The 72,089-nt window shown below is 37.6% G+C and overlaps 2 protein-coding genes across 2 annotated transcripts; one reads left to right on the top strand and one right to left on the bottom strand.

The window, feature by feature from the left end:
* Positions 1 to 7,726: 7,726 nt before the first annotated feature.
* Positions 7,727 to 12,075, bottom strand: LOC101839127 (FACT complex subunit SPT16-like). The gene has a single exon (XM_040747084.1). It carries the CDS (start codon positions 12,055 to 12,057, stop codon positions 8,929 to 8,931), a length of 3,129 nt encoding a protein of 1,042 aa, XP_040603018.1. The 5' UTR covers positions 12,058 to 12,075; the 3' UTR covers positions 7,727 to 8,928.
* Positions 12,076 to 38,903: 26,828 nt separating this feature from the next.
* LOC101839387 (PDZ domain-containing protein 11-like) lies at positions 38,904 to 39,266 on the top strand. Its single transcript, XM_040746639.1, has one exon. It carries the CDS (start codon positions 38,904 to 38,906, stop codon positions 39,264 to 39,266), a length of 363 nt encoding a protein of 120 aa, XP_040602573.1.
* The last annotated feature ends 32,823 nt before the right edge of the window (positions 39,267 to 72,089 follow it).

Here is a 72,089-nt window from a genome sequence, read left to right as displayed (position 1 = left end):
CATGTTCCCATTGTTAGGAGTCCCACAGGTAACCAAGGTATACAACTGTCATGTAAATGTAGAGGGCCTAGGTCAGTCCCATACCTGCTCCCTGGTTCTTGGCTCAGATTCTTTAAGTTCCTATGAGCCAAGTTAGTTGTTTCTGTGGGTTTTCTTGTGATGTCCTTGACCCCTCTGGCTCCTATAATCCTCCCCTCTTTTCAGAATTATTCCTTGAGCTTAGTTTAATGTTTGGTTGTGCGTATACATATCTGTTTCAGTTATTGGATGAAGGATCTCTGATGACAATTGGGGTAGTCACCAGTCTGATCTCAGGACATGGCCATTTCAGCATACTCTCCACTATTGCTAGAAGTCTTAGCTGGGGTCATCCTTGTAGATTCCTGGGTGTTTCCCTTGCATTAGGCTCCTATCTGAGGCCAAAATGCACCCCTGCTTCCAGTCAGTACTCTTTCCCTCCCCCAAACCCTGCTGGATCCCTCAAGTTCCCATCGTCACCTGCTTCAGTTCGCCCAATCTTCTATTTCCTTTTCCTAGGGAGATCCATGTGTCCCTGCTTGGGGCTGTGGATTGTAGCATCTTTATCCTTCACTTTACAGCTAGTATTCACTAATGAGTGAGTACATACAGTATTTGTCTTTCTGCGTCTGGGTTACCTCACTCAGGTGATTTTTTTTCTAGTTCCATCCATTTGCCTTAAAATTTCCTGATGTCATTTTTTTTGCAGCTGAGTATAAATGCGACACATTTTCTTTATCCATATAAAGGGCCACTTCATTAGCACATCAGAAGATGGATCTGCTCACCTATTGCATCCTCACCAACAAACTGATAGTGTTAACAGATGGGGCTTTGGGGAGGTTACTAGAAAATGGGGTTGGAGTCCATGATTGTGACAAATGACCTGAAAGAGACACTCATTTGTTTCCTAGTGTCAGAAAACTGCTACAAAGACAACTCTATCAACCATAGACCAAATCTGATAGTGACTTGAAGCTGGATATCTCAGCTCCCAGAACTGTGAGAAACACATTCAGTTGCTTAAATGCTACCTAGTCAATGGAGTTTTGTTCTAGTAGAGGGAATGAAGTATGATAAGGACTCTTGTTTGCACTGGGAAAAGTGAATTCATAGCCAGCTGAGACTCTTTTAGGCTTTATTCACCTTGACCATGAACATGACCCACCCACCCCCACACGTACGTGTCTTATTACACATACACACATACACACATATACATACCACACGACACACATAGGCACCAGGGAATGAGGGATAGAGAACTTTGTCCTTAGAGAAAAGTACTTAAATTAGGTTTTTTACGGTTTTGTAACTACACAGATTATTTTTCAAATAATTACTGGATTGAAAAACAACAGCTAGGGCAAATGTATAGAACATCTGGAACACAGCAGGATATAAATACTCAGGCATTTAATGATGAAGAACTTGCTTTTGGTGAAAATCCTGGACAATTTAAAGGACTGGGAAATAGATCCTAGAACATCAAACAGTTAATTTTGTGTATACTGACTTTGAAGGAGTCTAATTGAGCTTTCTCTTTACCCTTTAGTTATTGAGGGGATTTTAAGCCAGAGTAAAGAGAATTGCCAAGAGTAATGGAATGACTTATAGATAATTGTAAGAAAATTGGGTAAGTGAAATGATATAAACACAGAAGATTTCCAAAGAAAAACGCAAACTGGGAATCTAAGCTCCATGGGGTTATAGAATGGCCAGCCTGTTACATTTCTGCAAGATAAACTCATCTGTTTACTAAAGGGGAAGGGAGGTCAAAGCTAACTTCTGCTAAACTGTCTAACTTTAATTGTTTTTTTTTGATAAATGATGATACCCCTAGTTTGAGTGCTTTGAATATATTTGAATAGGAATCAAGTAGTCATTAAATACCAAAAAATACCATGAATATTTTATCTATGTCTTTCAGAAATCAGATACAGAAATAAAAACCATATATATTTTAAAATAATTATTGAAAACAAATCAAAATGATGTGTGCTGTAAATGGCATGCATTATTTATAGAATCGATTACAATCAGAAGTATTACATATGCACATATATCAATTATGCTAAACAGAATTCAGATATTTAATGACTAGCTTCTATAGCAGGCTCAGAACTAATTATGAAATGAGTAAACTCTTATTCATTTTTTGAGATGTTTTTGAAATATCCTTGAGTATTTAGCATTGTTTTGAGAAAGATATGGTAATTTAGTTTGTACATTTGACGGCGAATTAATTTTATTAATCAAATAGATTTGCATTGATATCTTCACTAACACAAAAATATAATGAAAAGCTGTTAAAAGACTTTTCTGAGGATTACTGAACATTCTGAGTCTCTAGTTCTGTTAAAATATTAATTTCCTGATTATGTTCATGCTTTCCATCTACATCAATTCTTTGTCTTTATTTCAGATGAGATAAGCCTGAATTGTAAATAGTTATTAAAATCAAACAAAAGATTTTCAAATATCAGAAAAGTATTATTTTAAATACAAAATTGCTTTAAAAATAATTAGTAAATTGTTATTTTCCTCAAACAACATTATTGTGAAATTGGTGTTTCTATGCCCCTATTCTTTTGAGTCCTGTTTTGGGAACTATAGGAGCAATTCATGCTGTTTGTTACTTAAACATCAAGTATCCTTAATGCTGTCTGACGTATTTCTGGCTCTCAAGAAAATGCATTGAATTCATGGATTCTAACACTTTTCTTACCTCTTATCACCTGCTGATAAATGAAAGTAATAATTGCTATGATCAAGTGATGCCTCGTATCTGGGAAATATTAGACTTCAGTCACGTTCCTCTTCATTTCTTGTGGTGCTGGGTTCTGTTCTTACTACCTGTTCTGTATGTAGGGTTGGGGGCAGGCCTGGGACTTTCTCTGGAGAGAAGGAAGTTTGACTCAATTGTCTGTTTCCATGACAGAGGCTGGTTCTAATAGGGTATATGACTCTTCTGAATGCTTACTCCTCTCAGATGCTGAGACCCTGAAGTTGCTGTGTAGAATAGTAGAAGATCTAACTAGCTGACCTATTTGAAGATAATTAAATTCATGTCAACAATCTAGCAATCATCTGGAAAGATTTTAAAATCCCATGCTGGGTAGGCTGACTAATATATGCAATGACAAGTCATGTTTCATTGTTTTCTCCGAGGCATTTTCCTCTTATTGTTGAGGATCAGCTATTTTCCCTTGTGGGTTGCCATGGCAACAGTAGAGTAGGTTCAGCTTCAGGAAGTTTTGGTAGTTTTTCTTTCTTTTTTTCTTAACTTTCTTTTTATTTATTCTTTGTGTCTTTCACATCATGTCTCCTGATCCCACTCATCTCCCCCCCCCCCCCGCCCAATGAAACAAAATAAAATTTAAGAGGAAAAAAAACCCAGGAAAAGTGGGTGGGAATCTCACCATGGAAGCTGCAGTGAGACACAGTGAGTCATGCAACAAACTCTTTATCCACACATCTTTGCATGCAAACTTTCATCTCAAAGAGTTACTGGTCTGGTTCAAATCCCTGGTCTCTTCTACACCATCAACTCTTCGTCCTCACTGTTACTTTTCCAGGGCGTCTTGGTGCTGTCCTCTGTTTTGGAGATCATGCAGCTCTGTGTCCATTAGATCGACCGCTCCCCGCCCCTGCCTCCTACCCAGCCCCGGGCACTGCTCCAGAAGATCACAGATGGGATGGATGTTCTGCTGCACCAACACATTACCCTGGTTCTGGACCTGGGTAGTTGCAGTGTTGGTCAGCCTGCCAGCTCTCCCTTGTCTTCATTAACAGGCTGAGTTCTCCCAGGCTAGTTCACCCCTTGAAGTGATGAGCAAGGAGCAGGGCTGGTTCTCTTGCTTTCACATTCTCAGAGTCCATTCTCCCACACCTATGGTCAGGGACAGCTTTGCTATGTTGCCCAGAGAGGTGTAGTGGCCAGTCACCCAAGTGCTGCAGCTGACAAGGGGCAGGAACAGCCCTCCCACTCTTATGACCTCAGGGCCAGTTTGGGTAGTTTTCTTTCTCCCAATATCATCATTACTCATTTATTTCATGTAACCAATGAGTCAATTATTATGGTAATTAAAACATTTCCTCACACAGTAGATAAATCTGGAAACAATGATAAACTGCTTTGCTAATTTTTTTCTGGACAATGCCAACATTTAAGTTTTAATATGCTTGATCCTTATAAATTGCCTCTGAATGAAACTGCTTCATTTTAGTTACTATGCCTTATTGACCTGTTCTAGTAACAAATGCATTTTTCCAGCATTATCCAACTGCCATGCTTTTCCAATAGATTTACTATTAATTGACTTTCTGTACACTTGAAGCATATTTCTAGTCACACAATAAATGCTCAAGAAGTGATGATTCAGTTATTATGTATTATTGAGTAGGCTAATGGGCAGGTTTGAGTATAGTTGGATCATGTGAACAGAACTAAGGGTTAGACAATTAGTTGACTAGTTAACTAGTTAATATAGAGATAGATACTGAAATATGCCAATGAAAAGAACTCATTTGATTCTCTGGGCATTGCATGGATTCTGTGTGGTTTGGGAGGACACTCCAAATTTCCTAATGTAGTATTATCTTTTCAAATAATGGAAAAACATTCTGGAATTAATGTGTGTCTCAGAAAATAAGGTTTTCTTTTAAGTAAGTGAGGGTTCTTCTTTCTTTTAACGGGCTCAGTAGATGCAGAATATAAAAAAGAAACAAACCACCTCTGCTTCTGACAAGTATCTTAGGGCCTTGATTTTAACTTGTTTGTTCTGAAATTCATATCTACATTTATTGTGATGATCACAAATATACTTCATGTCACACAGCTAATCAGAGGTTGTATAGTGTTTATGCTGCCAAAGGTCATTTCCACCTCACAGTGCTATCTGTCTCAATCTTGCTGACTAATTGTAGACTTCTTTCATAAAGGCACTTTCCACAGAGCTCTACTGAGTAATTTCTTTCAGTGCCAAGTAATCTTTATGTATTAAGTATTTTGCCCACCCCATTGTTTAAATAGTACAACCAAAGACATAATTACATGCCTTAGATCTAAGCATCTACTTAAAAAATAATTTATATTAAAAATCTCATTTATTTTGCATCCTGATCACAGTTTCCCCTCCCTCCTCTCCTCCTTTCCTCCCTCCTGCCCCTACTTCCTCTCTAAATCCCCATCTCCTCATCTTCAGTTTCCTTTCAGAGAGGATAATTCCTCCCACAGGCATCAACAAAGCATGGCAAGTCAAGTTGATGCAGGACCAAACATTTCCCACTACATCAAGACTGGACAAGGCCTCCCAGCACGGGGAATAGGTTCCCAAAAGCCAGTTTAAGTTGCCAGGGATAGGTCCTGCTGTCACTTCTAGGCTCCCCACAAACAGAACAAGCTACATAAACACATTTTTTTAACATAAACACATTTTTAAATGAACTATCACTAATAGCTGTGTGTAGTGGCATCTTGCTTTGCCAGTGAACTAAAATTGGAATGACACAGAGAAGATTAGCATGGCCACCACTGCAAGTTCACTGGCAAAACCAGGTGCATTTAAGGTAGTTAATAATCTCAGTATAGCAGAGGGGCATTTAAGGTAGCATATCCACTGCTGCTTAGAGTCTTAGTTGGGGTCATCCTTGTAGATTCCTGAGAATTTCCCTAGTGCCAGGTTTCTCCTTAACCCTGTAATGGCTCCCTCTAACAAGTTATCTCTTTCCTTCCTCTCCTTCTCTGTCCTTCCCTGACCTCGACCTTCCTGATCCCTCATGTAAGCTGGGTTTCAGTTTCATGAATAGCATCTGGTAAATAGGAAGACAGAGCTGTAGTGGCATCTTGCTTTGCCAGTGGTCTTGTGGTAATGGCCACATCCTACGGGCATGGTTTTAGGTGTGCAGATATGACCCCTTATAAGCAGCAGTTATTTACTAGTATTTGTGTAAGTACTTCCCTAATAAATACCCATTTATCATTTATCTTGGGCCTTGGGGATTCATTTAGACCCTGACTTCAATTGCTATTCACATGGGTTGATTCCTAGTATCAGCCATTGTGACTGGCCATGGCATCCATGACCCAGAGAAACTACTCCTCTTCCTTATGAGTCACATATCATGCCTAAAGACACGCCCATGGGATGTGGTCACCAGAGCAAGTTCACTGGCAAATCAAGATGGCACCATAGAACCTTCATCCATTAGCTCTGCATCTGGAAGCAGAAGCAGAGACCACAGCTAAACACTGTTCAGAACTCCTGGAACCCAGTTGTACAGAGGGAGGAGTGATGAACAAAGAGGTCTCAAAACCAGGCTGGGGAAACCCACAGAAATAGATGACCTGAACAAGGGGGAGCTCATGAACCCTAGACTGACAGCTCAGAAATCAGCATAGCACAGAACCAGGCCCCCTGAATGTGGTGTCAGTTAGGAGACCTGGGCAATGTATGGGGCCTATGGTAGTGTACATTGGGAAACCCATTCCCCATAGAGGAACTCTCTCTCAGCCTAGACACACAATGGAGGGCCTAGGCCCTGCCCCAAATAATGTGACAGACTTTGATGATCCTGCATGAAAGGCCTTACTCTTTCTATAGAGCAGAAGAGGGATTGAATGGGGATCAGTGGGGGCATGGGTAGATGGGAGGGAGAGGGAACTGGGTTTGATATGTAAAATAAGATTGTTTCTAATTTAAATAAAAAACCAAAAATGCTCTTAAATAGTCCATGGAAACAAGAGAGAACAAAAGAATGCCAATCAAGGATCAACAACTGTTTTGATATGTCTATATTCCTAATGGAAATACTTGGAGTAAAATATTAAACATTTACAAGATGCAGTTTAGTTCCCAGCCTCACTAACTCTTGTTTCCCTGCCACTTAGGTCACTTGATTCCCATGAGTATGACTTTCTTACACTGTTGCATTTCTTGGAGAAAACTTCATCTAAGTAAGAAAATCGCTCAACCATTGCCGCACTCACAACTCTGTGGCTCAGCCTCAGGACATCTCTAGTGTGTTCTGAGATACTGCAATCCCTCTTCTGTCCCTGCAGCTTCAGAGAAATAACACAATGTTTCTTTTGCAGGACTGGCATTTCCTTCTCCATTTTCTGTCATCCTGGGAACTGGTACCTATGTTAATACATGGAGCTGCACCCAGTCTTCTGGGTTTCTTGTTGTTATCCTATAGTTGGACTAAAAAGCTTGGTCCTGCTTATGTAGTCTGGTACTTGAATTTGATATCCAATTCTGAATGTATAATGTCTGATTGTTTTGGTAAATTATGGAATTAATTTAGCTTTATTTTGCCTCAGTCAACACTTCCTTTTCTAAGACCTAAAAAGGAGGAGGTGTGATCTGAAATTGCATTTCTATGGATATCATGTTTCATTGTTAGTCACCTACTCCTGAACTCAAGGAAGTAACAATTATAGATTAATTTGTAATAAGCTAGTTATTATGAATATCATTAAAATGTGCACATTTACTACAAATCAGGAAACTTACGTGGTGTTTAACATTCTTATAATTTTTACTGTCATCTTTTGATGGAGAACTTTCATTTTTCTTTTTTCAAAAAAGAAATCCCAGTTTATTTATCTTTTAGCTCTTCCAAAATTCAAAATATCAAGTCCTATTGCCTCCTACTGCTAAGGAAAGATAACAAACAAACAAACAAACAAAATCTGAGAGGCCCCTTCTCTTTATTTCAAAATTATTTTGGAAACAGTCTAATTTACATATTCATTCCCCCATTTTCTCACCCTCCCATCCTTGCATGCTTCCCAACTTACAACCCAGGGATAGTGAGGCCCTCCACAGGGATCATCAAAGTCCATCATATCATTTGAAGTCCCTTCTCTTAAAGTCACAGCAGAGAAGGCAAAGTGGGACAGGTGGATGAAGAAACCTGCAGGGAGGACAGCAAGATAAAGTCCTTCAGCATTTCAAAGCTGATCTTCAGAAGTGACAAATTCAGGATGCTAGAGAGAAAGTAAAGGTAGGAGAAACAGAGTCCAGCCTTGTGGGTGTGGCCTCCTTCCTGCTTCTCTTCTTGTCAAGACATGACTTACTCTTTCTGATGTGTGTTGATTCCCTTGACCCTCCCTCTAGATTTCTTCCTTAGATGTATCCGAAGAGACAGTGGTAATTTGGCCTTCTAGCATTGTACCACATATAAACTTGAAAGGAGAAGAAGCCCAGCCATGGAGTGCCAGAGCATATGTCTTCCAAGGCAGCAGAAATGCCTCAAAATGTGCATGAGGCAAGAAACCAGGAAAAATTAAAACCAGCCATCAGTTCACCCTGCCTTTAGCTCAGCTGTGTATATCACAATCATTAGCAGAGACCAGGAACCTTTCTTGAGAACTTCAGATCTGTAACTTAAACGGATAGAAGGAGGGCTGAACCTGTGGGGCCAGAACCATGCTCCAGCTAAGTATGGTGGCTCAGGTCTGTAATCCCAGCACTTGGGAGGCAGGGCAAGAGGATTACAAGTTTGAAGCCAGCCTGGTTTATAGAGACTGTCTCAAAAGGCCATAAAAAATAAAAATGCAAAGAAAAAAATCATAGTAGAAAGTGTTGATGGTCAGCTTTTTCCACTGTCTTGGTAATTCAGCTTTGAAATACCAAAGACAGATTGTCAGAAGAAAACAGACGGTATAAAGAGTGGGAGGGGCCTCGTGCCCTTCAACATCATCTCTCTTGCCAGGCATCTGAACGGAGCCACTGGCACATGTCCTGGTGGGCCTGGGATTCCCGGAGTAGCTTGGTTCCCACAAATGGCCCCTAAACCCATAAACACAAACTTCAACGAAACCAAAAGAAAAAACAGTTGCTATGTCGTGTCAGATTTTTCGGAGTTCTCTGCAGACATTAGAACAGAGGACCATTGTTCATATTAGTTTTTCATTTTCTTGAGGGGTGCAGAGCTGTGTCCATGGTTTGAGCCACGGCCTGAACTATGTACAGATGCTTTCCTCTTCCGGCTCATACTTCGACTCTGTTCTTCTTCGTAACGGCTTTCACGGTCTGCTTTTCGAGCTTCTTCTTCTAGCTCATCCCAGTCCTTCCCTCTTTCTTCTTCACTGCCCACAGACTTGGAATAGTCTGAATCTTCTGCTTCTGATGAGTAATCTTCATCACTGTCCTCTTCTTCTTCCTCATAGTCATCATCAGAAGGATTAAAGGTCTCATCTTCAATCTCAGACTCAGAGTCTCCATCCTCAGCATCACTTCCCTCACCCTCAGGTTCCAGGAAAGACCAGCCACCTTGTTCAAAGAAGCCCTTGGGGTCATCAACAATGGTCTTCATAATTTTAGTCCAGTTGAGGGACTGTACTCCTTCTGTGTATTTTAGGTCACAAGAATTCAACCACTCCTTGATGGGGTCTAGAGAGGCAACAGGAATGGCACTGATCATTGTGACTTTCTTGCTGTAATCCTTGTAGACAATCACCATATCAAAGTTCTTCAGGTGAAACTGAACCCTCTCAAAATGGATCAGCTCCACTTCATCCAGCATCACCACAAAAGGTGGCCATTCTGTAGCATTCACTAGTGCACTGCTAGTAGGCTGAAGGAGACAGGTACTCCTATACGGAGCCCCATTAAACCCTAGGTCCCTAAATGGTACTTCAAACTCCAGCTCCTCCTTTGTTAGAGCCTCTGCTCTTTCAATGAAATTTTTAAAGGCCGTTTTCAGTTTGTGTCTCATTTCTCTCTCCATCTGCTCAGCATAGAGGTCATCTTGGTCTTGCATGTGTTGATGCTTCCCCAAATCCGTAGTGATCTCTCCAACTTCCGTGTAGAATTGTACATCTGTGTGTCGTTTCTTCCCAAACATGATAGCATTCTTGAGATGAAAGTGCAAAATAATAATCATCTCCCCATCACAGGGCTGGAACAAAGCATGCTTAATATTATTGTACAGAATATCTACCTTGTCTCCTCGAACAGATGTGAAGCGGAAACCATTGACATGGGCCTCCAGTGAGCCTTGCATTCTCTTCTGAGCAATGTTTGGACGAATGTATAGGTCTTTCAGTTTTGGATTACTCCGGTTTAGATTGATCACCAGTGAATCTTGTTTCACAATGCCCTCCTTTTCTTTCTCCTCAGCTTCTCGGGTCTTGTAACGTTTTTGTACTTCTTTTATAATTCGGAAAGCATTCTGAAGATTTAAGGCTGGTACGGTCTGTTCTCCAGGCGCTTTCATATTTGAAGCTCGGTATGTAATTTCCTTGACAAAAGTGGCTTCTGGGTTAGGAAAGACATTGCCCTCGTTCCTGCCCAGAGCATTGCCTGGACAATAGAAGTTGATACGCAAGTAAGTGTAATGTCCTTCCACAGACGTACTTATGTTCTTGATGGTAGCAATGTGGAAGGGCGTGGCAATGCCAAAGAAAGGCATTATCACAGTCTCATACTTCTTATCGATATAGATCTTCATTTCCCGAATATGTGGTTCCTTAGGCATCAGAGATGGGTTTTTGTAGGATACATTAGATTTGCGAGCTTTCTGAATCTGCTGTTCCCCTTTCTGCTCTGTCATCCTCCTCTTGGCTTCCTCATTGAGCTGAGCTGCCAGTTCCTTTTGATGGGCCCTTCGCTTCTCTTCTGCAGTCATTTCATTCCGTGTTCTTTCTGGCAGTAACGCTGCCTTAGAGCCTCTTTCCAAAAGGTCCTCTGCCTCATCTTTCTCTTCCTCCTCCTCTTCCTCATCCTCATCCTTTAGGAAAATCCCCACATTCTTTACTTTCTTTTTCACAGAAGTAAGTACAGTGGCTGGGCCATCCTCATGTACAAGCACCGTGTCACCAATGAACAGGGCATATGTTTTCTCCTCTGGTTTTTTCCCTTCTTTGTTGGTCAAGTCTGAAAAGCCAAGGTTGATGCTGAAAACCATTCCTTTCTTTAACTTGTTCTGATTTTTACTATTGATTACTAGAGAGCCTTCACGGAACTCAATTCCCATCCCAAATCCTAGGTTTTTTGTAATTTTGTTCAGCAGCTCTGGCTTTTGCTTCTTAACTACATCTATGACAGAGTTATACACATCGCATATCTTCACACCATGTCTTAATGCCTTTAGCAACTCCTCTTGAAGCTGGAGTAAAAAGTTGTAATTTTCTTGAACTTCCTGGGTAGGATCGACCATCAAGGTGCGAACAAGGTTGGAGCAGTAAGATTTGAAGCGAATGCCCATGGCACAAGTAATGGCCCCAAAATGCATATGACTTTTATCACTCACCACACTGAATTTGAGGTTATAGTTGCCACCACTCTGAATGATAGGAGGGTAACACATTTCCACAGTAGAAGGTTCTGCTCCTGCTAGGTACCTTTTCTCTTGGACGACCTTTTCCACAGACTCAGCCAATTTGCTATGCCGAACTTTCTCATCTGCATCCACTATTTCCATTACTCTTTCCTTGAAGAATTTGTTGAAGACCTCAGAGGTGATGCTGGCTGCTTTCTTCACCAGGTTGAGCTCACCATCCTCCTTTACAGCAATGGTGTATGCCACCACAGCGCTGATATCTACTTTGTCAAAGCCCTCCTTGTTGAGACAGTCACTCCAGCTTTTCATGAACTCTCCAGGGAACTTGTCTTTGGTGAACACTCCAATTTTCTTGCCATTCTTGCTTTCTTTAATGGCTTCAATCATTTTGTCAAAGCTACTCTTATTACTTTCATTCTTCTCTCTGATGAGCAGTGTTATGGCAGGGGCTCCGTTAGCATTCTCACAGCCTTTGGTATTGGCAATCTGTTTAAAAAACTCCACCTTTTTTTTGCTGGCCATGAAGATGATTTTGTCATCACAGAAGACCATGATTGTATCAGTTAGTTCATAACCGAAGAGCCATGTCTGTAAGGCAGTTGACTTGGAATACACAATTTCTTCATCAACACCCACTGATACAACAATGGCATCAATACTGCCATATTCGTCTTCTCCTCTCCGCCAGTTATTGTACAGTCTCTTAACTCGCCGGTAATACGCGTCTTTGTCCAGAATCACAGCCATAGCCCAGGATGCCGCTTCCGGTTGGGCTCCGAGGATCGCGCGAGGATCACGCGAGGATCACGCGAGGATCACGCTAGGTCCTAGTTCTGCCTCCCGCAATCGGCACGAAATGCTGCACTCTCTAAAGTTTGATTTTTCAAAGTGCCTGAAATTAGAAAAACGTCATAAATATGAGTATTTTGACAGTGTATTCAAAATCCACAAAGAGCTTATTATTATAACATGATTTTAAAAGAAGTTCTGGCATAAAGAAAATGTGTAAAACTTTAGAAAACCAATGGTGAATTTAAAATGTATTACCCTTACAAGTAAAAGTTGGGCATGAGAATTGTTGCTTGACTATATCTAAAAATAAAACCAACTTTAAATGTGTGTTGCATGGTCCTTCTTCCTGCCCTGGATTATTACTCTTCCCGGGAGATCTTTTTTTGATGTATTGTTTCTATCCCAACCTATTTCTGCTTTGGACTCTCCTTTTTACTCTGTGCTTTTAGCACCAGGCTGCCCGAGGTCTAACATGCTGGAACAAAGTTCTCTCATTTCTTCCTGTCATGTTATATTCAATCATTTTTATTGCGGTATTGCCTCCCAGACTTTAGAAAAACTTCTCGTTCTCCACCAAAAGTAGTCCCATCTTTATTTTGGTTCGCACAAAACTATTTTGTTGTAATTCCCTTCTCTTTGGTTTTCAAGTATCTACTTTTCTTTTTCTATGTAATTCTGTTTAAGAGTTTGAGACCATTGGAATACCTTTCCTCCCATTAGGAGACTTTCTTTTACAAATGTATCCGATTTACTTTCAATTCCCTTTCCTTCCTCCTCCTCCTCTCCCTCCTGTGTTTCTTTCCAACACCAATACACATGCACACAGTAAGTAGGGTAAACACTTTTCTACCTTATCACTTTAAAATAAATTTTGAGAATGAATATTTTCTGTCTCATTTCATGACACAGTCTTTGTAATCATGATCTCAAGCAGTTACAGCTGCTTGCACAGGGCTGGCCCTGTTATCAGCAAGCATGCGTCAGGAAGGCACTCACAGGACTATGACCCTCCTTGCTGATGTACTGGCTGCTTATAGATGGATTTTGGAAGAGAGATAGTCACTGTCAGCCCTACCCATGGGTGAGTTCATAAGACTCCAGGGCATAGTGCAGAACTCATGGACAAATTGACAGTGGTAACACAATAAATATAAGACCCAGAGACTGACATTGGGATTCCATCTTCAAGCTGATTATCAGAAAAGCAAAGCATCCAGCCACTAGCTCTTACCTCTAGCTCATGCTGAAAGGGCTGATCTACGCAAAGCTCTTCACCAAGTATCAAACTGGTACCTCTCTTCAGTGTGGCTAGAGAACCAATGGCCTCTCTGAGACCTTGCTTCTGTCTTATATACGTTCCCAGTGTTGGGATTAAAGGTATAATTCTCTTTTAGACTGATTCAGTATTGTGTAGATCTGGGTGGCCTTGAACTCACAGACATCCATTTGTCTCTTAATCCTGAATCCTAGGATTAAAGGTGTGTACCACCATCTCTCAGCTTCTGGCTGCTGGGATTAAAGGTGTGTGCCACCACTGCCTGATCTCTATAGCTGGAGACTAAGTTTACTTTTCTGAATCCTGAGTCAAGCTTTAATAAACCATAAATAATGTATCACTATATACAGTCTTGATTAAATTTTAGTGGTTCATAAGATGAAATATAAAGATGTGAATGTAGAAAAGGACTTATAAGGAAGAGGGTTCTAATATATCAAAGAGAAGGCATCAGATAGTACCTCTAAGTGAGATGGGGAAACGAGGTAAGTTGTGGGAGGAAAAAGATTACTTTGGCATAATTTTTCAATAGTGCACTTTAGTTATGATTCTATGAATGTTTGTTATTAATCTCTTACTGTTCTTAACAGGAAAGTTAAATTGTATCATATTCACATAGGAATAAAATCACAAATATACTATTTTGGATTATTCATGGTTTTACTTAGGATATCAGAGCATAGCTCTTGTAAAAAGAACAGATTGCTTTATACATTTGTGTTCATCTTTATTTGTTTGCATTTATGTAGGATTCATATACATATATAGATATTTTACCTATATACACGAAAGTATATAAACTAATTAACATTGTGCAACCATGTTCCAGAATAAAGAGATATCTTCCACTATCCCATACCTTCAAACCAAGTTTTATTGAAGCTTCATCCAGAGTTTGCTTTTAAAATTCTAAAATATTTCTGTGGGTGCTATATATGTGTATATGCGTTCATGAGTTTGGGTATGTCTTCATAGAGGTACTTTTCCAGTACCTTGCTCTATCGTTCTCCAAAGTTTGTTTTGAGACAGAGTCTCTCATTGGCCCTGGAGACGATCCATTCATCATGACTAGCTCAATAGAATGTTCCCGATATCTTCCTTTCTCTATTGCTCTAGGGTTAGGATTACAAGCCTATACCATGATGTTATACTCTTTTACATGGGTGGTAGGGGTTAGACCTCAGATCTTCCTGTTAGTGCACCATGCACATTTAATAACTGAGCTATCTCTCTAGTTCCAGCATTTTGTTATACCTTATTCTTTCTGGTCACCAATTAGATGAACTAAGTCACAATGCAATAATAAGCAAGGCCAACTCACTACAGTGAAAATTAAAGACTTTTTAATTTTATTGTTAAATACTGTTGCAGTTATGTTATATATGGAAATCATTAATTCATATATTGTCTTTGTTGATCATAAAAATTATAATTGAAAATAATATGCAAATACTTGAAGGCCTTTGAACAATGAATATGCTCTAACTATCTTCCTTTCTATGTTGTACCACCGATATATTTACCCAAGGAGTTGCCTAATTTTATAATTTACGGTTATAGCTATCATCATCAGCATTTCCATAAAACTGCTTATAACAATCCTTGTATAAATTAAGAGCTATGTTTAAAACATTGTAAGTTAAACAGTCTAAATAAGAAATGCAAATTTTGTTCAAATGGTCTTAAATATCACTGGAGGATGTTTTAAGATTTTTGTTTAAGGGAATAAAATTTTCTTTATGTATCTAAAGTTCTCACAAAATGCAGAACCAACTCTTGTTGTGAGATTTTTGGTACTTGACCCATTACCTTGAAACATCTCTTTTTTTCTTAATAAGAATTCAGGGTAATTGGAACATATTTTCCTTATGCCTTCACCTATCTCCCTCTCTCTCTGTCTCTCAACTTTTCTTCCTTTCTTTCTTTCTTTCTTTCTTTCTTTCTTTCTTTCTTTCTTTCTTTCTTTCTTTCTTTCTCTTGTTTGTATCATGTCTGCAGTTTCCCCTCTCTCTTCTCCTCCATAGCACCCAGCCCCTTCAATACACTCCTCCTCTGTTTCTGTTCAGAAACATGTAGTTCTCCCCAAGCAAAAACTTGTATATCAAGTTGTCCTATGACTGAGCATCTCCCCTTGTATTTAGGTTGGGCAATGCTTACATTTTATAAAATTAATTAATTTTTGTGCATGTAATTAAGACACTTTGCAAAACACTGGGTTCATAAATGCATTTTTCTGTGCCCTTTAAATGTTATGTAGTTTTAGACACTTGTGTTTATGTCTGTAAGTTATGTTTTATTTATGTTTTAACATGTGATTCAGAGTTCTTTAATTTCTTTTCTGTTTGACATATAATTATGCTATTATTTCAATATAGTTTTTAGAGAACATTAGTTTTCATACTGAGTTGTTGTATTAGTCACTTTTCTGTTGCTGTGATAAAACAATGTGTCCACAATATTTTATCGACAACAGAGTTTCTTTTTGTCTTTGCTTTCAGTAGTTTAGCGTCTATAATAGTGAATACTATATGACATGAAGAGGAAAACACAGCACTTGGAGCAGGATGCTGAGAGCTCATATCTCATCCCTGAGTAGAACCAGGCCTTAATCTCTCAAAGCTCTCCCCCAATGACATACTTTCTACAGCAAGGCTCCATCATCCTAAGCCTCCCAAAACAGTTCCAACAACTTTTGACAAAGTGGTCAAATACATGAACTCATGGGGGACATTCACACTCAAACCCCTATATTCCACATCCGGGCCCTCATAGAATCATGGGAATATCATAATGTAAAATGCATTTAATCCACATTCAAAAGTTCTCTCAGTCTTAAAACTATTTAAGGATCCAAAGTCTGTTCTGAGACTCTAGGCAGTGTCTTAATTGTAACCCATTGGAAAGCCAGAAGCAAATTACATATACAATGTGTAATGACACAGAATACACATTACCATCCCAAAAGGTGGGGTAGGACATAAATACTGGCTCAAAACTAGGCTAAAACCTAGCAATCTCCAAATCTTGTAGCTCCATGCCCAGTGCCAAATGGCCTAGATGGCTCTGCCTCCTCATGTTTATTGTCTACAATACAACTATTTTCCTTGGGTTGGTCCTTCTCCCTGCATGTACATCTCCTTGGAAGATATACAAAAAATTTGCCATCTCAACCTAAGGATTCTCCTTTGGAACCAAAGCTTCACTTCCATTGCTACACAAGATGGCTTCTCAGAGCCTCTTGGTGTCTTAGGGAATGCAGAGCCTACTCTTGCCTGGCTTTAGCAGATCTCGTGTATCCTTCATGACTCTAAAATCAGCACCTCCCTGCAAGCTTGGGAGTGACTACTAGTCCCGAGAATGCTATATCAGCTTTTCCCTTCGCTTTCTTTGCAGATCATGGCCACAGGATCTCTGTCACAGGTGGGAAGCCTAGCTTGTTGGGTATTCTCTTTTAGCACAAACTTTGACTGCAATCTTAAGTTTTCTCGTGTTCTTTTTCTCTTTAAAGTGCACATTTTGCATTCTCTCTGTCACACTTGCTCTATTTCATTGCACACCTGTGTAACAATCATTAAGAATAACCATGCTACAGATTGAATATTATGTTGCCTTGTAATTCCTCTGTCAAATAATTTGAGCTCAGCACTGGCTTTTGTGAGCACAGGCTCTTTAGTTTTTATTACAAAGTTCCAAAATTTCTCATGTTTATTAAAAAAAAGCCACCATTGTCAGGTCTGTTAGAGCACCCTCCTCTTCTAGAACCAACTACTCTTCTAGTTAGCTTTCTGTTGCTGTGATAAAGTTCATAGCCAAAGGCAACTTGGAGAGGAAAGGGTTTATTTGGCTTATTCTTCCACATCACAGTTAGTTATTAATGGAAATGAAGGTGTGAAGTCAAGCAGGAAACTGGAGGCAGGAAGTACATCAGAGACCATGGAAGAATCCTGCTTGCCAACTATCTCTCCCTGATTTGCAAAGTTTTCTCTTTTGCACAAGCCAGTACCACTTGTCCAAAGATGGTGTCTCTCACAGTGGAATGGGTCCTGTACATCAACTATTATTCACAAAATTGGCCTCACTGACTTGCCAAAGTCCAATCCTGGTGCCCTCAACTTGAGGCTAAAATTTCCACATAAATCTAACAAAAAATAAAAAGGGATTTTAGAAACAAATGAACAAAGACAAGCATGGCTTCTTGGTAGCAGCATTTTCTCAGGTGGGCTTTGTTTGGCTAGAGACAAGCAGAGATATGCTTCACCAGTGTTGGCGGTAAACTTATGCCCTCCATGTTGGAAATCCAGTGGTTAAAACAGACAGCACTTTAATTTTAGCAATGTTATTTAGCAGATAAAAGACACATGGCAGAAAAACATAAAGATTCAGATGAATTAAAACCTCTAAAAAGGTTTATAGTGTGTGTAAAATACATGTAGGCAAAAAGTCAATAAAATAAAGGCAAATCAAATCCAAGAATACATTAAAACAATCATCCACCATGATCAAGTAGGTTTCATGCCAGGGATGCAAAGCGGCAGGATACAAGATCAACTCAAGAAAATCAGTAGCTCTACAATATACAGATGATAAAAGGGCCGAGAAAGAAATCAGAAACACCACCATTTGCAATTGTCACAAACAACATAAAATACTTTTGGGTAACACTAATCAACAAGTGAAAGACCTGTATCACAAGAACTTTGAGTCTTTAAAGGAAGAAATTAAAGAAGACACCAGAAAATGGAAAGATCTTCCATGCTCTTTGATAGGTAGGATCAACATAATAAAAATGATAGTCTTGCCAAAAGCAATCTACAGATTCAATTCAATCCGCATCAAAATTCTTCCCAGACCTTGAAAGAATAATAATCAACTGTTTTTGGAAAAACAAAAGACCCAGGATACCCCAAACAACCCTGTTGAACAAAACAATGTCTGAGTGTATCACCATCCCTTACTTCAAGCTCTATTATAGAGCTGTAGTCCTGAAAACAGCTTGCTATTGGCACAAAAATAGACAAGTAGACCAATGGAAGAGAATTGAACACCCTGAGATCAATCCACAAACTTATGAATACCTGATTTTCGACAAAGAAACTAAAATTATACAATTGAAAAATGAAAGCATCTTCAACAAATGGTGCTGACTTAATTGGATGATAACATGAAGAAGACTGCAGATAGATCCATTTCTATCACCATGCACAAAACTTAAGTCCCAATGAATCAAAGACATCAACATAAATCCAGCCACACTGAACCTGTTAGAAGAGAAAGTGGGTGGTACCCTTGAATGAACTGGTACAGGAGAAAGCTTCTTCAAAATAGCACCAGTAGCACAGATACTGAGATAGACAATTAATAAATAGGACCTCCTAAAACTGAGAAGCTTCTCTAAGGAGAAGGACACAGTCAAGAAGACAAAAAGGCAGTCCACCAAATGGGAAAAGATATTCACTAACCCCACATCTGACAGAAGGCTGATCTCCAAAATTTACAAAGAACTCAAGAAGCAAGTCTCCAAAACATCAAAGGATGCAGTTAAAAAGCGTGGTACATAACTAAATAGAAAACTCTCAATAGAGGAGTCTACAATGCCTGAGAGACACTTAAGAAATTGCTCAATATCCCTAGCCACCAGGGAAACGCAAAACAAAACAACTATGAGATACCATCTTACTCCTGTTAGATACCCCTCAATTAAAGTGTGGATAGAGAAAATGTGGTACCTTTACACAATGGAATACTATTCACTGGAAAAAAACAATGGAATCTTGAAATTTGCAGGCAAATGGACAGCACTAGAGGAAACCATCCTGAGTGAGGTAACCCAGACACAAAAAGACAAACATGGTATATACTCATTCATATATGGATTTTAGACATGGATCAGGGAAGTGCCAGCCTACAATCCCACTGCCAGAAAGTCTGAGAAACAGGTAGGATCCTAAGAGAGATATACGTGGTACCTCAGAGAAGGCGAACAAGGTAAGATCTCCTGAGCAGATTGTGAGCATGGGAGGAGGGGAGTCGGATCTGGGAAAAAGCTCTTGGGCCCAGGTTGATGGCTGGGAGGCCAGGATGGGACTGATCCAGACCCCCTGAATGTGGCCTAGGCAATCTATGGGGCCTTGGGTAGTACCAGTATTTATGCCTGTCATACAAATTGACTTTGGGTGCCAATCCAACAATGAGAGATGCTCTCTCAGCCTGGACTCTTGGGGGAGGGCCTAAGCCCTGCCCTGGATGAAATGACAGACTCTGGATATCCCCCATGGAGGGCCTTACTGTCTCTGGGGAACAGAGTGGGAATTGGGTGGGGGATTGTGGAGGTTTGTGAGGGGGGGTCATTGGAGGAGGGAAGGGAGAAGGAGTGGGACTGATATGTGAGGCAACCTTGTTTCTAATTTAAATAAAATATAAAAAAAAGACCCAACTGCAAGCACAGTTAAAAGGCATGTAGTGCCACACGCCTTTAATCCCAGCACTCGGGAGGCAGAGGCAAACAGGTGTCTGTGAATTCAAGGCCATCCTGGTGTACAGAGGGAGTTCAAGGGCTGCCAAAGCACACAGGGGAACCTTGTCTCAAAAAGAAAAAGTAAGAGTAAAAGAAGTAGAGTAATAATAATAAATAGATAAATAAAAAAGCCACACAAAAATGGAAAATGCACAGAGCCTGGATACTGTATTCTATTGTGTTGTCTTTGAATTGTTTAATTGTTGGGGAAGGTGCAACAAATGCTAATAAAAGGCATTGATTATCAATGCTGCTAAATTAATCCAACTTATACATTTTAAAAATGCTTTGACTTCTAAATATATATATGAGGAGAGGTTACTTGGGCAAAGGATTTTTTCTTGTGTTTCCACAGAAAATGAAAAGCTGTGGATTCCTTCTAGATATATATGGTTTGATGAAGCAGGACACCCTGAAGCTATGGCCCAGGTGATCCAACATCCCAAAACAGCTGAGATTTTGCAGTTATTCACCACTATAGCCAGGATTTCTGGGTCTTCTTAGGAGCCCCAAGACAATGCTCCCTAACAGCAGAAAGTAGTTTGGAGAGAATGACCCCACATTCCCAAATACTGTTTATAAATATTTGTTTTCATTTATAAAGAGTTGTTTTTAAATGGAAATTATCACAGTCAATCTCTTTCTAAAGGGAAAAAAGAAATATGATATAGAAATGAATACTTTGTACTGATACAAATTTAAGGTCAATTTTGTGATATGTATATTTCTCCTCTTGTTTAAGTATTGTGTTTATACTGATCTCTTAAAATTTCATGCATAGTAAATACAGATTGTATAGTTAGGTTAGTTATATAGAGAGATGTATTTGAGATGGATAGATATTCTTCAAACTTTTCAAAGACTTACAGAATATACCATCTAAGTGGTTTAGGGTTTTTATGATAGCGAGATACAACTACTCCTGGTACACCAATTCCATCTGAGAGGAAGATGGGCATCAAAGAAATTACTTATGGAGTTTGCTTTCAATATGGTGAGATTAGTCATTTGGGCAAGAAACTGCTCTTGCCTGGACTTTGTGATAAACTGGACATGCAGGACCCACAGGAAAGTGACTACTGAACTTGCAAAACAAGATGGACAGTGCTGAAGTGTTCGTACTTCATGGAAGAGTCTGCCAGACATTCTACAGGACACAAAAAATGACTGACAAACTGCCAGTACAGGCAAAAAGTTTAAAATTTCCTGCTTTGCTGAGAAGTCTGTCAGACACACTGTGGCCTATGGACTGAAGATGGATGCCTCAACGTTACAGAGGAACTTTGGGTGGCTGTCCAGGTAGTGCGATGTCTCTGTCAATTCTAGTGTTTCTATATTATCCTTTGATGGATTTGAAGACACATAGTTATAATTATCATTTTCCTTAGTTATGACAAAAGATAAGCTACCTATAAGACTTTAGACTCACACAGATAGGATAGATGATAAAATACTTTAAATCTTACTAAACTTGATAACTGTTCTGTTATGTAGTATGACTATGTTAAAGTTAAAACCTTTCTTTTTATTTAGACAAAAAAGAGGAGATGATGGAGGAAGTCCTTCAGTGTATATGTTTGTCTTATTGGTTGGCCAATAGGGAAGCAAGATAGTTGAGACTAGGACAGGTAGACAATTCTGGAAAAAGGAGACACAGTCAGTCACCATGTAGGATGGGAGAGGAGTAAGACGTCCAGACCCTTTCTCTGGTAATAGAAGACCATGTGGAAATACTCAGATTAGCAGTTATGGATTAATAATTAAGTCAGAGATGGCCAATAAGAAACCATAGCAAACGGTCAACAGCTTCATAATTAATATAGCCTCCTGTGTGTTCATTTGGGACTGAAGCATCTCTGGGACCAGAGTGATAGGAAGAATGCTCATTACAAAGTCCAATTCTCTCAACTGAAGTTTAGGATTCCCACAGGATACTCTTTGTTTCTGTAAAGTTAACATAAAAAAAAACAAAATAAAACAAAGTATCAAACAAAAACAACAACTTGCACACCTTTATACTCTAGGGTCAATTACTAAATTCTTTTCATTTTCTTAAAAAATTAATGTTAGATCTAAATTATGACTTTTTAATTACTGCAGGTTTGTCACAGTTGATATCAGGTGTGTTAGTCCTCCAAAATTTTCTTCTTTGTCAATTATATAGGCTGCTTTATATAGGTTGGATGTGTTTCTGTGTAAATACTGGATTTAACTTGTAAGTTTCCACAAAAATATCTAGAGACTTTTGTCTGGGATTACTTAGGGAAACTGGTATTACACACAAACACACACACACATACACACACACTGTCTTTGTTACATCTTTGTTTTCTTTATCTGCACTATTTTCTATTTTATTTAGTGAGTTTGCACATCTTTTGCATGCTTATATTCTACATAAAGTTTATGCCTATGTCAAGTTTATTGATTTTGTTATAATATAAATTGAATATCAAGAAAATTAAACATAATTAAGGTGTGTCTTTCAATTCCTCACACAGATGGTTTGCTTCTTACAGTGTGAAGTATTATTGTGAAATACACAAATGGTGAAAAATTTATAGCCTTAGTTTTACTTTTATTCCTTTCTACCACTTGCCTCCTCTGTAAAGAAGCAAAGAAATAAATTTTGGCTTTGTTTTCATCACTTGATAATTGGAGTCAGGTATGTTAGCCCCTTGAAGCTCGTCTTAGAGTGATGACCTCTTGAAATACAGAGAATAAGTGAGTGTTATGAGTCACTGAGCTTGTAACATCTTATTAATGCAGAAGCTCATGTTTCAGGGATGACTGCTCTTGTACTAGCTGAAGTCTAATGACTTAAAAGCTAGCATTTTCATTCTGTTAGTCACTCAAAACTGGAGGGTAAACCTGATCCTTCGTATTTCTTTTGTGTGGAAGGTACCACAACAAATTAATTTTATTATTACAATTAATCATAATATTAATAAGTAATGATTTCTCAATTTATTGATATCCATTAGTGGAGTAACTTGTTTGGGGGGACAAAAGCAACTAATATGGTTTATAAATTTCAAAACTGGTGATTTGGTGCCAGGGAAAGTGAGGGAGCATAAAGGATGGTGTATATAATAACAGAAAGAAGGGTCAATCATAGAAACAGCATAATCTGATGCAAAGGAGGCACTTTGGAGTAATCTCATAATTAATTTTCTTACTCTATTTCCTTCTACTTTGTAATTGAGACAGACATTAACTTCCCTTAGACTTGGTTTGTATTTATAAAGATAGTGTTATTGTAATTGTGGTATTCAAATGGAAGCTTCAAAATAATAAGGTCTTCTATGAAAATGGAACTTTAGACAACAGAGGAATTCTGGTAAAGCTCTCATTTCCACTTAGAAAGCATTATTTGAGACTGACTATTTAGATACCATGGTTAGTAGCTATGGCTCTTGGGTAAAATCTGCCATGTTAAGGAAGTAATTGCACATTTCTCAGTGGCACATACGTTAAACCTCGACTTAAACTCTCCACAAGAGGTTTTCATTTTGGAAATAATTTCACAGTGAAGAATGAACAGGAATTGAACCCCAATGACAGCAAAACATTGTTCAAAAGAAAACACCTTTGAGCAACATTTATTTTTCTTATTATTTTACTTCCTCCTAGTGACAGTCTACTTTTACTGGCCGTGACAGTCATAAACTCCCAAGTTCATGTGTTTCCCCCTCCTCAGATTATAAAGCTGCTGGGGCTATGGGCCTGTATCACTGCTCCTGGCTTGTTTGCCTAGCTCATACGCACAAGGTGTTCTTACTCATAACTTCCTACTGGTGTCAGGTACAGGCTCTTCTGTGTTAGGAATGTCATGACATCAATCAAAGCATTGACATATAAGTTAAATTTTGAAACAAGATAAAATTGAGTTTATATGTCAAATTGTTTGGGGATTAAACACAAAGCTTTGTAGTCTAATTCATATTATGTTGAATTTATAGAATTTAAATTCATATGCTCTATTTCTTTGCTATGTTACTTTAGGCAAGATACTCTGTTTTTCTTTGCTTTGACTGTTTATTTTTTTACAACAAAAATCACAGACCATTCATCATATGATTAATAAAATGAAATGATGATAGCTAATGCCCTTTTTGTATTCACAAATTGTGACTTTCAGGTCAACACATGAAAGAAAATCTTTGTATGATTAAATTCTTTTTATAAAACATACAACATTTGCATATAACCTATGAATTCTTCCATATATTTTGCATTGTTTCTATATTAAAATCTAAGATAGTACAACTGTCATTGAAATAGCTACTTTAACTGTTGTTTTTCTTTTTTTTAAAGAATAATGACAAGGTTTGGTCATGGTTAAGAACAGAAGACAGTGTCTGTAACAAGACTCAGTGGGTAAAATACTTGACATACAAATGTGAGGACATGCTATCAAGTCCCCCCAACCTGAATAAAGGTTAAAGCATGCATCTTCAATTGTAGTGTCTCTCTGATGAGATGGGTGGAAGAGATAGGACCTTCATCAGGTGCTCAGGAAGCATCTACTTTAATGGACACAGAAGAAAAACATAGGATATCCAGTATCCAATGAGGTGGCAACCAGCAAAAGAAAGGTTCTTCCCTGAAATCCAGGTGTGTTCCATGGCATTTATGCACCTGCACTTAAACATGCATCCACACAAATAAACACAGAAAGATTACAAAGAAAAATTTATATACATGCAGCCAAGATGCCATCATCTCAAGACTGATAATATAATACATACCAATAATCATGCAAACTTTTTCCTTTGAGGATTTTTCAAAACACAGTTGGCTGAGTCCTGGGGTGAATAATCCATGGATATAGAGTGTTGATAGTATATATTAATGTCTCCTAACATTTCAAAATGTCTCCAGTGTATAGCAAGTGTTTGATAAGTTTGTAATTGTCGATTCAAAATTCATGCTAATATGGTTAATGGTAGTATTTTCTTTGATATAGTCAAGTCTGAATTTAAAATATTTACTTAAACCATACAAAACCGTAAGATGAAAAATCTGACTTATCTATTTGCAAGGCCTTGGTGCTTTATTCTTATATTAGCTTTGGATGCACCAAATCGGTCACATCAGAAGTATAGACCTTATGGAATTTTAAGACATACTTTTCCTGTGATGTAGGACAAGCTCAGTAGTAGAGGACTTTTCAAGCCCTAAGATTGATATGTTGAGAAGCAAACAAAACTGAACTGCTTTTGCAAACCCTATGCCATCTGTTTCAAACTTGTAAGCACACAGATACATCACAGAATTTGAGATACTGTTGTTTATTATTTAGTCCACTAAGAGAGTAGTAAGGAGGATAAAATGAGAAAATTATATTTGACAATTATTAATCTTCTGTTATGTATAAAAACAATCATAAATTTATAAGTAATACAAAAGACCACATATACCAAAGCTATCTTAAGCGGAAAAAAGACAGCTGAGGAATCATAATACCTGATCTCTAATTATACCTCAGACTGACAATGATAAAAACAGTGTTAGCATAATAGCAGGCATGTATAGCCCTGTAATAACATAGAGAACTCAGCTACAAAGTCACGTGTCACTGACCATAATTCTAAAATTTATCTCCTTTATTTTTGAGATTATAGTTATATCATTACCCCTTCCCTTTAAACCGTCCCCTACACCACTTCTTGCTTGCTTTCAGATTTAGATCCTTTTTTACATCAAAAGTTATTACACGAATGTGTGTAAATGTATATGCATGTGTATTCCTCAGTATAACCTTCTCTGACTGTATAATGTGACTTGTTTATATGTATTCAGGACTGACCACCTGGTATTGCTATAGCTTTTATCAAAATCATTAAGAACATACATTGGAAAAAAATGATAGGCTATACCACAAATGGTGGCAAAACTAGATATACTGTTGCAGAATGAACCTTTACTCATATATCACAATCATTACAAAATCACAAGAACAATTGTAAAAGGACAATAAATATTTGAGTAATGTTGAGCAATCTTTGTCATTAGGGGAATGCAAACCAATCTGTGGTTGACAGATCTGCTCTACCTTGCATCAGTGAAATATGTCTCTTAGTATTTATTAAGTGACAAGTGACAATGTTGCTCCAATAATTACTTTAATTACATGACATTGTAGAAATTGATGGAATAAAAATAAAATTGATCATATGAAGTATCAATAAGATAGAGTAGGGGAACTAGAAAGGGAAAGTTTTGGCTCAATATTGGCTCAATAACAGGAGTCATCACAAAAAGTTTATCCAAATGACAGCTGTGCATGGGAACAACTCTTTGAGTGTACCCGATCATTGCACAGATACTCTTCTTGAGAAGACCTAACATTTTCAACATTGGGCAGATGCTTCCTATGCTACTGATTCTTAGAGTTAGGGCTATTGTTTCAAAATAACTTTTGTCACTTTCATCATTTACTCCTCAATAATATCTGTGTTCTTTTGCCTTACTGAACACACAAACCTGTCTTATCCCATATTAAAATAATTACAATTAGCATATATAATTATTTGTAGAATATATGCCAGCACACACATTTCCTAAGCAAGGAAAAACAAACCAAAACAACAATACTGCTTCAGGAAACACCCTAGCCCCAGAACTATCTCTAAAATCTTAAATTCAGTGGAATAACTAGAGAAAAACCAACCTCCTAAGACTGACAGTTTCTAAGACAACCAAATTTTGTGAACAGTTGAAAGTTTCCCAATGAAGTCTTTTTAAAAATTAAGATAAACATGGTATTTACTCACTCATAAATGGACTTTAGACATGAAGAAGGTGAGTGCCAGCCTACAATCCCACAGCCAAAGAATCTGGGAAATAGGGAGGCCCCAAAGAGAGATATGCATGGTATCCCAGAGAAGGGGAATGGGACAGGATCTCCTGAGTGCACTGCGAGCATGGCAGGAGGAGAGAGGGAGCTGGGGAAAAGTGAGAGGGAGAAGAGAAGTGGAGAGGAGGACATGGGGAAGCAGGGATGTTTAGTCGGGGGAAGAATAGAAGAGAGTAGGATGAGAGATACCATAATAGAGGGAGTCATTTTAGGTTTGAGTAGAGATCTGACACTAGTGTGATTTCCAGAGACCTACAAGGATGACACCAATTGACAATCTAAACAATAGTGGAGAGGTTAGCTTAAATGCCCTTCCTCGATAATGATATTGACGACTACCTTGTATGCTATCCTAGAGCCTTCATTCAGTGGCTATTGGAAGCAGAGGCAGACACCTACAGCTAAACACTGAACTGAACTCCTGGAAATCAGTACCAGAGAGGGAGGAGTGATGAGTAAAGGGGTCATGACCTGGTGGATGAAACCCACAGAAACAGGTGACCTGAACAAGGGGGAGCTCATGGACCCCAGACTGATGGCTGAGAGGCCAGCAAGAGACTGATCCAGACCCCCTGAACATGGGTGTCAGTGAAGAGGTCGCAGCAATCTTTGGGGCCTTGGGTACTAGATCAGTAGTTTTCCCTGGCATCTGAATGATTTTTGGAGCCCATTCCATATGGAGGGATGCTCTCTTAGCCTGGACACACGGGAGAGGGCCTAGGCCCTGCTTGGGATGATATGACAGTCTTTGGAGATCCCCATGAAGGGCCTCAGTCTCCCTGGCGAGTGGAGCAGGGATTGGGTAGGGAGTTGGGTGGATTAGTGGAGGCGGAGGGCAGGGGGGGCTGGTGGGGGTCAGAGGGAGAGTTGGTATTTACATGTGAAGCAAGCTTGTTTCTAATTTAAATAAATATAAAACCAACGAAGCATAAAGTTATTATGGTAAAAATTATCAAATAGACACATTTCAGAAGTTTTGTTCCAAGAACAATTATTTTCAGTTTAAATTCCACCATATCTTTATGTACTAATTTATTATTTGCTTCATGGAGATAGGCACTAACTTTGTAAGAGATCTTGCTTGTGTCTAGCTTATATTAATCTTGGGTCTGCTAGGTACTTCTGTTTTCTAACTTCTCTGCTTGAAAGCTAAATTATTCCATCCTAATTAAACACTGCCTTAGTTTTGCAAGGACACCCATTGATAGAATTTTGTTTTCAGTTGATGGTTTCAATAGGAAATGATATTTTATCAGTTTTCTGCTTCTTCCAGAAAACACCCTAAAACTAAAATTATGAAATCCAATTAACAAGGAAGTTTATATTTGGGTCCAAACTACCTTATGATGCTGCTATCTTTTGAAGTGCTTATGACAAGAATGGATGTTACCATGGAAATCGTCTGCTTCCATGAACTTCCCATCCTAATTTTTATGTAATATTAAGATGATCATGAATTATCATTGTTTAAAAGTTTAAAGATTTAGTTATAATATGATAAGTGGTAAAATTTTAAGCACTTAAAGGTTAACAGATTTATGCACCAAATGTGAACATTTCCAGAATTCCTTATTCTATTAAGGATATAGTCATTAGAGTGAATAATATAGTTTAATAACCTTTAAATACATGAAGTTATCATTTTATTACCAATTAAGTAAGAAATGATTTCTTCAGTTGAAAGAAAATTTGTTTTACTATCATTATAAATGGAATCAATTAGGCCCAGCAGATATAAAGCCACTTACCATCATATAAAACCCATATTTTTGATGGTATCTAACCAGTGACTTTCCAGACAAGTATAATTCATTTAATATGAATCCATTTAACCTCCAACAAGTGCCTGACTACTGAAAATGACTACATGAATTCTCCATATTTTTATTAATTGGAAGACTGAGATCTGGTTACAATGGTTCAAAATACTTATTGATAGTTGCTCTACTATATTTCAGGATTTCGTTAACATTATGTGTTTTAGCTTGAGAATGGCCATCAGTATTGGAACTACAGAAACTCAAGGGAGTTGCTTGAATGGTAGGTCTTGAAGGCTACATTTCTTTTTCTTCAGGTTATTTTGGGACTTGTGATGAAATCTTTAACTCTGCAGGAACTTCATTTTTCCTTGCTTTATCATTTCATTCCAGCCTCTGTCAAAATTCATCTGATTGCATTAAATTGGATCCTAAGAGAACATTCCTTGAATGTGTAATTGTGCCTGTATGTACATGTATGTGTGTGTGCGTGTGTGTGTGTGTGTGTGTGTGTGTGTGTGAAACTTGTGAACATGTGAAGGCTAGAGAACAATTTCCAGGAGTAGTTTCCTTCCTACGATGTTGTAGGGACTGAACTCAGGTTATTAGACTTGGCAATAAGCGCTTTACACAACCCATTTATCCATCTTCTCTCCTCCATTTATTTTTAATTCATAACAATAATTCTGAAATCATACAATTTTCTTTGTGCACTAGGGATAAATGCTGGTTTTACTGTCAGAGGTCCCATAGACTTCCCAGACCTCCAAACGGGCACGCACATTCAGAGTGCTTGGTTTGGTCCAATGCTGGTTCCCCAGCTTTATCGCTGGGAGTCCGTGTACTCTCAATTGGTCAGTTCAGCTGTTACAAATAATGCTGCTAGGAATATAGTTGAGCAGATGTCCTTGTTGTATGAATGTGCATCCTTTGGGTATATGCCCAAGAGTGGAATTGCTGGATCTTGAGTTCAACTAATTGCCATTTTCCTGAGAGACCGCCAAACTGATTTCCAAAGTGGCCACACAAGTTTGCATTCCCACCAGCAATGGAGGAATGTTCCCCTTTCTCTACATCCTCTCCAACATAAACTGTCAGTAGTGTTTTTGACTTTAGCCATTCTGACAGGTGTAAGATGGTATCTCAGAGTTGTTTTGATTTGCATTTCCCTGATGGCTAAGGATGTTGAGCAATTTATTAAGTGTCTTTCAGCCACTATTGAGAATTCTCTATTTATTACCCCACTTATAAATTGTATTATTTGGTGTTTGGTGGCTAACATCTTGAGTTCTTTGTATATTTTGGAAATCAGCCCTCTGTCAGATGTGGGGTTGGTATGTTTTTAGAATGTAATAGAATTAATTAATTCCTTCTTCCATACTCTTTTTCCAAAGCCTCCCATCCTCCTGCTCTTGCTTGCTTTCAAATGCATGGCTTCTTTTTTTATGATTAGTTGTTGTTACATACATATGTGAACATATTTTTAATACATAAAAACAACCTTCTCTGTCTATAGTATGTTTGATGTTCCTTGTAAGAACATGTTAGGGATGACCATGTTTTAAGTGTTTTCCTCAACCTCTGTCAAGAAAACTGGTCTTTGGCACAGTTGGAGCCTGTTACAGAAAACCAGAATCAATGAAGATCCAGAGTTGTGGAGTCCATTCCCAGAAGATACATCTACAACAGAACTCTGGCAACCAATACTAAGATGTTGCAGTAAGATTTTAAGAGCCATAGAATCAGGGAGTTTGCTATGAGACTATATCTCTTAGGAATGTCTGAAGCTACACCCATAAAATCTGACCAACATGACTCCCTAAACATGAGCTGAACAGGTACAACAACAACAGACATGATAACATGGATAAGGCTTGAGTTAGGTTGATGTGGAGCCCAAGAGTCTAGACTCTACACAAAGAACCACAAAGACCCCACCAATTGGTTATTGAAGAGAACTTTCTTTTCAGCTATTGTGTACCTGTGACAACATTCTCTATCCACTGCGACAGGTAGACAGACATATTGGCTTCTTTTCTTAAGTAGCTTAAAAAAAGTATGGGGGCCTTAGGGAATATCTATTTTATTTCTCCTCAAAGGCTTTCTTTCCCTTGGTCTCAAGTATGAAGCTTTGAGAATCTTTTCATATTAAATTGAGTATAAGCAGGCTGTAACTGCTAGGTAGGTGAGGGCTGAGGAAAAGTGGTTATTCACTTGGTACCTCAAAGCAGGCTGGAGCATTGCTTTCTTTCCTCCAGTTTACCATAGTTTCAATGACTGATGATGGAAGCCAGAAGTGACATGCAAGTTTCCGTTCTGGTTGAAAATCTCTCCACTGCTTTACAATGTTTCTCCAATGTATGCAGTGGCAATGTTTCCTGTCATGTTTTCTTCTTGATATATGGCTAACTGACCATGATCAAAAGCACATATCATAAATTGTGCATATGTAGGAGTGTACATATTACAAAAAGCTTCCTCCATATAAATATGTATAGTGTTACCTTATATGTTTCCATCCTTTCTTTGAGGACAGTATATTATCTGTGGAAGTTTTTGTTCTTCTACATGAGGGTAATAAACATCCATTTTTTTACCCTTTTGCTTTCTAACTGTGATATTTCACTTTGTATTTTATGTTATGAATGTATTGTGTTTCCTTATACTTTTACTCATTGCTGTTCCTAATATATGCAATGGGATCTGGAAAACAGAAGGTGATCAGCAAGTGTATTTTGAGCAAATGAATGCATTCACTGCCTATGTTGTCAATTATGGTATTTCCCTGAGTTGAGGCATATGTGGCAATACATATAGATCTATGTCCAACAGTCAGGGGCTTATTAACAGAATCAGCACAGGGAAGGAAAAGTCAAATGCATGAGGAAAAGCAGGGATCCTCTTTACTCTCCAAGGTCTGTCTTTATATTTTGTTTATGAGTGCTAATGTTTTATTGATATATATATATATTCACATCCTACTATTCTGTTGCAACTCAAAATGGAAGAATAAATTATGGAATGTATGAAACAAAGAAAACTCTGTACACTGTAAAGGTTTTCACAGATGACTAGTGTGTGTGTGTGTGTGTGTGTGTGTGTGTGTGTGTGTGTGTGTGTGAGAGAGAGAGAGAGAGAGAGAGAGAGAGAGAGAGAGAGAGAGAGAGAGAGAGAGAGAGAGATGAAGATAAACAGGCCTCTTCAAAAAGAAACATTAGGTTTTGTTATATTATATAACATGTAGTATTCAGGAAACCAGTATTGTCACAAACCAATGAACTCTTCAGGGTTTTGTAGTTTGTTTACTTAGAAAAATGGTTTGAAATATTATTTAACATTTCTTGAAAGGGAGTTCTTTAATGCAATGTCTTTGCTGTGCAAATAAAAATGTATCACAATTCCATTAGGGCAAAAGATAAATTCTAAATCCAAACCAAATTTAGGCAATAAACAATCTTCTTGGATTTGTTTTCTTTTATTTATGTTTCTGTTCTTGCACAGTGTCATTGCTCATATGCCTATGAGCATGGTTCGAAATGATCAAAGCAATATTAACAATTGATCTTCCCCTTCTAATACAGGATAAAAGCCAAACTAAATCAATAATTTTACCATTGTATAACACTTTGCTATCATTTACTTCCAGGGTAATTTATTGTGTACTTTCAAAGGAGGCTGAGAATTTTATCCCCAAGAGTATCTTCTGTAGGCCCTCAGGCACTGTTGTGAAAATGTCATTTGACTCACTTTTTTATTTTGTTTGTCCTAGACATCTATGGTTCTTGATCTACTAACTATGATTAATTTCTACACACTACAGAGATGGGAATGTAGTTCCTAAGATGTTATTTGTATTCTCACAATACCACATAAACTCAGTGTTTTGTATTTGGTTTACAGAAAACACAGCATGAGAAAATCACTTTACAATCAGTCAGAGATTCCCAGGGGGTAGATTATTTCCTAGGTATGAATGTGTGGCTGTGTTAGAGAGGAGAATTCACTTGTTCATTTCACCAGAGCTCACTAAATGACTAAACAGTGTGGGCAGAATATGGAAGGAAGGTTCCATTAAGAAAGCCTCCAGGGGGATAGGGAAAGAATTTTGTGGTTCAATGATGGGCACACCTGTGCCTAACTCTTAATTTTTTCTTGGCCATTAAACTAATCGTAATGGACCCTGATTCACTGAAAAAATATACCAGTTCACAAAATGAAATAAACAAGAAGAAAAAAGGTATCAATAAAATGACTCCAAAGTATATTCTGCTATACTCACAGATCAGTGGCTTATTCCATTATCATCAGGGAGGCTTCTATGGGCTGCAGATGAGAACAGATGTGGAGATCCACAGCCAGACATTAATTGGAGAGAGAGAGTCTCCATCAAATCCCTCCCTCATATCTCAGTGAATCCAAAGATGAGGATAGACAGTATTCTAAGAGCCAGAGATGATGGAGGATATCAGGAAAACAAGTAAGGTACATTTGAGCTTACAGAGACTGAAGCAGCAAGAACAGGGCCTACATGGGTCTGCACCTTATTCTCTGCCTATATTTATTATATCTATTAGCTTAGTGTTTATTTTTGCTTTGTTTTGCTTTGTTTTTTCAGGGGACTCCTAACTATGAGAACAAGTGGGGCTCTGATTCTTATGCCTGCTCTTGGGACACTGTTCCTCTTGTTGGGTCAGCATGTCCAATTTTAATATGACCATTTTTTGCTTCCTTTCATTTTATTTTGTCCTGTTTGGTTGTTATCTCTTAGAAGACTTTTCTTTTCTGAGAGACAGAGGGGGAGTGTGTCTGAAGGAGGGGAAAAGAACTGGGAGGAATAGAAGTGTCAGGGAAAACGATAAATATATGAGTTAGGCATCCATTTTTTTTCTAGACTGGGTTTCTCTGTATGGTAATATTGGCTATTCTGGAAATCTTTTTGTAGAAAACACTGGGCTCAAACTCACAGAGATACCCCTGCCTTGCCCTCCAAGTGCTAGGATTAAAGGCATGAACTACCATGACATAAAAGAATCCATTTCAATAAAAGGAAAAAAGGAACAAACAAACAAACAAAAAAGGAACGTCTTAAATATCTGAAGCACTAAGCCTAGAGGTAGAATTTTTAAGTCTGTCTCAGAAACATCAGTATTTTGTTGTTGCTGAATATAGTTGTATGTTACAAGGAATTGGTACCCATGAGTTTGTCTGATTCTGCCTCTCACTAATTAGGTGATATTGAGCAAATCATGTAAGCTTCCAGTGATTACAGGGTTTACTCATGTATAGAATGTTAAAGACTCCTCTTGTCACTATATATTTTTAAATATTTTTTGAAATTACATACATTGTGACTACAATAGATTTTGGAAAAGTCATTGTCATGTTTTTCCAACAAAACTAAGTTATCTATCTGTCTGTTAAAATATGTGTTTAATAAACATATTTTATTTCCTTTATCAAACAATGTATGGGAAATTAAAAGTTTGAATAACTATATATGATTGGAGAATAAAAGTAGTGAGTATAGAAGAAAACAGTTTGGTTTTAGAATTTCTCTAAACATAACCAAGTCAGTTTGGTCACTTTTAATTATTTAGTGATTTTTAAATACATCTACAATTGTAAACTAATACTATAAAATAAAATTTTGCTTTCTCCACAAATTTTGTCCATATTGCAACAAAGTTCTTTTTGTCCTATACAATAAAGTAACCTAGAACATACATTTTTTAGTCAGCTACAACTTTCTCATCTCAGGCATCTTGATCATATCTTCCTCAAGTCTCATTAGCAAGAATGCAACAGTTTTCCAGAAAAATTTCATATGTCGGTCTATTATAAATACCACCTGTAACTTCCATAGATAGGGACTGTATCACACTTCTAAATTGTAAATGATCTTTCAGCATCTAGACTATTTCACAAATTTGATTCTTCTGCCTTATTAATAAAAGTAAGAGTATGGCATAGATTTCTTACTGCTTGCTTTCTCTTGACTTCTTCTTGCAGTCTACAAGTGAGCATATTCTGTGATACTCACTGAGATTGACAAGCTGTCTGATGGAACCTTGGAATGAGGTAAAGGTTGTTGAAGCCATAGTTTGAAGCCATAATCAGATGTAAGTACATGCCTAGACTGTAAGAATTTCAAGTCAGCCATGCCCAAAGATCTATTTTTCATTGATACTGGTCAAATTAGTAAATATAAAATAGTTTTTGTGCAGTTACCACATTGCCTTTCATGAAGAATTCAAAGTCAATTTCTGGACATATTGCAGTTATATGTACAAAATATTCACATAGGTTTCATTCTGCTCAGTCCTAATCAGACTATGAATCAGAAAATTCTAGCATGGCCAATTCTTCTGTGCTACTTATTTTAAAGATACAAATATATTCCAGAGTGATTGATTGTTCAGGAGACGTTTTCTGTGTAATATTATTTTCACATTTATGCCTGGGTAATTTAATGCCAGAGAAACATAAAGTGAAGACATTATACTCTGTCCAGATGAATGAAGTCTTTTAAGACACAAATGCCACTTACATTCAGCATATCCCCCAGTTCATAAGTCTGTGATGATCCAGACCCACTTATAAGTTATCCTTTGATTTCAGGTAGCCTACTATGTACCACATCATCATAAGTAAGTTTTTCAAATGAAATGTTATATTCATTGTCATATTCATGTACTTTTAAAACAATTACTGCATACATTTTGTTACTATTGAGGGCTTTTTGTGTAATGTTTTAGTATTGAAGCTTTTCAATATTGTATTACAGTGAGATTTCTTGGAGTGATTTTAGTAACTCAATTTTGGTTTGAATAGTGATTTCTAAGAACCAAAATGAGCTATTATTACAGATCAGTTTTTACAGTGATAATCTATACATAGCGTATCTAGGTATGTGCAGCCCTTTACAGAAGCAGGTACAGAATAGTACATAGATACTCCTATACAGATACTATGCAACACTGTAGTTTTCTAGACACAATCAGTGATTTGGGTGCCTCTGATGAAAACTGTTTGAAGCAGATAATCTGAAAAACAGCTAAAGGAGGAAATAAGTCAGGTGAGTTTAATTTCTGCTTTTCAATTTGCCACAAAATTCTATGTAATAAACTTTTGATATTAGTTGGGTAAATATATGAAAATAAAATATATATTACACCTGTATTGATATATATTGGTAGATATCTACAAAGGACAAAGAGCAATCCCTCTCAAAATCGACTAGGGGCACAGCCATTAGCTAACAATGTGATGGATGATGCTAACCCCTTCCAGATAAGAAGTGATGTGAGCCAACAACACTCAAGACATATTTTATTCATTACATAGAGACAATGGCTACTTCCTATAGATGACAGAACAAAGGTTTGGCATATTTTATGTCAGTAATAGAACAATGAGGTGATAGGTTAACAAATTTTTCAGCAGGTTATTTTAAATTGAAGAGATATATTTTGGGCTCATTTGTGCTTCATACTTACAAAATTTCAATACCAGAAGAATTGACAGTATTAAAATCTAATCTGCATTTGGGTTAACAAACTACATCTATATTATTCATGAAAATTTTTAACTGATAGAAAAACATATCCGTAAGTAAATGTGACTTCTCTCTTCAAGCCTTTAACTACAGGAAAAAGCACATTAATTGTCTCTTTTCAGAATAATTAATCAAACCTGAGCAAGAATAATGGAATTTAAAATATATTATAGTTAATCAATTGCATTGTTTGGAAGATATTTCATCTTTGATTAAGGGTCATTTCCTCAAAACTCTGTACCAATAACCGTATAAGATTCTCAAAAATAAGGCTTACATTGATATTCATTTCCAGCTAAGATAAAATCCAGTTAGATAGAGTCTATACAATTAGAAATCTTTGTGAGAATTTCCTTACACATGTGCATGTACCCTCATTATTTCTTCTTAAAAAGATGAATCCAAGGCTCTGTAAAATCCTAAATTGCCCATTGAACTATCAATAATGAATTTGAAGTAATTAGTATATTCATATAAAACTGAATGCAAATAATTTTAAAATCTGTGGTACATGGATTATTTATGTCAGGGCTGAAAGAAATCCTTCAGTGAAGATGAGCTATTAGGATAGGAAGCTTTAATGACTTTGAGTAATTTAGACCTCAGCTAAAATGTCATACAAAAACTACAAGCAACAGTGTATTTGTATATAAAATGAATAGCAAGAGATCTATTTTACTTGGTGGCTATGGATTTATCTATACATATATATGTATATGTATATAATATAATGTTTAATATATATCACAAAATACTACTTTTCAGTATTTTTAAAAATGCCTGATGCATATATTTAGTTTTTAAAAGTAATTTTAATGAGAGACTTATGAAAAAGTTATTCAGGATTATTAGGAATTATTGAGCTATCACTTAAAATATTAACAGAAGTGATTATTTTACAGCTTACCCAGATGAAAGATGGCAATACGGAATTATTTATGTATTTTCTATGAGATTTCTTTAATATTTCTCTTAAATCTCTAATTGAGTCTCCTTTTTTAATCTTAAATTTTCTGGCAGTTATAGCTTTAAATCGTATCAAACACAAAGACTCATACTTTAACATTTGATGTTGATTTATAGACTATCTTGAACTTTTGGAAAACATTTTAAGTGACAAAAACAATGCTACCTTTTATTAATGTGAAAAAAAAACGAGTAAGGAGGAACTTCCTTTACTCTAATTCTACAATAGTAGTAAACAGTATATAGACTTTGGTACTTCTTGTAATTTGAATATATCCAAAAACTCCCACCCAAGCTCTTCTTGCTCTTGACCTTATAGCCACTAACAGAAGCGATTTCCCAGAAGATCAGCAGAGCTATCAAGTCTTCTTTAATAGAACATGGTTGATCAAGTTTGGTAACTGCCCAACTAACGTTCAAGTAATTAAGTTCACTGGAGGAGTTGAAGGGTCAGCATCATTTGGCATCACTTTTGCTTCTTCCTCTACCTATTGGCAATATCTTAAGCAAAACAGAACGAGGTTCCTGTGGTTATTTTTTACAGTGTCACCCAGGAAGTGTTTGGAAATCTTTCTGGGAAGCAGCGGGTCTTCTTTAAGACTTGATTGGTAGATCTGATTATGGAGTATCTGAGCATAAGATAATTTTCATATGCTATAGACAGTCATAGCAACACCTTCCATACAACAGTTATTTTTTTACACATTTTTAAAAGAATCAAATCAGAAAGAGTCTTTTAAGTCATTAAATACTTTGTCAGTTTCTTAGAAGGGTATTTCCTCTTTGATAAAATAACATTGGAATAAGTTTTTTTGGAAGCATTTACATGTTTGCTGTTAAGTGTCATTGAGAATCATGGGAAGAACCCAGTCAAAAGCATATTGTACATCTCTCCAAATATGAACACATTCTACCTTTTGCCCATATTTGGGTATAATGATAAAAATGAACATGTCAGTCTATACATCTAATGTTTTTAGTATTCATTTTCTCCAATTAAGTTTTACTTTACTTTTATATGCAATTTTTACTTAGGAATATATAAATATTTGGGCGCTATAACAGATAATTTAGAACATCCACAGAAATTAGCAAGACATTTAAGTTTAATTTTAAACCATCACTATTATTATTTTGTATTCATATAGTTATAAAATTAGTCTCCCAAACAATTCATGAGTATCATGAATATTTTCTCACCAGTATGATGAAAATCTTGAAGGAATTATTTTGAACTATGTTTTTGGTAAATACATTATTTTCGCAGTAGGGAATTGTAGGGAATTAGCACGAAATGCATTGGTCAGAGATGGTAGAAGCTTCCAAGTGACTTATTCAAATTTGGGTGGAACAAGAAACAGAGAACTGAGAGCAGAAAGATAAATGGGTATCATCTTCAAAGACTGACTCAGTAACAATCTTTTGCTATTTAGATTAGAAATACAAAGGTTGCACAACTTCCCTAAGTGTGTCACCAACTGGGGACCAAATATTAAAATACAGAAACCCATGATGACATTTTACTACAAACTATAACGAAGAGTTTCTGTAGAGGAAGTCTAGCTTAAGCTTTAAAATAAAGGGAGCTACACAGAAGTAGACTTTGACAAGGATAGATTTAAGTTTTTAAAACATCTCAAGTTGATTAGATTATCTATTTCGAGATTGCTAGTGTCTTTATGTAAAAATTTGGGATGATATATTGTTATCTTTGTAATCACTGGACTATAGATTATCCTACGTAATTCTATTTTCTTAAAACCAACAAAACTTTCTAAAAGACAAAAACTACATAGTGAAGAAAAATAAGGCGAATTGACAGTGAGTCGAGGCGCCGAGGAGGGTGGCCTATTTGCTGGGCTTTGCCTGAAATGGATACCCCGATCTCTTATGATGACTACCAAGTGGCTTTCCTGCCTGACTACGAGAACCCTCGAGCGTGGATTCCTTCTCATGAGAGAGTATACCACCCAGACTACAACAATGAGTTGACCCAGTTTCTGCTTGGAATCGGCACACTGAAGAAGCCTCTGGGTGCTCAGCTGGGATTTAACATCTGGGGAGGAAAGGTCTCCCAGCTAGACATCTTCATCTCCAAGATGATTCCAGACTCTGGTGCACATCAAGCAGGACTTCAAGAAAAGGACCAAGTTCGAGCTGTGAATGATGTGGATTTCCAGGATATTGAGCACAGCAAAATTATCATCGCCAAAAAAGAGAGAACTGTGCACTAGGGTTTGTGCAGCGCACATCACTCCATGTCGATTCTGTCAGAGCAAGCTGGCTAGCCCTCTGAGAAGCCAGTGAGGAAATTCTACTCTCAGCGCCTTCTGGCTTAGCGGATGGGGAAGATGGGGAGATAACTTACCAGCTACATTCTATAAAAACTATACTATACTTGGAGTTCCCTAGTTTGCTAGGTGAGTTTCATTTTGGAAAAGGAGAAAGTTGATGATGTCTAGATATCTGTATCCTGTGTGAAAAGTCAGCTAGAAAGCAACTTGCATTTATCAGGTACCACAGATACCTATGCAGCTTATTTTATTTTTAGAAATCAGTAGACAAAAAGAGTCTGGTGGACCTTCCATGTGATTTGCCTGGCCATGCCATCCAGTCCTTGGACATATACTTTGGAGTCCAAAACACTTATGTGACTCCAAAGAGACACTGTTTTTGCCCCTTCCTCCCCATCTTCCCAAAGTAAAAACACAATGCCAAATAAATGTGACTTGAATGATTACAAAAAAGAAAAATAGGGCACAATAGAGCGTAAGAGAATCAAGATAATAAAATATCCACAGGGACATATAAAAATGGGAACTGAAGTTGGGAGACTTGAAAACGATTAAAGAAATGAACAGGAAGTTTTCATGAATATGGATGAAAAAACTGTAGTCTTCAAGTACCTAATAATGTATTAAGAGAAGAAAATGTAACAGAATAAGTCCACCAGACAATAATGAGTCTGGAGTTAGAAGACAACAAATGAAACATAAACAATAAAATGGACATTTGGGTTTGATAATGATATAATTTATTTCAAAGCTAGAAAAGGTTAGAAAGTAAATGTTGCTTACCAAATTAATTAGTGTATGTAAATTGATCTCCTTAGGCACAAACTTGAATTACTTTATCAAACAAAGACATAAAGCTAGGATGCAGTTGTAATATGAAAACATGTATTTGAAATCATAGGAAAAGAAAAGAAAGACTTTAAATGTTTTCAGAAGCAATAATTAACATCCTAAAGTAGAGTATAGATAATACATAAAAAATTCAACAGATAAACTTTAGTCCCTCAAAACCCGTAAAGAATTAGATTTCTAACATATTATCCAAATAGCTATTCCCTCCATAGTCTTGGAATAGCTATCTGAATGGTCACTTTGATGTGACTTTAATGTTTAGTAGCTGCTCAAATCAAAGAAATAGCAATTTTCATTCTTATTACATGAATACAACAGAGTTGAAGGTTAAGGTCTTAGGGCCATGCAGGAGGTTTCTCAGAAGGAAGTTGGTAAAATAAAACTGCTGTAATGTATAATCTCTGTAATTTCCTTTTTAAATATATTCTTTCACATAATGCATCCTGACTGCAGCCTTCTTTCCCTGCATTCCCCCTAGTCCTCCTTTACATCTGTGTTCCCTCAGATCCACTTCTCCCAGTTTCCCTTCAAAAAAGAGTAGGCCTCCCAGGGATATCAACTTAACAGAATAACAAGATGCAATAAAAGTAGGCACAAACCTTCATATCAATGTGGAACAGGCAACCTAGTAGGAGGATAAGGGTTCCAAGACTAGAAAAAGAGAGACACCCCCACTCACACTTTTAGGAATCCCACAAAAAAGCTAATAAAAATGACAGTTAAAAGAGGAAGAGATTATGTACCTGGAGTACTGACCATGCCCCCCTGGGGTGTGGTCACAGGTATGTGGGAGAATTCAGGGATAAAAGAGGATACAGGAGTGGCCTCTTGCTCTCTTGGATCCCAGAGGAGGTTTGGGGACCATAGAGTGCTGACCCAGTTCTCACATCTCATGTAAGTTACTTCTCTCTATCTTAATAAATACTCAACTACCTTTCCCCAGCATCCTTAGAGTGACTGATTTCCCTTCACAAGTTAAGCCCTCACAAGTCCTACCAAGTTGATTCTACCAGCCATGTTCTCATGGTGTCCTCTACTCCTCTCCTTCCAAACATCCTTCCTCCCTATTTTCCATACAGTTCTCAAGGCTCCACCTATTGTTTGACTCTGGGTCTCGGCATCTGCTTCCATCAGCTGCCTGAGGAAGCCTCTTTAATGATAATTGGACTAGGCAAAATCTATGAGTATAGCAGAAAATCATTAGAAATCATGTTATTGCCTTGGAGTGGGCAGTTGTGCTTGGTTCTAATCTAGGTCTCTGTGCCACCCAGGCAGTGTGGAACATGAGTTCCTTCTCTTAGCATGAACCTTAAGCTAGATCATTGCCCCAGCATAGCTTGTAGACAGGACAGATATTGGGCTGAAAATTTTGTGGCTGGATTGGTGTCCCTGTCCCACCACTGGCTACAGAAGATGACCAGTTCTGACTTCATATCCTCCATTACTAGGAGTTCTTGCCAGGTTCATGCGCATAGGTTGCAGGAAGTTTCTACTACACTAAGTATCCACATTGCCTCCCTCCCAATAATGTCCCCCAATTCCAGTCATTCTTCCCCTACAATATTCCTCAGCTCCTCCCTCCCATCCCTGTTTTCTATTGTTTGCATCCCCACCTGGCCTGCAGTCCTCCTGCATAATCTATTCAATTGCCCTTACTTAGGGTGATCCATGTGCCCCGTCCGTCCTTAGAGTTAGTCTCTGTAATTTTCTGACTGTTAACCGGTCATACGAAAGGTAGATATAAAGAATTCACTAAATTTCAAATACACACACAAGACAGAAATTAATTGTTTGCCAAGTTAAAAAAATTATGATGGAACGAACCAAATAACACAGAAGGTACTGCTGTGCTCAAGGTCATGAGAATGAGTGGTACTGCTGTGCTCAAGGTCATGAGAATGAGTGGTAGTCATCTGGTTATGGAGTCACCTTACTAACACAAATCACAGTTTATGGTAACATCCCTGCTGGGCTCCAGGTTTTCATTTTCAAAAAGGCTTATTGTTAAATCAATGATATTAACAATATCTAGAATGAAATCCCAAATGATCAAGCACAAAAGACACATTTCAAAAAACTCTGATCTGTCCAATAGTTATCGAAAGTACTGTAAAACAGTATAGAATTAGCAAGCTAAGAATATCAAGAAAACTTAGTAGCTTAAAGAGAGAATATATCATAAAAATGTTAGATGACATCCTAAGTCATGATGAGAAAGTTTAATATTTTGTCTTTAAAATGAAAGAAAATAGAATGTTACCCTTTCTTCATTCACCACACAAACTGATAACAATTGCACACTTACATGGAAGCACGTTGTTGCAAAAACAAAAGCTTCAAATAAAATATTAGAAAAAACTACTCACCATGTCTGCAATAAATCTCAGGAGAATGTTGCATTTTTCAATTATACCACAACAAATAACATAAAACTCTTTTAAAAGTAAAAAGTATACTTTATGTGGATTCTAAAGAAATATGGAATATCTTGCAATGTCCAAGTTGTATTATAACAAACTAAAGAAAAGATTCCTGGGGTATGACTTTTCAAGAGTTGCTACTAGGATTCAATAAATCAAGGAGATGGACAGTATGTAGCATATTTACAGTCCCAGTACTTATGTATTAGAGGCAGGAGCGTTGGGAACTTAAGGCCATCCTTGGTTAAATAGTGAAGATGAGTCCAGACTGGGCTATGTAAGAACCTATCCCTGAAAAACACAAAGCAAAACAAAACAAAACAAAACAGAACAAAAACAAAATCCCAAACCAAAAAACAAACCCAAACTCAAACCAAAAAAATTGAATCAGAGAGATATATATATCGTAAACTAATATTAATAATAACCATTCCTGAGAATGTAATTTTGAATGCAAGAAGCTTTTTGAAATAAAGATGTGTAATGAAAAACTATAAAATATGGTGAGTGATGAGTAACCAGAGAATAAATTAAATTAAGTGTGTGAAAACTCACAGCAGAATGTAACTTTTAATCTCAATTGCATCAGTTACTATTCCAAGTACCAACATTAAACAGCAAGGACCAGGTTAGAGGATTGTGAACAACTGTAACTTCTTCAGAAGAGAAACATTCAATCTGCCCATGGTGGAGTAGAGGCAGGAAGACCTCTGTACTTTGAAGCTGGCCTGTTCTACAAAGAGTTCCAGGTTAGTGAAACTCCATTTCAAGGAAATAGAAAAGAGAGATAGAGAGGACACACACACACACACACACACACACACACACACACACACACACACACATATATATGAATAATAGGGAAATTATATGATGTGCTAATGATCCACAAGACTTAATATAGACTCTTTAGGAGGCAAATAAGTAAAATTCATCTTCATAGCAGTCTATCTTTTGCTATGTCTTGGAATATTAGGAATAGATAACAATTAAATGGTAATGATTAGTTGATAAAACTTAAAATTTACAACAAAGATGAGACTCTACAAAGATAAATATGTAAAGCCTGGGTCATGTTTGGAGTTTTTCAAGTAATTCAGGAACGGAGCAGGAAGACAGAAATTCAGAAACATACAAAAGTTTCCCCCCAAAAGTAAGTCAACAAACATAATCTGATTATCATATAAACAACATTGCACTGAACGGATGAAGAATAAAGATCTCTTTATATTGCTCAAAGATAATTTACAGAAATTGAACATATGCCGAGGCATATAGTAAGTATCAACAATTAAAATGAAAGAAATTATAGAGTGTGTTCAGACACAGTGGAATGAGATTGGAAACTAGGAACAAAGGAAAGCTGGAAATTCCCCAAATATTTTGAATTCATAAGACACATTTCTTATGCTTTTAAACTTAACACAAGCATCACTATAATGATATATAAATAAAGCATATTAAAAGTTGTGGGGATGTAGCTTTATTTCTCTATAAGGGTTTGTCGGTCAGAAAATGCATCCTTTAACACAAAGTAATCCAAAGCTATAATAAATAAGGTTAAAAAATTAACTAACACTGCAAGATTAACAAAAATCAGTATATACTATGCAAACAAGAAGATACTGGATAACACAGGAGTTAGTTCTTTACAAAAACAACAACACTATTAAAATATGTCTGTAACACCTGCTCCAATTTTCACAAATGGGTAAATGTTACAAAAGTATTTCTAATTTTAGAGAATTTATAAATATCATGTGGGTTATAATAATACTCCTGAACAAGTTAAGTATTATGCTTTGTCTTTGAAATTTTATTAATGTATATTAATTATGCAGATGGTTTCATTATGATATTTTATTCAGATATATAGTGTAATTTGATCATATTCATCCCTGTCACCCAGAGCTTTCTCATACACCTTCTTAGTCCTGCTGATGCCCTTCCTCTTCTCAAATGAGTCCCAATTGTCTGAGTGATAGAATATCCTTTTATTTTTATTATCCAGTGAGTTATATTAGGCATTAATATTATGTAAACTAGTATAGATAGCTTACAAGTGGTTATGCACTGAAGAAAATGCTTCCTTCTCCGATAAAAAGTAATAATCCTTACGTAGGAATGAGACCTCATGAATTACTCTACCTTCCAGGACAGGGTACTGATGGTTTCAATATTGTGCAAATCTTGGACAGGTAATCATAGCTGTTGTGAGTTCAGCAGTGGAACTGCTACAACGTTATCAGAAGTGTGTGGTTCACACTATTGCCTTGCTTCTTACACACCCTCCATCCTTTCTTCCCTTTCACCTTCTACATTCTCTATGTCTCAGGTGAAAGGGTGATTGATATAGAGGGTCCACGTAAATTGGCACATTACATCACATTTATTCTCATCATTTTTACAAGGACATTTCATAAAAGCAATGTATGAAACTCATATAAAAATGAAGCATTGGTATTTTGATGTAGTAAATATTTATGACATTCTATAATTTTAGATTGCAACATTGATGAATTTTCTGACATATCCAAGGAATCAGTAACTTTTTAAAATATAAACTGTACCAGTAAATAAGAGAGAACATTTTTAACACTTTATGAAATCAACATTGCCTTTCTATGATGTTTACAATATGATAAAAATGAAATGAAAGCAGAAAATTTAATTCATAAATTAAGAAAAACCTTAAGTATACCCACCTAGAACCTAGTAAATAAAGAGGATATTATATCAAAAGTTAAACACAGTCACTTGTTATCTGTCAGTATAGATCAGTATGTGAAGAGAGTAATAATAACGACATGGTATGATTATATCTTTTTAAATTTAAATTAGAAAAAACTTGCTTTACATGTCAATCCCAGCTCCCTATTCCTCCCCTTCTCCCCTGCTTCCCTCCAGTCCCCACCCAGCCCCCCACCCATTTCCCATTCTGTTCCTCAGGGAGGGTGAGGCCCTTCATGGGGGATCTGTAGAGTCTGTCATTTCCTTCAGGGCAGGGTCTAGGCTCTTCCCCCAAGGGTCCAGGCTGAGAGAGCATCCCTCATTGTGTGATGGGCACCCAAAGCCCATTTATATGCTAGGGATAAATATTGATCTACTACCTAAGGCCCCATAGATTGCCTAGGCCTCCTCACTGATACCTACAATCAGGGTGTCTGGATCAGTCCCATGCTGGCCTCCCAACCAGAAGTCTGGGGGCCAAGAGCTCCCCCTTGTTCAGGTCAGCTGTTTCTGTGGGTTTCTCCAACCCAGTCTTGACTCCTTTGCTCATGACTCCTCCCTCTCTGTCACTGGGTATGGTACACGTGCCACAAGCAAGTCTAAGGTATCAGGAAAAGAAAGACCAGATGTCCAGCTGTTTGTATTAAGAGAATGCTGTGCTGCCTTTATTGCCAGGAGAGAGAGTGTGTCTTTATTGTAGGTGCTAAGAGGTCTCTCTCTTGTAGGATGGAGCAGTCTTATATATACAGGCTTACAGCACAGTGGAAAAATCCCAGGTGGAAGAGAGAGTGTTTTCCTCCTGCTAGATGTTGAAGTCAGTGGGGCAATGTGGGGGCAGTAAGCCAGGACTAGAAAACAGGATGCACTGGTAGCTATCAGCTGTTAAACAACTCAGAGATCCTGTGGGGGCTAGGCCCCAACAACTGGGTTCCAGGAGTTCACTTCAATGTTTTGTTCTGGGTGTCTGCCTCTGATTTCATCAGTCACTGGATGAAGGCTCTAAGATGTCATATAAGGTAGTCATCAAACTCATTATCAGGGATGGGCATTTAAGGCAGTCTCTCCACTATTGCTTAGTTTGCCAGTTGGTGTCATCCTTGTAGATCTCTGGAAATCTCCCTAGTGCCAGATCTCCCCTCAAATCTATAATGACTGAAAAACTAAGAAAAATAATATGGTGTAATTTCATATCGATACACAGAAACTATTTGAAAACTATGAATAAACAGAACATTATTGTTTCATTATTAAGTTGCATTTTATTATCCCAGTGATAGGGACCTGAAGCTTCAGAGTACTTCACACATATCTGTTGTGTGAAGTAAAGCTCCTAAAAAAACCCTATGTTAAGAAATGTGTTCTGTAATCCACTTTCCACTTTTCTTTTGACTGCTTAGTGAATATAACACACCCAACTCACCACAACTCAATTAGAAATTCAGGGGTTCTATTTACAGATTTTCCTACTTGGATTCATTATCTCCTGTGGCTGATATCCTTCAGTTCCTTCTGTCAGTGGCAATGCTTGGACTAATTATACATGTTCCTAATCCAAAAACTTCACTGTGATAACTCTTCATTCACAAGGAACTGCTTTAAAGACAGTATTCATGATAATACTCAAGATTAAATTTGAGATATATAAATAACAACATTAGACATTTAAAAGAGACCAGATGAAAGTAACTTTGAGGAATATTTCTAAATCATTTCATTAGATTATTCAACTAAACTTATGAATTAATATGATGACATTTCCTTTTTTCTTGTCTCCAGAATTTGGCTTTTAATTTGTATAGAATATATTTTTTTCTGTAAAGCTTTTGCTATTCTGTAGTGATACATTTCTAATTATACAATTATTTCAGTGTTGCTAAAACAGGAAGTACTTATTGCAAATCTTGGGCAGTTAGAGAGTAGCCCAGTTATTCATTGCTTATATTACATCAGATATCATTTGCCACAGTTCAGTACTGCTTGTACTTTCTCAAAGCAAGTGTTACATAATTATACTAAGTGTCTGCAATTATGAACCCATAACTTTCAAGAATGACATTTACTGACTTAATTGAAGTAAATTTGGAATGAATCCTTTTTCTGTAAACACAAAATTAATAAAGACTGCCCTTTGTAGAGGACCTTAATTTCATAAATTGCATAATCTGTACATCATGTCCTAATTTGCATATTCTTCCATTCATTAAACTTTTTGACTACCTAATAGGCAAGGAGATTTATATGTGAATATCAATGGAATCACAAATATAGTATAATGGGTGTTGATGAATTCATCCTCAATTAGTGTTCAGTGTGCGTTGTCTAGTGGACCTGGCTGCTTACTAGCAGTCTTATAATTAGAATAATGTGATGAAAACCATCTACCATGGTAAATGGAAATCCATTCAAGTCAGGATGCAATCAGAATTATCCTTGTATTTCTAAACCATGTTTTCAAATAATGTTCCTCAATATGACTGTATATCAAAGAAACAGTTTAGATGATGGCTCCAGAAACTTTTAACTGATAAAGAGCTGAAGGAAACAGAAATGGTCAGCTCTAGCTGAAGATGCAGAATTGGTCCAAAATTGTGATTTCTGCTAAATCTTAATAGTGAAGATTAAATTCTCTGTAACATTCTAAAAGACACACAATACATACATTGCATAATGTAGCAAGAGTTAAATCTTTTGAAGGAGATATGGACAGAAATATAAAATCTAATATACAAAAACCATATTTGATAGTGATAACAAGACTTATTGTAATATGTTATATAGTAATACACTGAAATCATGAGGGAACTCTCTCTGGAGTGAACAGACATTTAAAAACTTCAGTTAGAGTACAGCCTTCCCAGGAGGAGGACTAGGTAATCCATGGGGCCTTGGGTAGTCTGGCATACAAACAGACTTTGAGTGTCCATGCCACAACATGGGATGCTCTCTCAGCTGGGACTCTTGGGGGGAGGGCCTAGGCCCTATCCTAGATGAAATGACAGTCACTGGAGATCCACAATTGAGGCCCTCAACTTCCTAGGGGATCAGAATGGAGACTGGATGGGGGACAGGGGACCTGATGGGGAAGGCAAGGGAGGAAGGGAGGGAGAGGGAGCTGGGATTGACATGTGAAACAAGCTTGTTTCTAATTTAAATAAAAAAGACACAAAACAAAATAAAACAAAACAAATGGGCTTTGGGTGCCCATCCCACAATGAGGGATGTTCTCTCAGTCTGGACTCTTGGGGGAAGGCCTAGGCCCTGCCTTCAATGAAATGACAGACTCTGGAGATCCCCATGGAGGGTTTCACCCTCCCTGGAGAATGGAGTGGATATTGGGTGGGGGACTGGGGTGCCTGGTTGTGGGGGGGCGGGGGAGGAGGGGAGGAAGAGGGAGCCGGGATTGACATGTGAAGCAAGCTTGTTTCTAATTTAAATAAAAAAACCAAAAACCAATCAACCAACAAACAAAAAGATAAAAATAAGAATACAGCCTTCCAATAAGCTACAATTTATAGAAAATTAAGAAGTACGAACCCTAGAAATAAGAATGTTAAAAAAGCACAAACAATGCCTTTAAACTTCATTTGTGTCACAGAATAAAATTAATCTTGAATCTTTATTTTATATAACTAACAAAATGCAAAGTATTATGTTTGAAATATAAGTCATTGATCACTCACTCAGAGGTATATTTGTAGTAAAATAGTAAAAATACTACATAGTAATTAATCTGAGTAATTGAACTATTTAATTATCTAAAATGGTTAGAAAAAATGACCTTGAACTCTTGGGGAAGGGTCTAGGCCCTGCCCTATATGAAATGACAGACTATGGACACCCCCATGGAGGGCCTCACCCTCCCTGGGGGAATGAGGGGATAACGGGGGGGGGTGGGGGGATGCACGGGAGGAGGGGAGGGAAAGTGAGAGGGACCTGGAACTGACTTGTGAAGCAACCTTTTTTTTAAATCTAAAATAAAATAAAATAAAAAAAGAAAAATGACCCAAACAAATTAAATAAACCTCAAGAAAGGACCAAATTAAGATTAAAGGAAAATTTCAATAAAAGAAAACCTATTTTTAAAAATATTGATTCTTTTAAAGTTAAATAAATGAAGAAAACATGAAATGAGAAATAATTTCCTGTGTCCTTTGAGCTTATGGAAAGTTGGAAAAATTCAACATTTACTTTAAACATGAATTACCACAATGAACTTTATAATTACTGGAATATTAAGGCCCAAACCTCTTCTTAAACCTGAGAACACAATATGCATACATCTCTATTCCTCCCATATCAGTGCTTTCTGAAATAGCTTTTTGGACTACATAACTCCAGAATTGAGGAAGGGGGGAAATTATGAATTGTTTATTAAAGGAAAACATAGTACTGTATCATTCTCTACAACAAGTAAGAGAAAATACATGATAGCACATTAACTTTAGTGATGACAATGAATAATTCTACAAAATTCTAATAAATTGAAATATGTGACATAACATAAGGTAAAGCTATCATATAAAATGCCACACAGTGATATAATGGTGAGTTTGTCATCATAGGTGTACACACCCAAATTAATCAAAGGAAAGCTTGTCTACTAGCTCTTCAATAATTGATTAACATACAATTTATAACTTTTTTTTCCTGACAGAAAACTTTTTTAGGAGTATGTATGGGATCACACAGATATTTCCACACACACACACAGTTAAAGACACAATTACTCTTAAATTAAAAAAAAACCAGCTCATTTACACTGCATTAGGTGGAGTTCAATATTTCCACTATTTGCAGCACTTTCTGGTAGATCCTGACAATACAATTACATCATAGAAAGACATAATTCGTATAAACAGTAGACAGGAGTTATGTAACTTACTATCAAATGCAGATCTAGAAAACAGAAAGAAGTCAGTGGAAAAAATTGTAGGACCAAAGGAGTTTATGAAAAAGAGTTATTTATAAGCTTAAGATATAAAAACAATAGTTCTTTTTTTAACATACACACTATAACCTTGCAATTTCTGGTGAACTCCTTGCAATTGGAAATGTTCAAACAGAGAGAAAAGATAAGGTAACCAGCTGTGCGTGCTAATGTGGGAATATCCCCTGGATGGGAAGGCAATTTCCCTAAATGAGTTCTAAACTCAGTCTCCTTCTACTCTGTCAGAATTTGTGGAAACTGAACCCATGGACAGAGGGTTACTTGCAGAAGTTTTATGATCCAACTAATCTCAAGTTCTGAACTTATCATTATAATAATTATAATACACATGTTAAGTTCTGCCCTTCTGTACCCTAGTCTTGATATATGAGTAACTTCACATATATTGGATAAACACTCATTGCTCTGATATGTTATTTGTTGGTTTTCATTGTCTGTACTTGTCTGAATTTGCTTTAATTCTTGATATCAAATTCCAAGTTTTTCAAAGCACAATTAATGATACTGAATCTGTATGGAAAGTGTAACATTTTTTCTTAGTGAGTACAGCAGAGCTCAGTCATTACAGAAATCTGTGTGGCAATTTCTCAAAAAGCTACAGCAGCCATGATCATTTAATCCAGATCTACTAGTCTTTGGCATACACCCAGAAAACCATACATATATTCAAACAATTTCAAGTCCGTGTTTATTGCTGCATTAGTCACAATAGCTAACAATTAGGGTTGGCTTATGTGTCCATTAACAGAAGAATAGATAATTAAATTGTGGTACATGGATAATGAATGGCCATATGTGGGTAATGAAACATTCACAATGGAGTTTCCTTCACCTGAAAACAACATGATATTATGAAGATTTCAAGAAATTTATTATTATAATTACTTTTTAAATTTATAAATTACAAATTTATAAATTCTGCTGCCCAAGAAGGATATGGTATTAAACTCACTTCTAAGGACTTATCATTATATTCATAAGTCAATACATTTCTCAACCCTCATTTGAGGAGCTTTTATTTGCAGATTTTAAGTAACAGAGAGGCCCACAGACAGCCAAGGTGAAGAGAATAATAAGAAACTAGAGAATTTCACTCATAAAGGTCAAATGTTAGACACCTAAGACTCAAGGATCATTGCAGAAACGGAGAGAGAAAAAGCTATAAGAACCTCAGGTTATGAATGACTACAAGGCAACATTATCTTCTGGAAGCAACAGGTAAGCTGTACATATGAATTGCCAGTAATTTAACAGCATATATACAACCTGTAGAAGCACAAGTCAGACAAAGAAAACCACCTGCCAAACTTTATGCTAATAAAAATGAAAATTAAAGCCTCAAGTTTTTGTGATATTCTCTTTAGATTTTTAAATTTCTTTAGATTGAGATCATGTGTTCAAATATCTGGAATATAGCAGTAAAGTAAATTCTTATGAAGTAATCACATTTCTTAAAGTCTCAACTCAATTCCAGTTGATACATTTATTTTGCTCAAGAAAAGGACTTTTCTAAGTTTAGATTCACAATTGTTTTCAGATTTCTCTTCCAGGATTGAGAATTAGTGTTCTGTTTGTATCTGTCCTGCCCAAGATGGTCTCATGTAACCCAGAGGTTTTTCACTGAGAAACCATGGAAGACCACCAACTCCATATGAAGACCTTGGTTTTAATTTTATTTCTGTACCTATCTTAATTGCACACAAATTCTTTTATTTGTATGTCTCTATTCTAGTTGAGGTAAGGAGATCTGGTCTGTCTGTGAATTTCCTTCCAATAATATTATATTTTTCATTCCTGTATCTTGGGGAAAGCCTTACTGACCCCATACCTTAGTATCCATCATACTTCAGTAGAGGGATTCATGTTCCTTGAGATAATACATTTGGTATTTTCCTCTTTAATGGCATATGTGAATAGCAATTCTTATATTTAACATAAGACAAAGTATTCATGTTTTATTTTTATCTTCCCAGCGTATTGTATAGTATTTAGTACATGTCAAAGGTTTTTTTGTGATTTAATGCCTGCATTAATGAAATAATGGCTTCTATAAGCATACTTTGTTGAGTTTATAGTTTTGCTATACACTAAATTTAGTACTGTATAAGCAGAAAAGAAAATAATTAAACTTGACAGGGAATGTATGCTCATGTAAGTTCTCATATAGCTTCTTCAGAGACAAAGAGATAACTGTAACTATAATAAAAATTTCCCAAAGATGATGAGGCTTCCAGTATGAGACTTCTCTCTTTCTACTACTTCCCTCCCTATCTCTTTTTTATTTATGTTTATGAGTGTTTTTCCTGCATGAATGTAAGTGCACTGCATACTTGAAGTGTCCCTGGAGGACAGAAAGTGTATAGGATCTCCAGGATTTGGAGGCATAATGGTTGTGAACTGCCAGGTTGGTACTGCTAACTGAACCTGCACTTTCAAAAGTAAGGGCAGCAGACAGTTCTAAGTGCTGAGCCATCTGTCCAATGAAGGTCTTTGTTTTACAAAAATGTAATTTCCAAATGTTTCTTTATTATTATTAATTTCATACATATGTACAGTAAAATGTATTATATCTATCCCCATTTACTCATCTCATTCTCCCATACCTATCCTGACACGCATCTTTCAGTTTCAGGTCTTTTATTATTCCTTTCTTTTAACTCATTAAGCCCAGCCACTATTGCCCATACACATGTGTGTGGAACCATCCACTAAACATTGGAAACATATCACTAGCCATATTCTTCACAAAGAATGTTTCCAACAGCCCATATACTGTCTACTACTAAAAGTTCCTCAATATGTGATGGATCCTGGAGAACATCACTGTTGGCTTTACGGACGCTGTAACGATACGCGACACACAATTACTGAAAATAAGGCTAAGTATTTTATATAGAAAATTACTCACAAGATACCAAACCCCGAGAAGCCCAGCAGATCTCAGCTAGCGACTGGACCGGAAGCCGAACTCCAGGAAAAGAGAGCGAGACTTCCTGTGCGCTGTCTTTTATGCCTTCCCCCGTAACGCCCCTAGCCATGCCCAAAAGTGGGCTTGGCTAGTGACGTAGTTCCGCCTACGTATGTATACGTCTTCACGTCCAGCCGTATACGTCTTTAGTCCTGCCTAAAGTGGGTGTGGTTAGCGGTGTGGTAAACCGCCCTTTTATTACCTCATCTGTATGCGCCTCTAGTAAGTCACATGTTTAATGGCGGCATCAGACTTCCTCCTACACATCACTCTCTTGGATGTCAGAATTTTTACTGGCTTTGAGGTTGTGTAGGTCTTATACAGGTAAAAAAAAACTGCAGTGAGTTCATGATTGCAATATCTATGCCATGTGCAAATGCAACATTTTGAATAACTCCTCTCCATCCTCCAGCTCTTGGATTCTTTCCATACTGTACCATGTACTTTTTTCCCGCCAGCTGCCTGGGTCCCACCCTGGTCTCAGCCCCCAAATAACACACGAGACACTATATTAATTATGACACTATTGGTCATTTGGTATGGTTTCTTGTGGGCTAGCTCTGCCTTAATTAATAACTCATAGCTGCAAATCTGAGTATTTCCACATGGTCTTCTCTTACTGGAGAAAGGGTCCGGTCCTCTTACTTCTCTTGAGTCCTACATGGTGACTGACTGAGCCTCAGTTTCCCAAACTTCTCCACTTCTCTTAGTCCCACCTATCTCGCTTCCCTATTGACCAACAATGCTTTATTTATCAACCAATAGGACAAATGTATACACAGAAGGACTTCCCCCATCACCATACCTTCTTCCAAGATATTCCCACGGAGTTGATAGTAGTCACAGTTCATTAAAATGTTTCATTTAGGACTGAGAACCCAGTCTTATTCTCAGTGTCTTTTTAATCATGCATTCTACATCGATGTTTGACATGTGCAAAAGAAAGGCTTTTCTCCCAAGGATGGTGGCATCTGGGGTCTATTGTATAACCATACATATTTAGTAGACAACTAGAAACATGACACCTTAGCAAAATAACAGTAACTGGTTCTACACTAAGGACTATGATATCCCCAGCCATGATCTGGGATTGACCAGGATTATAGTACCTGATAGAGTACAGACTTCAAATCCATTCAGAAAGGGATATGCTAATAAAAATTAGTTAGCTCTTTAAACTTCATTCCTGGAAGAGAATTGTGAGAATAGACTTCCATGTGCCAATCATTTGTTTCAATCTCAAATCTTTGTCTTTACAATGTCTCTATTCTTATTAGTCTTAAATAAAGACTATTTTTCTGGTTGTGATCCTAGCCTTTAATGGCTGAGCCGTCTCTCCAACCTGAAAAAGACTATTTTAAAAAGCATTTTAGTCTTGGTATTTAAAATCTTTAGTATGTTCCTTGTACTTAAAATAATAAAGAAAGTCCATATCGGCATAATCTCCCAAGTACCCCCTCCCCCACTTTTATAAAGCTATTTAAGAGGATACTTGAAAAAACAGGTGTCTCTAATATGGACTACCAGATCTCCTGAAATGACAAGATGTCTCTGTCTCGTTCTTAATGCCGTTGGGTAGCTAGGACTTTCTCGATCCACACTTCCCCACTCAGGGTAGAACACAGGGCTGTTCGGCTGGTTCCGAACACAGTCCCAAAGACATCAGTCCAGGATAGAATACCCCTGTAGGGCAGGACTGATACAGGCTGGACCCTGGCAAAGTACAAATTGCTCGGTATGTATAAAATTACTTCTAAGTATGTTTTCAGGGCTGTTCATTCATTACTAGATAACCCAGTTGTGTGTTCTTCCGTGGGGAAGGTGATTTCTCCAACTCATGGCATTCCTTAGTTTACTATTGTTCTTTGTGTAGGACTGAGTTTTTCATCCATCCACTTGCACATGTATATGAACAAGTTGGTGTCCTTTTTCTGCACACATTTGGACAGTCATGTTGATGAGAGTTTATGGATGTAGCTTCTGACATTTCTAGGAGATGCAGTCTCATTGCAAACACCTTAATGCTGGCTTTTGCATTTTTTTCTGCCTCCTGTTCCATTATGAACCCTGAGCTTTAGTTTTTATTGGAGTTTGTATCTATTAGAATTGGGCTCGAAAAAGCTACATTTTGATTAGTTGAGACTTTCTGAAATGCTCTCTTGTGTTACAAAAAGAAGTTTCCTAGATGAAGGGTATTACATGTCTCAGTGGATATAAGGACAAATATTTAAGTTGTTAAGGATTATGCTGGTTTAGTAAAGTAGCAATTTTAGGTTCTCCTCCAAGATCACGACTTCACCAGCTTTGGGATTTGACTAGGTTTCCAGCTCCAGGTATGACTTTCCTCTTCTTGATCAGGTATCAAGTACATATAGTGAGCTGCTGGTTTTCCCCCAGATATGCATGCCACTACTGCACCATTAGGATTATTGTGCCATGGTCTTTGTTGTGGTTCATAGGTAGGGTAGTGCAGTGGGTGGGACTGTTGGTTTCTTCTCTCCTTTGGAAATCTGTATGGTACTTTCTGGTATCATGAAATTTTGTCCTCTTGACAAGCTCAGTGACCTCTGGTCCCTATGTCTGACATACATGGCAACCTTAGCAACAGAGATTAGTTGAGACTTTTTGAAATGCTCTCTGTGTGTTGCAAAAAGAAGTTTCCACCTGTGAAGAGTGTGGGCAAACAAACATGATAGCAAAAACCTTAAATAATCTTGGAGTCTTTCTGACAACCGTGAGCAGCAGCTCAAAAAAGGGCTTCTCATAACTAGTGTTAGGGTTTTGCTATATGGTCTTTGACTCTTTGAGGGAACTTCGTCAACACAAATGGGAAATTTCATTTAAACTGTATATGTATATTTACTCACATACTTACGATATTATAGTAGAGAATTTTTAGGTAGATAGCATTATTTGTAATGACTTTTTTGCCACCTTTCGCATTATCCACTCTCCCAAGTCATTTTATATGCTATTCTTCCTTGTTCTATTCCCTAACTAGAGTAGTATGCCATATTTCCCATTTGCCCTATCGATCACGTCTACCTTGCCATTCCTGTCTTAGTGCTTCTCCACCTCCCTCACCTAGCAGTGGTGCCCTTTTAATTTTGTGCTTTCTTCAGAGTATACACTCTCATCTAAAGATTTGGAGCTAGGAACCTCAGTTGAGGGACACTATGTGACTTTTGTCTTTCTGAGTCTAGGTTTTCTCATTTCATATGATCTTTTCTTGTTAGGCTAATTTCCTGATTTCATTTTTTCTGTATGCCATAGTGTATATGTGCCACATTTTCATTATTCATATTTCAGTTGAAGGAAATTTAAGTTGTTTCCATCGCCTAGCTACTGTGACTACAGCAATAGTAAACACAGCTGAGTAAGTGTCCGTGGGATATGTAGCATGTCCTTCAGACATAAAAGCAAAGGAGTAGTACAGCTCGGTCACATGTTAGATTTATTTTTAGCTAAGAAATACTACTTTCATTTCATATAGTAACTTTCCTAATGATTACCAATACTCATGAATATTGTTTCACTTCTGTTTCTGCTACTGCTTTGTAATCTAGATTTTTTTTAACATTGTATATATAGGCATGTGCATGAGTGCACTTGTGTGTGCACAGGCAACTTTTACCAGTATGTCCATGTGACATGCATTTGTGTGGTAGTTAGAGAACACCATGTGAGTCAGTTCTTTCCCCCGATCATATGGGTCCTGCCCCTGAGACCCAAATGATCAGGTTGTGTTGCAAGCATTGTTGTTCCTATATTAGTTTCTTATTTTAACATTTTTTTTCCCATTTTACAGGAAATATTATTGACATTTTCTCTTCAACTGAATGGTATTCCATATTATATTTATAACATTTTTTTAAACCATACAGTGTGTTTATTTCTTTTTTTATCATTTTTTATTTTAATTTTAAATAGCTTGTTTTACATGTCAAAATCAGTTCTCTCCCTCCCCTCCTCCCGCACTCCCCTTCCCCTTCCCCCCACCCTCCCACCCTATTGCCAAATCCTTCCACATAGGGGATATCTAGAGTCTGTCATTTTACTCTGGGTAGGGTCCAGGCACTCCCCTAAGAGTCCAGGCTGAGAGAGCATCCCTCTTTGTGCTATAGGCACATGAAGACTGTTTGTATACCAGGGATAGACACTGATCCACAGCTCAGAGCCCCATAGGTGGCCCAGGCCTTCTTGCTGACACTCACATTTGGGGGATCCAGATCAGTCCCATGCTGGCCTCCCCACTGTCGGTCTGGGGTCCAAGAGCTCTCCCCTGTTCAGATCAGCTGTCTCTGCTGGTTTTCCCAGCCCATTCTTTGCCAATTTGCTCATCACTCCTCTCTCTCTGTCACTGGGTTCCTTGGGTTCAGTTCAGTGCTTAATTGTGTGTTTGCCTCTGCTTCCATCAGTCACAGGATGAAGGCTCCCGGATGGTTATAGACATCAAGTTCATTATCACGAATGGGCATTCGAGGTGGTCTCTCCACTATTGCTTAGCTTGCCAATTGGTGTTATCCCTTTAGATCACTCGAGGTCGCTCTGGTGCCTGATCTGTATTCGATTCTATGATTCCCTCTTCCCCCTATTCTACCCCCACCCCCTCAACTTCCCGTTCCCCCATGACCTACTCTGTCTTTTTCTTCTCCCCCTCTCTTCTTCCCAGCTCCCACTCCCCCTTACCCCTCACAGTGTTCCCCATCCATTCAGAGGATCTTGTCTCAATCCTCTTCTCTTGGGTACTATGCATATATGCATATCTTTTAGGTTCTTTCCTGTTTCCCAGACTCTCTATCAGTGGAAGTGCAGACTGGCACTATCCTGACCCATGTCTAAAATCCATATATGAGTGAGTACATACCATGTTTGTCTTTTTGCGACTGGATTACCTCACTCAGGATGGTTTCTTCCAGTGCTATCCATTTCCCTGCGAATTTCAAGATTCCATTGTTTTTTTCTGCTGAGTAATACTCCATTGTGTAAATGTACCAAATTTTCTCTATCCACTCTCCAGTTGAGGGGCATCTAGGTTGCTTCCAGGTTCTGGCTATTGCAAATAATGCTGCTATGAACATAGTGGAGCAGATGCCCTTGTTGTATGAACTTGCCTCATTTGGATATATGCCTAAGAGTGGAATTGCTGGGTCTAGTGGTAGATTAATTCCCATTTTCCTGAGGAATCTCCATACTGATTTCCAAAGAGGCTGTATGAGTCGGCACTCCCACCAGCAGTGGAGGAGTGTTCCTCTCTCTCCACATCCTCTCCAGCATAAATTGTCTTCGGTGTTTTTGATTCTAGCCATTCTGACAGGAGTAAGATGGTATCGCAGAGTTGTTTTGATTTGCATTTCCCTGATGGCTAAGGATGTTGAGCACTTTCTTATGTGTCTCTTGGCCATTTTAGCCTCCTCTACTGAGAATTCTCTATTTAGCTCTGTACCCCACCTTTTAATTGGATTCTTTGGTGTTTTGGAGACTTGTTTCTTGAGTTCTTTGTAAATTTTGGAGATTAGCCCTCTGTCAGATGTAGGGTTAGTGAATATCTTTTCCCATTCTGTGGCCTGCCTTTTTGTCTTTTTGACTGTGTCCTTTGCCTTACAGAAGCTTTTTAGTTTCAGAAGGTCCCATTTGTTAATTGTCGATCTCAGTGCCTTTGCCACTGGTGTTATGTTTAGGAAGTGGTCTCCTGTATCAACTTGTTGTAGAGTGTCTCCCACTTTCTCTTCTAAAAGTTTCAGTGTGGCTGGATTTATGTTGAGATCTTTGATCCATTTGGACTTAAGTTTTGTACAAGGCGATAAACATGGATCTATCTGCAGTCTTCTGTATACCAGTACTCAGTTATGCCAGCACCATTTGTTGAAGATGCTTTCTTTTTTCCATTGTACAGTTTTAGCTTCTTTGTCAAAAATCAAGTGTTCATAGGTGTGTGGGTTAAAATTAGGGCTTTCGATTCGGTTCCATTGGTCTACCTGCCTATTTTTGTGCCAATACCAAGCTGTTTTCAGGACTATAGCTCTATAATAGAGCTTGAAGTCAGGTATGGTGATGCCTCCTGAAGTTCCTTTACTGTATAGGGATGTTTTGGCTATCCTGGGCATTTTGTTTTTCCATATAAAGTTGATTAATGTTCTTTCCAGGTCCTTGAAGAATTGTGATGGAATTTTGATAGGGATTGCATTATCCCCAGATATTTGATGCTGTTTTTGGCTTTTATAAAGGGTGATGTTTCTCTGATTTCTTTCTCAGTCACTTCATCATCTCTATATAATAGGGCCACTGATTTTTTTGAGTTTACCTTGTATCCTGCCACATTGCTGAAGGTGTTTATCAGCTCTAGGAGTAACCTTGGGGAGTTTTTGGGTCACTTATGTAAACTATCATATCATCTGCAAATAGTGAAAGTTTGACTTCTTCTTTTCCTATTTGTATCCCCTATATCATCTTTTGTTGTCTTATTGCTGTAGCTAGAACTTCAAGTACAATATTGAAGAGATATGGAGAGAGTGGACAGCCTTGTCTTGTTCCTGATTTTAGAGGAATTGCTTTGAGTTTCTCTCCATTTAGTTTGATGTTAGCTGCTGGTTTACTGTATATTGCTTTTATTATATTCAGGCACGTTCCTGTTATCCCTGATCTCTCTAGGGCCTTTATCATGAAGGGGTGCTGGATTTTGTCAAAGGCTTTTTCAGCATCTAGTGAGATGATCATGTGGTTTTTCTTTCGCAGATTGTTAATATGGTGGATTACATTGATACATTTTCTAATGTTGAACCATCCCTGCATTCCTGGGATGAAGCCTACTTGATCATGGTGGATGATTTTTCTGATGTGTTCTTGAATCCGGTTTGCGAGTATTTTATTGAGTATTTTTGCATCAATGTTCATGAGGGAAATTGGTCTATAGTTCTCTTTCTTAGTTGTGTCTTTGTGTGGCTTGGGTATCAAGGTAATTGTAGCCTCATAGAAAGAGTTTGGCAGTGAGCCTCCTGCTTCTATTGTGTGGAATACTTTGAGGAGTATTGGAATTAGCTCTTCTTTGAATTTCTGGTAGAATTCTGCACTGAAGCCATCTGGGCCTGGGCATTTTTTGTTTGGGAGACTTTTGATGACTGCTTCTATTTCATTAGGCGTTATAGGTCTGCTTAGATTGTTTATCTGTTCTTGATTTCGTTTTGCCAAGTGATATCTATCCAGGAAATTGTCCATTTCCTTTAAATTTTCAAATTTTGTGGAGTACAGATTTTCAAAGTATGCCCTGATGATTCTCTGGATTTCCTCAGAGTCTGTTGTTATGTCCCCTTTTTCATCCCTGATTTTGTTAATTAGCATGCTCTCCCTCTGTCTTTTGGTTAGTTTGGACAGAGGTTTATCTATTTTGTTGATTTTCTCAAAGAACCAACTCATTGTTTCATTGATTCTTCTCAGTGTTTTTCTGGTTTCTACTTGATTGATTTCAGCCCTCAATTTGATTATTTCCTGGCGTCTGCTCCTCCTGGGGGAGTTTGCTTCTTTTTGTTCTAGAACATTCAGCTGTGCTATGAATTCTCTAGTATGACTGTTCTCCAGTTTTTTCATGTGGGCACTTAGTGCTATAACCTTTCCTCTCAGCACTGCTTTCAAAGTGTCCCATAAGTTTGTGTATGTTGTGTCTTCATTCTCATTGAAATCGAGGAAGTCTTTAATTTCTTTTTTTATTTCTTCCTTTACCCAGGGATGGTGCAATTGTGCATTGTTCAATCTCCATGAGTTTGTAGGGTTTCTGCAATTTGTGTTATTGTTGAATCCTAATGTTAATGCATGGTGGTCTGATAAGATGCAGGGGGGTTATTCCAATTTTTTTGTATCTGTGGAGATTTGCTATGTTTCCTATTATGTGGTCAATTCTATTGAAGATTTTTTAACCATATGATGAAAATGGAAAACATTTTAATTGTTTTATTTCCAAGTTTTGTCTTGTAACTATAACGTGAAAGAAAACACTCAGTGTCCTTGGTGCCCTTAACAGTGTCTCCATGTACTACCCTATATCCACTTTCTTCGTATTCCTGTCATCACCCCTTTTATTATTGACTGATAACTAACAGAGAAGCGGAGTTTCAGGGCTGGATAAGCAAGTAAGTATGAAAGAAAGAAAGAAAGAAAGAAAGAAAGAAAGAAAGGAAAAACAGTGGGGAAATGTATAACTGCTTGACAAGGAAACTGCTGCTATAGGTGCTGAGTATGCCTATAGCAAGAGAATGCAGAAACAGAAACTTAACTTAGAGCAGAAGCATATGCTCCAGAAATGAAGCAAAAATAGGCTTTACACACTGTGTCTGTGTCATAATGTTTTTGTATGCAGGGGAGCAGGAAATTAAATAGATGAAATGGGAAATTGTTATGAATAATTGCAGGAGTATGAAAATGATCAGCATGCTTGCACATGCTTGTTTTGATGCAGTCATGAAAATTTTGAAAAATTGTTAAGCTATAGTATCAAAATTATGATAACTTTCATTCTACATTGGAGGGGGGTATTTGTAAGGTAACTACTGAAAAATTTCAGGAAAACTCAGTTTCAATTCTCCTGTTACAATTCCCCTAGTGTCTGCACTCATAGTCTCCTAATCCCTTCTTTATATGACCCTAGATATCAGAATTTATGTGAGCTCCTTTTATATTTATCCCCAGCAATACCACCTAATGGTATTCCCTTATTTCATGTGTTCCTTCTAAAAACCCAGCAATACACATCCATTCTGATGTTATTAGAACTGTACTAGTTATGGTTCTATTTCTGTGATAAAATGCTGATCAAAACCAACTTGGAAAGAGACAGATGTATTTCATCTTATGCTTCCAGGTAAAAGCCTTTTATCAAGGGGAACCAGGACAGAAACTCAAGCAGGGCAGGAAACTGGAGACAGAGAATAAAGACGTAATGAAGGAGTGCTGCTTATGGCATGCTTCCCATGGCTTGTTCAGCCTGCTTTTTTATAATATTCAAGACCATCAGCTCTGGCATGGAACTGCCCATTTTGAGCTAGGACCTCCCTCATCAATCAGCAATAAAGAAAATGACACAGAAGTTTGCACATATGTTTGTTACAGAATATTATTTTAAGGTGTGTGACTTTTGTTTATGCTACCTTTGTTTAACTCTGTGAAGTTGTGTTCTTGTTCCTGTCAAGGTGGTTCTAATAAAGAGCTGAAAGGCCAATAGTGAGTGAAGCAGGAGCAAGGATAGGCAGGGCTGACAGCCAGAAAGTGTAAATAGAAAGAGAAAGGTGGAAAAGGAAACCGAGAGAAAAAGGAAAGAAGGACAACTGGGGCCAACCACCTAGCCACCCAGCCAGCCACAGAGTAAGAGTGAAATGAGATTTGCAGAAGAGAAAGATAACAGCCCACAGGCAAAAGTTATATGGGATAATTTGCATTAAGAGTAGCTGGCAAGAAAAAAGCCAAACTAAGGCTGGCGTTCATAAGTAATATTAAGACTCTGTGTGCGGTTTATATGGGAGCTGGATGGTAGGCTCCTCAAAAAGCCAAAAGAGTGTAAAACATCACAACATTCATCAATCCTTTGGGGCCAATTTCCTAATAGAGATTACATCTTTCCAAATGATGTACCTTCTCTCAAGTTGACATCAAACTAGTCATCACATATACCCATTATCTTAGGGTTTTATTGCTGTAAAGAGACAGCATGATGTTGGCTACGCTTCTAAAGGAAAACATTTAATTGGGGCTGAATTACAATTTCGGAGGTTTTTTTTTCCCCTTATTTCCTGGTAGGGACCAAGGCAGAATGCAGGTAGATATGGTGCTGCAAAAGGAGCCGAGAGTTCTATATCTGAATTGGGAGCAGGAAGTGAGTGTCATACTAGACCTGGCTTGAGCATTTGAGACCTGAAAGCCTGCCCCCTAATGAAGAACTTCCTCCAACAAAGCTGCACCTACTCCAACAAGGTTGTACCTCATAATAGTGCCACTCCCTATAAGTCTATAGGGGTCATTTTTATTTAAACCAACACACACATACACACATACACACACACACACACACGAATATTTTGACAATTGTGATATTGATATACATTTAAAAGACATACAATATATAGTGGAATAATTATATCAGGATAAATAACATCGTCTTATCTACTCATTGTGGTAAGCCTGACAATGATCTCTCTGTCTCTCTCTCCCTGTCTGTATATGTATGTTTGTGCTTTCTTAAGCAATTATGAAGCACTTGTTGTCTATGGCTACTAAGAAGTGCAATATATCATGAACATTTAATTTACCTGCTTAACTAAAATTTTATAATCTTGGAATAAATCAATCCTGTTCCTTTCCCTATCATTAACAATATCCTTTAGATACACCCACTTTGGTCAAATAATAGAATGCCTTTCTTTCTAATCACTGGAAACTACCACATTATTTAAATCATATGTATATGTAAACATACATGTATATGTATATAAGACTTCTCCTTCTACCTAGCCATTGAAATATATTTAGGATGTTTTCCCATCTTGACTACTATGAATAATGACAAAATGAACATGGGGCTACAGACATCTTTTCAACAACTTCTAAGTTTGTGTTAAAGCTGAAGATAAAACAAACAAACAAACAAACAAACAAAAAACCCAAAAACAAAAAACAAAAAAAGTCAGCCAGTAGCTCTTACCTTTACCTACACTGGGACAATCCTGGCTCCAAGAATCCTCAGCTTGCCTGGAGACTGAATACCAGAATCTGAGACCCTGCTCCTATCTTATATACATCTCTAGTGCTGGGATAAAGGTGTGATATCTGTTAATCTTCTAGACTGATTCACTGTCATGTAGCCCTGGGTGGCCTTGAACTTACAGAGCTTCATCTTCCTCTGTCTCTTGAATACTGGGATTAAAGTTGTGTGCCAACACTTGCATGGCCTCTTATGGCTATGGCTAGTGTGTTGGGCTCTGCAATCTGATCTTCAGTGACTTTATTAGATCACAAACAATATATCACCACAGGTTTTGAAGTCAGTTGTAGGAACTTAACATTTTCTGCTTGTTTCTTTGAGGTGCTTAATTCCCTTGAGCTATTGCAAAGGATGAAATTGGAATAATTGTAAAAAAATACTAGACACTTAGCCAAACCACGAATATGTTTCAAAGTACCAGTTAGTGTTATTAATTAAAATGCTAATGTTACATCTTTAAGAAGACTGGTGGTACTTAGCGAGTGTTTCAAATTGTTTGATGATTAGTCTAGAAGAGAGAGCAACCTTAGGTAAAGACCGAGAACTTGCAAGATATAAAATATTCTTTACTGTGATGCTATAAAATATAAAAAAATTACTGATGCTGTTCATTTTCCCAATGTTAAATGTAAATATCTCTCCATGTGGAAAATGTGGCAAAACTAAAATTATTATTGTCATAAAATATCTTTATTATAATGTGAGGATAATACTAACTGCAACCATAACATCATAAGTAAAATGTAAATCTTGAGGCATAGTAAATATGGGTTATAAGGTCAAATCTATAACATATCTTACTGAGTTCACATCCACTTCTTAAAGCTATTCTTAGCCTGCCTGTTTTTTTTATTTAGTAAATTTCTATTTAAATACAGGATTAATACTTACATTATCTCTTATGCAATTCAAAAAACAAAATACAATTATAAAAATGCTAGTTTACTCTATGCCCAAAATCTCAGTTTTAATTTCACCTACTAAAAGTAACTTACGGATATTATAAGTGAAAATCAAAGCTCAGGCAAAAATCAACATAAAGCAATATCATTAAAGGATATTTTGGAAGAAAGAATCTTATAAAGTTTATACAAATCAAAGAAAAGGTTTAGAGATGGAGAAGGAAAAATATTTTAATTTTTTCTTTTTCTGATGACTCCAGGTTGAGCACAATTTTCAACAGGATATTTATTACCGAATATGAGTGAGCACTTCACACAGGTTCCACAAATAATTAGCAATTTTGCCTATGGTGTGACCTTTGATGTACATGAGTTCATAAAGCTTTACAGTGTTTTTATTTTTTTCTTTGTAACAAAACACAATATCTAAATAGATAACTGAGCCCATAATCTCAGGTTTTTGTGGCTACACCTATTTTTGCCTTGGTTACACTTATGAATTCAGTGGGTTGAAACATAGTAGACAGTGATTTTGTTTTTGACATTTTTTGAATTCAGTTAAATTTGATTATGGTGATATCATATAAAGCAACCATTTTTAGAATTTCAGAATAAAAGTGCCTGTTTGCCCCCGGTCCTCACAAAGTTTTCATACTACAAAGGGGTGTTGAAGCTCTCTACAAGTGTCTTCTTCAAGGTTTATTAAGTATGTATATAGCCTGAAAAGATTTGGACATCTTTGATATATCATTATTAAACATAGTTAGTGGAAATTCCTTAAAAATGAAAGTAAATCTACACCAATATCTAGCTATACCACTCTACATCGTATAACAGAGACACTTGGTCATCTAAGTTCATTGCTACTCTATTCGTAGTAGACAGAAATTAGAAACAGCTTAAACGTCTATCAGCTGATGAACAGATAAGGAAAAAGTTGTCCATTTACACAAAACATATTGCTTAGATGTAAGATAAATGAAATAATGATATGTGGATTAGAGGCAATCATTCTAAGTGAGGTAACTCAAATCTAGAAAAGCAAACATTCCATATTTTCCCAATATTTGGAGGTCAGCTTTTAAGTTTTACATGTGTATTTCATTTAGAATGTCCAAGGGGATTAAATAGCTGGTAATGAATCATAGTGAAGGATAAGATCTTTGAAGGAAGGGGAAATAGAACATAGTGTTATAAAGGGATTAAGTGACAACTACAATAAGAGGGTGAAATGGAATTGTAGGTACAGAGGGAATATGGGAAGCTTTTACTAACACTTAATGTCTTTTTAAAAGTCATATGGAAACCTACTATTGTAGAAATTTCCTAAACTATGTAAATACATAATTGGAGTTTAAATGGAGCTGCCATATAATGGGGGAGATAATGCCCCAACTTGACAACATATGCTATCAAGTAAAAACCCCAAATACCAGGGATAGGTTCCATCATTCTGAGTCCATGTTTTCAGGGTCTGTAATGGCTTATCTTGGTGGGTCAGATGAGGAGGATTTGGGGAAACTTGGGGGAATGGGAATAATATGATCAAAATATATTTTATAAAAAAAGTAAAAGTAGAATAGCCTAGTAGTTATCTATCTTAAACCAAGAACAAGATTGAGATTCTCTTGGAGTATTATCAATAGTGCTATCTAGACAGAAAATTTCAACTGGGAACAATTACAGGTATTTATATTTATTGTATTTTATTATTTTTATTTAAAAGTTGTTTCATATATTTTTATCATATTTTTCCTCCTCCCTTAACTCCTTTGCATTACTTCCTACAAATAACTTAATTTCATATTCCTTTTGTCTCTCAAACACACATACACACATGCACATACACACACATACAAACGAACACCTACACAAACACACAAAGCCCAAGAAAAGTATAGGTCTATTTTTGCGTTAACAAACTACTCCTGAACATGAGGCCAACCATGAGTGTTTGAATTAATCATTGTCTCCATTGGGGAAATCAGATTTTTTTCCCTCCCACAGGACTGTCAGTGGCAAATAGCCCTTTTGGAAGGTAGTTGTGCTCGCCACTTTACTACTAATGTCACAAACACCATTCCTTATATGACCACAGCAACTATAAGATATTGAGAGAAGTCCTTCTGTGTATGTTTGTCTTATTGGTTGATAAATAAAGCACTGTTGGCCAATAGGAAAGCAAGATAGGTGGGAATAGGAGTTGAAGAGGATTCTTGGAAATATAGTCAAGAGTAATGAGTTGCCATGTGATCCTGGGAGGAGAGGGCACAATTCTGGTGTTCTTGGTAAGATAAGAAAGACCTTATAAAAATATATATTGGTAATTATGGGTTAATAATAAGTCAGAGCTAGACATTAAGAAACCATAGAAAATGGCCAATAGCTTCATCATTAATATAGTATCTCATGTGTTATTTTGAAGGCAGAGACAGGGGCAGGTCCCAGGCAGCTGGTGGAAAAGAATGCACGCTAAGAGATTTGACTTCTTTTCTTCTTTCTTGCAAGATTAATCTTTCATGCTCTCTCCTAATAGTTCTGTAGCAGAATGTTTTCAGTTTAATAGAAGGCACATGAGATCATGTAGACAGGTTATAAGGACAGGGGCTTTCCCAAAGATTAACACCTATTATCAATAAAAGTGAAGGAAAGTCTGCTATATGTCAAAAAATGTAACTTTGTGTTCATTTCCCCTAAAGCTTTTATCTGGCTTGGACTTGGTCATGTCTTGTGTGTACTGGATACTCTGTGAGTTCATATGTGTATCAGTTCATTTGTGTCTTGAAAATACTATTTCTATAGAGTCAGTCAGGCCTTAAAGTCAGAGTGTTCACAAAATATATCATAATGTATGGACCATTATTTATGTAGGAAAATTTGAGTGCTCACATTCTGATAATGTCTTCTAGGCAACTAAGGTTGGTATTACATTAAATACACAAAACAAGTCAATTAGGAGAAAGTTACACTTTTGAAACTGCCTTATTCAATTTGTTAATATGTTTTTTTATTTTCTACCCAATGTATGAATTTCATATACATGACACTGTTCCATTTTGTTAACAAAAATCAATTGATCAATAAACTAGTGTTTATTTGTAATTAAAATACCACTGTGGCGTTCATATCCTCTTACTTCTATGGCAGCTACATGATGTCTTCCTGTGTCTCTAGGAATCCTCCTTGACTCCTAGTCCCACATATCTTTCTTCCATATTGACCAACAGTGCTTTATTGACATATTCACAGCACTTCCTCATCATACAGCCACTTTGGAAATCAGTATGAAGATTCCTCAGGAAAATGGGAATCAGTCTACCACAAGACCCAGCGATTCCACTCTTAGACATATACCCAAAAGATGCACATTCATACAACAAGAATGTCTGTTCAACTATGTTCACAGCAGCATTATTTGTAATTGCTAGAACTTGGAAGCAACCTAGATGCCTCTCAGCTGAAGAGTGGATAGAGAAAATGTAGTACATTTACACAATGAAGTATTAGTCAGTGAAAAAACACAATGGAGTCTTGAAATTTGCAGGCAAACGGATGGCACTAGAAGAAACCATCCTGAGTGAAGTAACCCAGTGACAAAAAGACAAACATGGTATGTTCTTACTCATATATGGATTTTACACATGGAACAGAGGAGCTCCAGCCTACAATCCCACTGCTAGAGATTATGGTAAAAGGGGAGGATCCTAAGAGAGATATGCATGATACCCCAGAGAATGGGAATTGGACATGATCTCCTGAGTTGATTGGCAGCATGGGAGGATGGGAGAGGGAGCTGGGAAAAAGAAAGGGGACAAGAGGAGGGGAGAGGAGGAAATGGGGGAGCAGGGAGGTTGAGTCAGTGGAAGAATAGAAGAGAGCAGGATGAAAGATATCCTAAGAGAGGGAGTCATTATAGCTTTGAGGAGAGAACTGGCACTAGTGAGATTTCCAGGGACCTACAATGGTGACAACAACTGGCAATCTAAGCAATAGTGGAGAGACTACCTTAAAAGCCCTTCCTAGATAATGAGATTGATGATTGCCTTATATGGCATCTTAGAGCCTTCATCCATTACCTGATGGAATCAGAGGCAGATACCCACAACTAAACATTGAACTGAATTCCTGCAACCCAGTTTCAGAGAGGGAAGAGGAAAGAGCAAAGGACTCGATACCAGGCTGGTGAAATCTATAGAAACAGCTGACTTGTACAGTGTGGAGCTCATGGACCCCAGACTGATGGCTGAAAGGCCAGCATGGCCATGATCCAGATCCCCTAAATATGCATGCCAGTGAGGAGGCCTTGGCAATCTATGGGGCCTTGCGTAGTAGATCAGTATTTACCCCTGGCATACAAATGGACTTTGGAAGCCCATTCCACATGGAGGGATGCTCTCTCAGGCTGGACACATGGGGAAGGGCCTTAACTCTACCCTGGATGACCTGACAGATTTTTTAGATCCCCCGTGGTGAGTCTCACCCTCCTTGGATGAGTGGAGTGAGGATTGGGTGGGGGTTGGTGTGGCTGGTGGGGCCCCGGGAGGAGGGGAGGCTGAGGGAGCTGGGATTGACATGTGAAGCAAGGTTGTTTGTAATTTAAATAAAAAAGGAATGTGTGAGCAAAATGTGTCATTGGAAACTTTCAGTAAAACTATGTCATAATTATCTGTAACTTATACAAGTGTATTCTTTTCTTTCTCCCATTCCTTCTTTCTCAGTTCTTCTCCTCTGTCCTATTTCATCAGCTCTATTCTTTATCATTGATATCTAACCTCAGTATATTTCTAGTTTCAAACCAATCAACCATATCAGTTGATTACTATTTGTTTTTCTTTTTACCTTTCTGTTTTTAAATTTTATTTTCCAGTTTAAATTTAGATAAGAAACAAGGTTGCTTCACAAGTCAGTTCCAGGTCCCTCTCCCTTTCCCTCCCCTCTTTACCCCCTCGTTATCCCCTCATTCCCCCAGGGAGGGTGAGGCCCTCCATGGGGGTGTCCATAGTCTGTCATTTCATATAGGGCAGGGCCTAGACCCTTCCCCAAGAGTTCAGGGTGAGAGTGCACCTCACATTGTTCTATGGGAGTCCAAAGTCCGTGTGTATACTTGGGATGGGTACTGATCTGCTGCCCAAGGCTCAATAGATTCCCTAGGCCTCCTCACTGACACCCAGATTCAGGGGGTCTTGATCAGTCCCATGCTGGATTCCCAGGCTGATGCCTGGGATTCAAGAGTTAACCTTTGTCTGGTCAGCTGTTTCTGGGAGTTAAACCAGCCCAGTCTTAATCTCTTTGTTCATCAGTCCTCCCTCTCTGTTACTGGCTTTCTTGAGTTCAGCTCAGTACTTAACCCAGGGAGTCTGCCTCTTCTTCGATCCGCCACTAAATGAAGTTTCCTGTTTCCCAGACTCTCTGGCCATAGGATTGTAGACTGGCACTCCCCAGATCTATGTCTAAAATCCATATATGAGAGAGTACATGCCATGTTTCTCTTTTTGAGACTGGGTTACCTCACTCAGGATGGATTCTTCTAGTGTCATCCATTTGCCTGCGAATCTCATGATTCCATTATTTTTTTCTGCTGAATAGTACTCCATTGTGTAGATGTACCACTATTTCTCTATCCACTCTTCAATTGAGGGACATCTAGGTTGCTTCCAAGTTCTGGCTATTACAAATAAAGCTGCTATTAACATAGTGGAACAGACATCTTTATTGTATGAATGGGCATCTTTTGAATATATGCCTAAGAGTGGAGATGCTGGGTCTTGTGGTAGGTTTATTCCCATTTTTCTGAGGAATCTCCATACTGATTTCCAAAGTGGCTGAACCAGTTGGCACTCCCACCAGCAATGGAGGAGTGTCCCCCTTTCCCCACATCCTCTCCAGCATATTGTCATTGGTGTTTTTGATTTTAGCCATTCTGACAGGAGTGAGATGGCATCCCAGAGTTGTTTTGATTTGCATTTCCTGGATGGCTAAGGATGTTGAGCACTTTCTCAAGTGCCTCTCAGCCATTTTAGGCTCCTCTATTGAAAACTCTCTATTTAGTACTGCAGCCCACTTTTTAATTGGGTCCTTTGATGTTTTGGAGACTTGCTTCTTGAGTTCTTTGTAAAATTTTGAGATCAACCCTCTGTCAGATGTGGGATTAGTGAATATTTTTTCCCATTCTGTGGGCTGCCTTTTTGTCTTGCTGACTGTGTCCTTTGCCTTACAGAAGCTTCTCAGTTTCAGTAGGTCCCATTTATTAATTGTTGATCTCACTGTCTGTGCTACTGGTGTTATGTTGAGGAATCTGTCTCCTGTACCAATTCGTTCAAGGGTACCACCCACTTTCTCTTCTAAGAGGTTCAGTGTGGCTGGATTTATGTTGAGGTCTTAGATCCATTTGGACTTAAGTTTTGTGCATGGCGATAAACATGGATCGATCCGCATTCTTCTACATGCCAGTCTCCAGTTATGCCAGCACCATTTGTTGAAGATGCTTTCTTTATTCCATTGTATATTTTTAGCTTCTTTGTCAAAGATCAGATGTTCGTACATGTGTGGGTTAATACCCGGGTTTTCAATTCGATTCCATTGGTCTACCTGTCTATTTTTGTGCCAATACCAAGCTGTTTTCAGGACTATAGCTCTATAATAGAGCTTGAGGTCAGGGATGGTGATGCCTCCGGACGTTGCCTTGTTGAACAGGGTTGTTTTGGCTATCCTGGGTCTTTTCTTTTTCCATACAAAATTGATTATTGTTCTTTCAAGGTCTGTGAAGAATTGTGCTGGGATTTTAATGGGGATTGCATTGAATCTGTACATTGCTTTTGGTAGGATTGCCATTTTTATTACATTGATCCTACCTATCCAAGAGCATGGGAGATCTTTCCATTTTCTGAGGGCTTCTTTAATTTCTTTCTTTAAAGATTCAAAGTTCTTACGATACAGGTCTTTCACTTGTTTGGTTAGCGTTACCCCAAGGTATTTTATGTTGTTTGTGGCAATTGTAAAGGGTGATGTTTCTCTGATTTCTTTTTCAGCCCTTTTATCATCTGTATATAGTAGGGCTACTGATTTTCTTGAGTTGATCTTGTAGCCTGCCACTTTGCCGAAGGTGTTAATCAGCTGTAAGAGTTCCCTGGTAGAGTTCTTTGGGTCATTGATGTAAACTATCATATCGTCTGCAAACAGTGAAAGTTTGACCTCTTCCT

Source organism: Mesocricetus auratus, unplaced genomic scaffold (assembly GCF_017639785.1).
Source record: "Mesocricetus auratus isolate SY011 unplaced genomic scaffold, BCM_Maur_2.0 Super-Scaffold_100006, whole genome shotgun sequence".
In the NCBI taxonomy this organism is placed as follows: domain Eukaryota; kingdom Metazoa; phylum Chordata; class Mammalia; order Rodentia; family Cricetidae; genus Mesocricetus; species Mesocricetus auratus.
This window is presented reverse-complemented; position numbering and strand designations above follow the sequence as displayed.

Coding starts and splice junctions, on each gene's coding strand:
- LOC101839127 (XM_040747084.1), bottom strand. CDS start 12,057: ATGGCTGTGATTCTGGACAAAGACGCGTATTACCGGCGAGTTAAGAGA.
- LOC101839387 (XM_040746639.1), top strand. CDS start 38,904: ATGGATACCCCGATCTCTTATGATGACTACCAAGTGGCTTTCCTGCCT.